The 72089-nt window shown below is 41.3% G+C and overlaps 1 protein-coding gene across 1 annotated transcript; it reads right to left on the bottom strand.

Moving 5' to 3' along the window:
- Positions 1 to 12929: 12929 nt before the first annotated feature.
- Positions 12930 to 65089, bottom strand: tpo (thyroid peroxidase). The gene is made up of 11 exons (XM_055634942.1): positions 65055 to 65089; positions 61733 to 61902; positions 58864 to 58996; positions 53364 to 53493; positions 41953 to 42162; positions 30042 to 30300; positions 29770 to 29940; positions 24383 to 24620; positions 18994 to 19202; positions 17115 to 17285; positions 12930 to 13945 (listed from the first exon to the last, which is right to left on the bottom strand). Exons 1-11 carry the CDS (start codon positions 65087 to 65089, stop codon positions 13794 to 13796), a joined length of 1878 nt encoding a protein of 625 aa, XP_055490917.1. The 3' UTR covers positions 12930 to 13793.
- Between the last annotated feature and the right edge of the window lie 7000 nt (positions 65090 to 72089).

Genomic DNA, 72089 nt, shown 5'->3' with positions numbered 1-72089 from the left:
TAAACTCAGATCCTAATTTTACACCTTATTTAAAATTGCAGGGCAGTAAATTGCTTCTGTTCCAGTTCTGAGCACCAGCTGCATGTGCCTCTGTGCTTTGCCAGGTGGGAATGGGCAGTGATGCAGAATGAGGCCTATTCTCACTGTTCCATTTCTCTTGAGATCTGATCTTCCCGTGTTGATGAGAGAGACATAGAAACATAGAAAATAGGTGCAGGTGTAGGCCATTCGGCCCTTCGAGCCTGCACCGCCATTCAATATGATCATGGCTGATCATCCAACTCAGTACCCTGGACCTGCCTTCTCTCCATACCCCCTGATCCCTTTAGCCACAAGGGCCACATCTAACTCCCTCTTAAATCTAGCCAATGAACTGTCCTCAACTACCTTCTGTGGCAGAGAATTCCACAGATTCACCACTCTCTGTGTAAAATAGACTTTTACATAATTGAGATCTGTCCTCATCTAAAACAACTCTTACTGGGGAAGCTGGACACAAAATGCTGGAGTAATTCAGTGCATCAGGCAGTATCTCTGGAGAAAAGGAATAGATGGTGTTTCAGGTTGAAACCCATGCTTCCTCCCTCTTCTGAAGAAGAAGAGTTTTGACCCAAAACGTCACCTATTCCTTTTCTCCAGAGATGCTGCCTGACCCACTGAGTATGTCTATTTTTAGTATAAACCAGCATCTGCAGTTCCTTCCTGCACTTACTGGGGGAACATTGGGCCCCAGAGGTACAATGAGCACTCAAACTGCTCTGGTTGATTGCAGCGTTGGACATATGGTGCTCAGCCAGTGAAGGTTCACCCAGCACCTACTGAATGTCTATTGCTGTCCCTTCTCCTACCCCATTCACCCCCATCATTCATCACCATCTCCTGTCCTCTCACCATTATGTGTTTTCAGTGTAGTTCTCTGGAGAAGCTCCCAGACTTCCTGTCCAGGTTGTCTAACCACGCTAGACCAGGAAATGACATGTAGCTGCCACTGAGCTATGAATCTGCTATTAACCTGCCCCATACTCAGAGTTTTTATCCTAAGTATTTTGTAGTCTGTCAATGAGATCCGGATTCTTTTCTTCGTGGTAGTTTGATAACCACAAAACAAGTAGGTATATTTATTGTGGTAGCCATTGAGTCATTGAGCTAAACAGCACAGAAACAGTCCCTTTAGCCCACCTTGTCCCTGCCAACCGAATGGGCATAATGTGTTATTGCCATTTGCCTGTATTTGGCCCATAGCCATCTAAATCCTTCCCTTCCATGTATCTTTCTTTTAAAAGTTGTAACTGTATCCGCTTTTATAGCTTCATCTGGCAGCTCATTCCAGATACAGATGGCACAGTGGTGCAGTGGTAGAGTTGCTGCCTCACAGCACCAGAGACCCAGGTTTGAACAAACAGGAACAGATTGAAAATGGCTAATGCACCTTCTTGTAACAGTGCAGGCTCAAAGGGTCATTTTGCACTGCAGTTACATCCTCTGGAAACTAGGTTTGATCCTGACCACAGGTGCTCTCTGTGCGGAGTTTGTACGTTCTCCCTGTGATCACATGGGTTTACTATGGGTGCTCTGTTTTTGTTCCACATTCCAATGATGTGCAGGTTTGTTGGTTAATTGGCTTCTGTAAATTGCTCCTAGGAGTGTGTTTGATGCGAATGTTGGATAACATGGATCTAGTGTGCGGGTGATCAATGGTCGACGTTGACTCAGTGGGTTGAAGGGCCTAATTCCATGCTGTATCCTAAAATCGGAACAAACTGGCAATCTTCCCCATATGGCTCTTTGAAATCTCAGCCATCTCAACTTGAAACCTATTCCAGGTTTAATATCCTCCATCATGGTAAATAGATTTCACTTTATCCATGCCCTCATGATTTTGTACACCTCAATAAGTTCATCCCCTCAGCCTCCTGCGCTCCAAAGAAGAAAGTCCGATCTTATCTAATCTCTCCCTATAACACAAATAAAGGCAGTACAACATCTGCATTTGTTTTGTTATTCTTTACTGATGGCCTGCAATAAATGTAACTAGAATATTATCAGACCGTAAATTTATTGAAATAAAAGTTGTTAGTATACTCGCTAAATCTAACACAGCAGGTTACTCATCCTAACATCTTGACCTAATCTTCAATGAATGTCCTAGCCTTGTGAATGTGTTGCTTGAGAACTCAAGATATGCATCTGCACTATGTAGGAAGGAACTGCAGTTGCTGGTTTACTTTAGTCTGAAGAAGGATCTCGACCCAAAACTTCACCCATTCCTTCTATCCAGAGATGCTGCCTGTCCCGCTGATTTACTCCAGTATTTTGTGTCTATCTTATATGTATCTGCAAGCAATACAAAATCAGTGATGCATATTGCATTTTGCATAACACTTTAATCTGATAGATTGAGTATATTATGTGCAACTCAAGAAAGTAACAAAAAATACTTGAAGTAACTACAGAGCACTTATTCAAATAGCCTTTACTGTTTTTACTGATGGTAATAATCTATGCATAGGAAAGAATGGCAAGTGGAAGAGAATGAGCAAGCAAAAAGAGAACAAAAATGCCGTATAAATGATCAAATAATTCACTAATCCATTAAGTGATAAGGATTGAGTAGAGCCTTCATTCAGCCAGAAATGAATTTGTGAGTTTTCAGTTAGTTAATTTAATAAATTCTATACTCAGCAATATACCAAAAAATAACTTGCATAAGTCATAAATGTTGTATGCATTGCTATTAGAATTGTATTAAAATCCTTGTGACTTTCTTTTGTTATCAATCATAGTTTAGTCCAATTTACTTTGCCTGAGAGGTTTTATTTTCTTCTGTGTTGCAGGTAAAATAGATTATTTACTTTACAAATTATGTGACTGACATCCTTAAAAATCTTATTTGTGCTGATTAAAGTTAAAAACACTTGGGAGTGTACCAGAGGGATGAGGCTACCTGGCAGAACCATCATGGGAAGGTTACTCCAGTTGTCTTCACCAACATGGGAACCATGATGTGCTCTCACAGGTAGTGAGTTTGAGTTGAGTTTAATATCATGTGTACCGTAGAACATCACACGCTTCTTATGGCAGAGAGAAAGTCAAACCTGTGAGTGCATTGCACATCAGACAAGTCCAGATGTGAAGTGCTGTCTGAAGATGTGCTGCATTTTGGATCTCCACAGATGGACCCTCTGTGCCTGCTGCAGAGAGCACCCCAAGCCTCCATATGTTGCCTGTCATGTTTATGCCAAAGCTGCTAGTGGTGCACTGTCCCAGCAGTTTTATCACTGAGGCATCTTGTGGATGTGCAGCTCAGCAACAACATGCTGCTGCAAGCACTTCCTGGAAGTTTAAGCATTCTCTTTGGACACAGGAGGTGTTGGATGCCCTGAAGTCATTTTTAAAGTTGCATTCCTTTCTGTTATAGATCTTCCTGATGTCAGTAGGATGTCTATTTGACTTGCTGATAAAGCAGGATTGTGGTATGTTGTGCTCCTGCATTTCCTGAGATTGTTCCAGGCTTGGAACCCCATTTTATGTTGAAATGGGCTGAAATGTGCATTATGTGATGCTAGGAGGATGTCAAGTCTGCACACATGGATTGTGATCGGAATTGATCAGTCCCTTTCAATGGTTGATGTAGTTTTTCCCAAATGTGATTGTAATGTGACGTGCACCGGGTGAAATCAACTTTGCATTATTTGGAACTGTAAAAATAGCACTTTGTGATCCAATTTTTGCTAATGAGGACATTTTTCATGTTACTTTTTTATACTTTACAAATGTAAATTTTTAACTTGTGATGCCAAATAGTCAGAGATAAAAAATTGGGGTTGCTCAGAAACCGGCTACAAATTGTTCTATTTTCATAGCACCAGGAATAGTTCTAATGAACAGATATGTAATAGCAATAGTTTGATGGCTCCATTGGAGAATGTATCTGGGTGAGGCTTTTATCTGTGTATTTTATGAATGGTTTAATCAGTTATTTCAGCAGTGGTGAAAACTTAATGTTTTTCATTGTATCCATGTTAACCATATAACCATATAACCATATAACAATTACAGCACGGAAACAGGCCATCTCGACCCTTCTAGTCCGTGCCAAACACATAATCTCCCCTAGTCCCATATACCTGTGCTCAGACCATAACCCTCCATTCCCTTCCCATCCATATAACTATCCAATTTATTTTTAAATGATAAAAACAAACCTGCCTCCACCACCTTCACTGGAAGCTCATTCCACACAGCTACCACTCTCTGAGTAAAGAAGTTCCCCCTCATGTTACCCCTAAACTTCTGTCCCTTAATTCTCAAGTCATGTCCCCTTGTTTGAATCTTCCCTACTATCAGTGGGAAAAGCTTTTCCACGTCAACTCTGTCTATCCCTCTCATCATTTTAAAAACCTCTATCAAGTCCCCCCTTAACCTTCTGCGCTCCAAAGAATAAAGCCCTAACTTGTTCAACCTTTCTCTGTAACTTAGTTGCTGAAACCCAGGCAACATTCTAGTAAATCTCCTCTGTACTCTCTCTATTTTGTTGACATCCTTCCTATAATTAGGCGACCAAAATTGTACACCATACTCCAGAATTGGCCTCACCAATGCCTTGTACAATTTTAACATTACATCCCAACATGTTACCAAGGATTGGGTAATAGATGCCAAACCATGGGCTGGTATCTGTTCTGGGAGCAGCACCATTATAACATTGGTTATTCTGAGACTGCCCATGACTCAATTCAAAACAAGACCTATTTTCCAGTCGATGCTCTGGAGCAGTGCATCTTAAACAATTTCAGTGTCATTCACCCTGAGTCGTTATCACAAAATTTCATTCACTCTCGACTAAATGTTCTTATGTTTTTTGGTTATTTTCGTCTTATTCTCCCTTGTGTATAATTTTATATATAATTTATTTTGTCACATGAGCAAAAAACATAAATTAACGCATTTCTTATTTTATTTTATTCAACTTTTTGAACATCCTAAAAATATGGAAAGAAAAATATAGGAGTGAAAAACAAGGTGAAATACCACTGGAGTTGGAAAATCATTCTATTAGAATGATAAAAAAAACATTCCAACGTCTAAACACTGAGCTTCAGCCCCATCCTACCCTTTCGGGCTTTGATTACTGCAGTTTTTTTCTTGGAAAACTAGCTCAAAAAACCATGGAGTGTGTAAAGTGACAACACGAAGTAAAGTTACAGTTCAACAGTTGCCTACGGCGATCCTCCAGTGTTGCCATTTATACATTTATGATCCCACTCGCTCGTCTGGTCTTCTCTAAAAGATTATGTTGCAGTAAATTTGGGAAATATCCTGCTAATTTGAAATTAGGAAACAATAGGTAGAGAGAAAAAAAACATATCAGATTTCCAGCTCCACTGCCATTAAAACCAATAACAGTTTACTAACCACTTTAATGGCAATATCTAACGTCTTTAATAGCTAATGTTATCCCACTTTTCAAGAAAGGAGCGAGAGAAAGAAAACGGGGAATTACAGACCAGTTAGCCTGACTTCGGTGGTGGGAAAGATGCTGGAGTCAATTATTAAAGAGGTAATAATGGGGCATTTGGATAGTAGTACAATGATTAGTCCAAGTCAACATGGATTTATGAAAAGGAAATCATTCTTGACTAATCTTCTGGAATTTTTTGAGGATGTGACAAGTAAAATGGACGAAGGGGAGGCAGCGGATGTAGTGTATCTAGACTTTCAGAAAGCCTTTGATAAGGTCCTGCATAGGAGACTGTTGACTAAAATTAGAGCACGTGGTATTGGGGGTAGGGTGTTGACATGGATAGAAAATTGGTTGGCAGACCAGCAAAGAGTAGGAGTGAACGGATCCTTTTCAGAATGGCAGGCAGTGGCGAGTGGAGTACCGCAAGGCTCGGTGTTGGGGCCACAACTGTTTACCATATATATTAATGATTTGTAAGAGGGAATTAGGAGCAACACTAGCAAGTTTGCTGATGACACAAAGCTGGGTGGCAGTGTGAACTGTGAAGTTGTTAGGAGGTTGCAGGGTGACCTGAACAGGTTGAGTGAGTGGGCAGATGCGTGGCAGATACAGTATAATATAGATAAATGTGAGGTTATCCACTTTGGCGGCAAAAACAAGGGGGAAGATTATTATCTCAATGGGGTTAGGTTAGGTAAGGGGGAGGTGCAGCGAGACCTGGGTGTCCTTGTACACCGGTCACTGAAAGTTGGCTTACAGGTACAGCAGGCAGTGAAGAAAGCTAATGGAATGTTGGCCTTCATAACAAGAGGATTTCAGTATAGGAGTAAAGAGGTTCTTCTGCAGTTGTATAGGGCTGTGATGAGACCACATCTAGAATATTTTGGTCTCCTAATTTAAGGAAGGACATCCTTGTGATTGAGGCAATGCTGCGTAGGTTCACGAGATTGATCCCTGGGATGGCGGGACTGTCATATGAGGAAAGATTGAAAAGACTAGGCTTGTATTCACTGGAGTTTAGAAGGATGAGGGGAGATATTATAGAAACATATAAAATTATAAAAGGACTGGGCAAGCTAGATGCAGGAAAAATGTTCCCAATGTTGGGTGAATCCAGAACCAGGGGCCACAGTCTTAGAATAAAGGGGAGGTCATTTAAGACAGAGATGAGAAAAAACATTTTTCACCCAGAGAGTTGTGAATTTATGGAATTCCCAGCCACAGAGGGCATGGCGGCCAAATCACGGGCTAGATTTAAGAGAGAATTCGATAAAGCTCTAGGGACTAGTGGATTCAGGGGATATGGGGAGAAGGCAGGCACGGGTTATTGATGGGTGACAATCAGCCATGATCACAATGAATGGCGGTGCTGGCTCGAAGAGCCGAATGGGGTCTTCCTGAAATTATTTTCTATGTTTCTATGTTTCTATGTTATGTATAGAAAAAAGTATATAAATATCTAAATAAATTAAGTAATTCACCCTTCATTCACCCCGCTAGTTTAATTCACCACAAAATAATTTAATTTGCCCTTGGGTGAACCATTCACCAGTTCAAGAAGCACTGCTTTAGAGCAGTGTTGAATGGGGAATATTTGTGTCTCTTTTAGGATGCAGCTGAAGCAACAACTGGAAGTGTCCAGTTCAATTCCAAGGAAATTAATACAATCTTATTTCATTCCAAAAATAACTGATTTTCTTATATAAATAGGAAACAAATCTAGTTAATGAGTAAGTTGATTATTATCTGTGTTTGGAACGCACTCAGCCAAAGCAATGGTGAATACTGCCTTCACTTCGGCCAGTTTGCCCTCGAACAGTGGACAAGTGTCGATTATATAGCTATAAATTGAGAGGGGGAAAATTTAATGGAGTTATGCAGGGCAAGTTTTTTTACACAAAGGTTGGTGGGGCCCTGGAACGCATTTCCAGGGGCGGTGGTGGAAGCAGATACGATAGAGGTGTTTAGGAGGCATTTAGATGGATGTTTAGGGAAGTGGATCATATGCAAGCAGATGAGATCAGTTCAGCCAGGCATCATGTTCAGCACAGACATTGTGGACTGAAAGGCCAGCTCCTGTGCTGCACTGTTCTACATTCTATGTTCTCCATGGGGCATTCACTGAACCATCCTGCAGCAGAGCAACAATCAGATGTCACTTGACCATTAGTAAAGGATTACAAGACAATTTTGAGAATCTGTTCACCCAGGTTTTGTCCTGCCTAGCACTCTCAAACTGAAAAGGTAATTGTGGGAGCCATTAAGCTTAAGTCAGTATATTATAGCCAGTTTATTTTATTTTTTGTTTTTATTTGTCTGTACCTTTGTAGGTGGGATTTAATACGTAGAGGGGTGTGTCTATTTTGGAGGAGACTATTTCAGACTCATAGATTTGAGATTTAGTTTGTCTCGAGGGATGTGAAGACTAACAGTTTTTCCAACGATCTCATGAACATGACCTCATGAGACACGAGCCGCCGCACTCTTATAAGAAGACATTCTTATATGATTTATATGCCATGAATGGAACTGCTATTGAGAACGGAAAGTTGTGAGTTATTTCTTTGTTATATATTACTTCAATGAACACCTATTAATCAAGAAGCAACATCTGGAGAATTTGTATTTGTTATCATACGAGTTTGGTGAGTGCGTTAACTACAGCTCCATCACATTCCCGAGACGAGGACATGACTTCAGAATTAAGGGACAGAAGTTTAGGGGTAATATGAGGGGGAACTTCTTTACGCAGAGAGTGGTGGCGGTGTGGAATGAGCTCCCAGTGGAAGTGGTGGAGGCAGGTTCATTGGTATCATTTAAAAATAAATTGGATAGGCATATGGATGAGAAGGGAATTGAGGGTTATGGTATGAGTGCAGGCAGGTGGGACTAAGGGGAAAAAAATTTGTTCGGCACGGACTTGTAGGGCCGAGATGGCCTGTTTCCGTGCTGTAATTGTTATACTTATATGGTTAAGTCATGGTTATCGGTTGGACTTTGAGAAGGTATAAAAATTGCCATTACAGTAAGTTTGGGCTTACAGGACTTGTTATTCCAATCCCTACTATAATTGGCACCATATTACTATCTTGAGTGGGGGTAGCTGGTTTAGGTTCTTGGGTGTGGGAAGAACATCGTAGGTGGCTCTGATGATGAATCTAAGATGTCTTCCTTCCATCTCCCACAGATCCTTCCAGGTAAGCTTACGATGTTCCATGTTTTCCCAGGTAGCCCACTGGCCCTGTTTGGACTGTGAGACTGCCTTTGCATATCTCACTGCCTCCTCTTGCTGACGGACCTCAGCAACTATCAACTTTTTTCTCTGGGTGAATGTTGCCTTGTGCTGCCTTGTGCCATGTGGGGATTGACTTGTCCTGAGTCCAATCCCACCTCTTCCCTGCTGCACCTGTCCTACAATGTCTCCATGCCTGAGAGTGATTGCAGAAATAATTTTGAAAGGAAATGTATCACTTACATGATGGTGTAGAATCTGTAGGATTATATTCAAAGTATGGATATAAAAATATTCAAAGCTATGATATAAAGCTCTCCAATATTTCAATTGATTAGACTGTCACTTCTCATCACTTTCATTCTTTGCTGTCCCTCCTGAAGGTATTATATTATACCGTAGAATATTCAATTCCCAAGATAAAACTTGTTGTGATCATGTTTCTGCAATTGTCGTTATGGGTTGATTTATTTTAATCGATGCTTGCAACACCTCTATATTCCTTGCACTGTTTTATAGATAATCCATAAAGCTCAAATTATATAACTTTTTTTTGCCTTCTCATAACCCTGCAGTTTATTGTCTTTTACGGTGTTCTTTCATGGTAATTCCATCCATGTCTCTGCAGACATTTTTTAACAGTGTTCTACTTATTGCAATTTGTTGCACACAAATACATTAGTATACCCGAGATGTCAACAGAATTACATTCACTACACTTTAGAGATATTTTATTGCTTATAAAACTATAAAGCTATGAAAATGTAATATTTTTTTCAATATGTCAATTGTCTTCAAGATTCAAGATTCGAGAGAGCTTATTGTCATGTGTCCCAGATAGGACAATGAAATTCTTTGCTTCAGCACAACAGAATATAGAAGGCATGAATATAGAATTGTCTTGGTAATAAATGGAAAGAAATGCGTATAGTTCTTTCATTTTCTGCTTTTGATTCAGGATTTTTAGCTTCTTTCATTTTTCCTGTGTACAATGGGATGTTTTTTTTTTCCTTTGAAGTGTGCTAGATAAATTCATAAACAGTTTTAAAATTAAATACCCATGAGTTGGCTGAATTTTTTTTTGATATCTGGGGTAAACGTGAAAAAGAAAATAAAAATTTAAGGGAAAAATGAGTAACTTATCACATGGATTTTATTCAATAGTATTTACTACCGGTAATTGAATTACCAACTCAAAATGCAGAAACGCATTTTATCTGAGTCAGTCAAACCAAAAAACATACAAAACCTCAGGGCAATATTTCCAAAGATAGACACAAAAAGCTGGAGTAACTCAACACATCAGGCAACATCTCTGAAGAAAAGGAATAGATGACCGAGACTGGTTGGAAACCAACTGCTAACAATGGCCTGTTTTCTTTATCATTGTTACATTTTTGCATATCTTACATTCATTGTTCTTTATCTCTCTACATCATCGCTTATATTTCTCATTTCCATTATCCCTAACCTGTCCGAAAAAGGGTCTCAACCCAAAACGTCACCCTTTCCTTATCCCCAGGCAGATGCTGCCTGTCCCCAGCTATTTACAATATATATTAATGATCTGAATGAGGGAATTGAAGGCAATATCTCCAAGTTTGCGGATGACACTAAGCTGTTAGGGGGGAGTGTTGGGAGCTGAGTGGGCAAATGTTTGGCAGATGAATGTGGAGGCACTACAAGGTGAGTGGTCTCCCGATGGTTACTCCAGCTTTGTGTCTCTCTTCAGTTCAAACCAGCATCTGCAATTCCTTCCTATGCATAATTGTTCTTTATCTGATCATATTACTTGACAGTTGCTTGTTCAGAAATAACTGCACATTTGGAAACGCTCATTGGGGCAGTCAGTGTCTGTGGGAAAGAGAGAGTTGCCACTTCAGTTCAAAGGTCCTTTATAGTTATTGCAGACTAGCTTTTTTCAACTGGATTGTGTTTCTGTTTCCACAGACTCTGCCTAAGCATTTCCAGCATTTTCAATTTTTATTTCCAATTTCCAGCATCTGCAGTTTATTGATTTCATTTAATTGCAAGGCTTCATCATGAAATGGAATGGCACGGGAATCACAATGGTGCAGCGGGTGGAGCTACTGCCTCCATGAGCCAGAGGCCTGGTTTTGATCCAAACCTCCGGCGCTGTCTGTGTTGAGTTTACACATTCTCCCTGTGATCGTGTGGGTTTGTCTGGGTGCTCCAGTTTCCTCCCACATCATAAGACATGTGGGTTTTTAGATTAATTGGCCCATTAAATTTGGCCTCAATGGGCAGGGAGTGGATGGGATAACATATAATTAGTGTGAATGGGTGATCGATGGTCATTGTGGACAAGGTGGGCCACAGGGCCTGTTTCCTTGCCGCAAATCTAACCAAAATAAGTATTCCTCATGGTGCAAATTAGTGAAATGTCTGTCAATATCAAATCTCCATGATATTGCCATAAGAGATCACCAACCACAAACAAAGAGTGATGGCTACCTCCAGATCTTTTTGTTCCCAATATATCAACTTAAATAGCTAAAAGTTGTGCAAGTTTCATCATGGCTCAGGTATTTTTAATCAAATTTTCACATTTGCACATTGCTTGGGAGGTGATTTATTCTAAAATGCTAAATTGGGTATTTAAGAAGGAACTGCAGATGCTGGAAAATCGAAGGTACACAAAAAAGCTGGAGAAACTCAGCAGGTGCAGCAGCATCTATGGAGCGAAGGAAATAGGCAACGTTTCGGGCCGAAACCCTTCTTCAGACTAAATTGGGTAAACTGTCCCTTTTACTCGACATGGTGGAATTACCAAACATCTGAAGATTTTAGTTAATGGCCTAGATCTTCCAATCAGTGTTATTTTAATGGTATAATTAATTCATTTGAAATAAATGGTCCAATGCTGGTGTTAAAACAACACAGATCAGAAAGTCTGTGCCATTAAGCAGCTTAGTAAGTGAGTCGGCATCATTAATGTAGATGCATTCTGGTAGGTTCTTTGATAGTTTTTTCCATGAGATGGAATTAATCTCATACAAAGAAATTTAAAAAAAGAAATAAAATAAAAAAAATAAAAAAAGGATTAAAATTAATATTGCATGTGAGTAATTCAAGCTTTCCTATTTTGTGAACTGAATTCATAATTACATTTAAATGGATCTAAAATATAAATTTCATTTTTAATTATTGTGCAAGACTAATCTAGAAATACTAATCATATAAATATGTATTTATGGAAATTAGAGTATTATATGTGTTGAAAATGCACATTCATCAAAAGTTTACTTGGTACTACTTTTTACCTGGCAAACAACATGGTTGAAGCTTTTTCCATTGAGAGTAGGGAAGATTCAAACAAGAGGACATGATTTGAGAATTAAGGGACAGAGGTTTAGGGGTAACATTAGGGGGAACTTCTTTACTCAGAGAGTGGTAGCTGTGTGGAATGAGCTTCCAGTGGAAGTGGTGGAGGCAGGTTTGATTTTATCATTTAAAAATAAATTGGATAGGTATATGGACAGGAAAGGAATGGAGGGTTATGGTCTGAGTGCAGGTAGATGGGACTAGGTGAGAGTAAGTGTTCGGCACGGACTAGTAGGGCTGAGATGGCCTGTTTCCGTGCATTAATTGTTATATGGTTAAATAAATGGAAAATGTTTCACATCAGAAATCTATAACTGCAAAAAGGATAAATTAATTCATGCTTTCTACACAACCCTGTCAATTAATATAAAACAAATAACGATATATCACAAAGCTGACTATCAAAAGACTGCCTTTACTCTGGCTTGGTGGTGGAGGCAGATATCATGGCGGCATTTAAGAGGGTTTTAGATGGGCATAAGGATATGCTGGGAATGAAGGCAATGGATCACTAACAGACAGAGGAGATTAGTTTAAGTTGGCATCAGGTTCATATTGAACACTGAGACAAAGGTCGTGGGACCTGTTCCATTTTCAATGTAGATCAAATAAGGAACAAAATTTGTTACAGAAAGAGTGCAGAGAAGATTTACATGGATAATAGACAATAGACAGTAGGTGCAGGAATAGGCCATTCAGCCCTTTGAGCCAGCACCACCCATTCAATGTGATCACGGCTGATCATCCCCAATCAGTACCCTGTTCCTGCCTTCTCCCCATATCCCCTGACTCCACTGTTTTTAAGAGCCCTATCTAGCTCTCTCTTGAAAGCATCCAGAGCACCTGCCTCCACCGGGGAATTGAGTACCAGAAAACATAGGTTTAAAGTGAAGGGGGAAAGATTTAATGAGCATCTGAGGGGTAACTTTTTCACACACTGGGTGGTGGGTGTATGGAACATGCTGCCAGAGGAAGTCGTTGAGGCAGGGACTATTGCAACTTTTTAAAAAACAGTTTGACAATTACATGGATAGGACAGGTTTATTGAAACATATAAGATTGTTAAGGGTTTGGACACGCAAGAGGTAGGAAACATGTTCCTGATATTAGGGGAGTCCAGAACCAGGGGTCACAGTTAAGAATAAGGGGTAAGCCATTTAGAACGGAGTCGAGGAAACACTTTTTCTCACATGGAGATGCGAGTCTATGGAATTCTCTGTCTCGGAGTATGGTGGAGGCTCTTATAGACAGTGGAGTCAGGGGATATGGGGAGAAGGCAGGAACGGGCTACTGATTGGGGATGATCTGCCATGATCACATTGAATCAAAGGGCCGAATGGCCGACTCCTGTATCTATTGTCTATTGTTTAGAGAAATATTGGCCAAACGCAGAGGTGGGATTAGTGTAGATGGAACATGTTGGTCAGTGTGCAAGTTGGGCAGAAGGGCCTGTTTCCACGCTGTATGACTATGAGTCTGATTCTAAAGTCATCCATATGAAAAAAAATGTACAAATCATTATTACATTTTTTGTTTTCTTACAAAGAGAAATAAATGTAACACTGGTGTTTGAACATAGCTATTTATCAACCAAGAGGCTGAAGACTCTGCCCTGTATAAGTCCAATAGGCAGTAATAATGATGGAGGGGATTTGATGCGAGTTGTATCTCTGTTGCAGCTGCAATATGTATTTCTGTCAGGGAAACCTGAACTCGTGGTTCTGTTTGCAATGACAATCCCCACAGTGGAAGTTATTGATGTAGAACATTATCAGTGCAGCTGTGTCCATCCTCTGAGAGGAGGTAAGGATCCGAGCAGGTACACCTGTAACTTCCTTTTATGTTCACACAACCAGCAGAGCTGTGGCAAGCAGGCCTTGCAGCATCTTCACATTCATTAATGTCTGAAATAAGGAGACAAGTTTTTCAGTATAATTTTGAAAAATTGACATGCACAAACCCAGAGTCAAGTTTCACAGTTTAGTTCAGGGATGCAGCGTGGAAACAGGCGACCGAGTCCACTCCGACCAGCGATCACCGCGCGCTAAAACAATCCCACACACACTAGGGACAATAGGGACAATTACAATTTTACCAAAGCCAATTAACCTACAAACCTGTACGTCTTTGGAATGTAGGAGTAAGCTGGAGCCCACTCAGATCACGGGGACAACGTATAAAGTCTGTACTGACAGCACCCGTGGTCAGGATTGAACCCAGGTCTCTGGCGTTGTAAAGCAGCTACACCACCGTGCCGCCCCAAGTTCTGCAACTGGTACTTCTTGCTTTCACCATCGGATACTCAGGAGAGCATCAGATACTGTCTACTCACCTACACGGTTGCCTTATAACTGCTCTTTGAAATGGCATAGCAAGCTATAACGTTCATTAAAGTGGTACCACACAACTCATCCAACAGAAATTGTACGCCTTTGCAAACAATTCCTAAAATCATCGTGTTGGAGTATAAGGGTCAAGAAGGCATGATGCAGCTTTATAAGACTTTGGCGGTTGCGTTACATTTGGATATTGAGTGCAGTTGTGGTCACTCCAATACATGAAAGATGTGGAGGCTTTGGAAAAATGCAAAGGAAGTTTACTGGAATAATGTCTGGTTTAAAAGGTATTAGCTCCAAGAAGAGGATGGACAGACTTGGATTGTTTTCCCTGGAGAGGCAGAGGTTGAGGGAAAACCTGATAGGAGTATAGGGCAGTCACGGTGGCGCAGCGGTAGAGCTGCTGCCTTACAGCGAATGCAACGCTGGAGACCCAGGTTTGATCCTGACTACGGGTGTTGTCTGTACGGAGTTTTACGTTCTCCCCGTGACATGCGTGGGTTTTCACCGAGATCTTCAGTTTCCTCCCACACTCCAAAGATGTACAGGTTTGTTGGTTAATTGGCTTGGTAAAATGTTAAAAAAATTGTTCCTAGTGGGTGTAGGATAGTGTTAATGTGTAGGGATCACTGGTCGGCACGGACCCGGTGGGCCAAATGGCCGGTTTCCGCGCTGTCTATCTAAACTAAACTAAAAATATGATGAGGTATAGAAATGGTAGACAGTCAGAATCTTTATGGAAATATTAAATACTAGAAGGCATAGCTTTAAAGTGAGTCAGCAAAGTTTTAAAGGAATTATATGTGGGGCAAGTTTTTTTTACAGAGGGTGGTGAATGCAGATATGGTAGAGGTGATAGATGAGAAGCATTTGGATAGCCTCACAGATGTGAAATAATGGAAGGATATGGACAACGTTCAGGGAGAGAAGAATCTGTCTTGGCATTGTGTTCAGATATTGTAGGCCAAACGACCCGTTGCTGTGCAGTACTGCCGCCTGTTACTGTGCAGTACTATTCTATGTTAATTGTTCTTTAAACTTTTCATTATTGACTGTGGAAATGTAAATAACACTGGCCACCACTCCATCATAGGATTGTTTGCAAGGATGATAGTTTAATTTTCTGGGATTGGTTTATTTATTGGAGACATTTATTGCATCTGGGAACTCCTGGCTTGGTTGACCTACTTGGCCACACCACTTCTGCACAAGGGATGTGTGACACATTAAATGACCAACGAAGCAGCTGAAAATATTTAGGCATGGGGCATTTTCCTTTATGTCACTGGACACTTTAATCTTGGTAAGTTGGAGACATACAATTCTGCAGATGCTTGAATCTGGAGCAAAAATAAACAGCTGCAGGAACAGGTCAAATAGTTGAAGCAAAGGGATGGTTAATGTTTAGAGTCAGAACTGAGCGTGTACAGGGAAGATAGTCAGTATAAAGAGTTGAGAGGGAGAGCTGAGACAGCGATAGTAGATGATGGGTGGAAACAGGGTACGTGGGCGATGATGTATGTTGCCTTGATTCTGAAGCTAACCATTCCCAATGTATCAGGCATTCACCAATTCAAATCATATTTGGATCAACTGTGTGAAGTGGCTTGGTTCTGATAGAACATGAACTGAGCAACTAGGCAGCTTCCTGATGAGTATTAATCACTTAATGGCATAATTAATGACTCCTTCCAAAGCGATGATTGGAAGGAGGTTTACATTAATAAGGTAATTAGTTGGATTAGAATCATTGTTCTTTTTTTGTGTGGATGACAAGCTTCATCATTACCTTTTGTACTATATCTCTCTACATCACCCTCTATATCTCTCGATCCCATTCCTCTGACTCTCTGAAGAAGTGTCTTGACTCGAAACGTCACCTATTCCTTTTCTCTAGAGATGCTGCCTGACCCGCTGAGTTACTCCAGCATTTTGTGTCTATCTAAACTTTTAATATTGCTGGATAGATACCAGTAGCTGAGTGTCTGGATGTCTGATGCACACGTTTTAAGCACAACACTTGCCCGCAGTCTGGGCCTCTATCATTTCCTAAGTCCACAGTACTCAGTTGCCTCTTACAAAGCCATTGCAAGCTTCAAATTGGCTAACGACTGACAAAAGTATTGATAAAGATCTTAAGAATTGGCTATGCAGGGGTCTCTGTGGATCAATTTCAAGTGAAGTCACTTGTAGGTGTCCTTCAGAAGTCAGGCTGTATCATGCATGATAACGTGTGACTTAGAAATAGCTAAGCTGGCTTGAAGATATTTATGCAATGCTACTAATAGCATTTATTATTTTTGACTTTGTATATTTATGGAGACCAACTTGAACTACATAGAATAATTTAAATGAGAAGCACAATTTATTTTCGGAGCACCTCTTCATTCATTAAATAATACAACTTCAGCTTTGTTCCATTCCAGCCGTTCACAGATCAACACCTATAAAGCAACCAATAATTCATTCAAAATCAAATCCTTTCTATTTGAGTTAAGAAAGTATTTCTGCATAGAGTATTAACATAAAGGGATATGGACCAAACGTGTGTAGGTGGGACGAGTGTAGCTGGGGCATGATTGTGAGTTGGGCTGAAGGGTCTGTTTCCACATTGCGTCACTCAATGACTATCTAATTCTGGTGAATTTAGATTAAATAAACATAGCCGACAGAATTTATGCAATGTTCGATGGATTCTTTCAGCTGGTGTGCATGAAACAAATAAAGCAATCTTTACCTTTGCAGGCAGGTGGGTCACTGCTCCATCCCCTGATACTGCAGGTCAACTCCTCTGGTCCAAGCAGATAAAAACCATGATGACAAACATACGAGATAATGGATTGCCCAGAACTGGTGCACAGCACAAATTCTCCATCTTCTATTTGTGGTGGAGGCCCACACGATCCAACTAAATATACATAAACGGGAGTTGTCAACGGAAAAAGCCAACACACTGCTCCTGTAGTCACTGAAACTTCTTCTATCAAGAAAGATCTTTATCTCTCTGGGTAACTTGTAATTTTGAAATGTGAATTTCCTTTTAACAAGCGGCTGATTTTGACCCTTATAGAAATAATATTTTCTTCACTTTTTCTGATTCATTGTTCAATCCCATCTTTCATTGAATTATTTTTTTATACTGATAACGGGTGAACAGAATAATATACGGTATTTTCACAAAACATAGTCAAATCTCATTAACTATTTACCAATTGGTATATCAAATCAAATTCAACATTGTCTATCCTGTCGTGTTATTTTAATTCTTCAATCTTTACAGGAAGTGAAGTTCAACAACACTGGTGTTCCTCACAGGAAGACTTTAGAAAACAGAACAAGGTCAAACGTTCACTACATTTATGTGCGATATGACAATGTTGCTGCACAAAACAGCACAGAGCGCCTTGGTGAACTGAGCCTGATCTGTCTATTTAATATGGATCACACCAACATAGAACAGTAGCAATGGTAAATCTGTCATATTGAAGTAGGAAAGAAGAAAGGATTCAATTTCTGTTGTCCTTCGCAACACCTACTTCCACCCATAATGGAAATATAATAAATATAAAAATAAGCCCATCAAGTCGACCGCCATTTAATCATGGCTGATCTATCTCTCCCTCCTAATCCCATTCTCCTGCCTTCTTCCCTTAAAATCTGACACCCTTACTAATCAAGAATCTATCTATCTCTACTATAAATATATCCACCCTTTGCCTCCACAGCTTTCTGTGGCAAAGAATTCCACATGGTTATTATAGATTCTCCACCCTCTGACTAAAGACATTTCTTCTCATCTCATTACTAAAAGAACGTCCTTTAATTCTGAGGCTATGACATCTAATCCTAGACTCTCCCACTAGTGGAAACATCCTCTCCACATCTACTCTATCCAAGCCTTTCACCATTCTGTACGTTTCAATGAGGTCCCTCCTCATTCTTCTAAACCCTAGCGAGTATAGGCCCAATGCTGTCAAACACTCATCGTATGTTTGTAGTGTTGAAACTGTTCCTAAATCTGGAGATTATGGTTTTTACACTTCTATAGATTATTCTCAATGGCAGGAGTGAAATGAGAGCATTGGCAGGGTGGTATATTTTCTTGATGATGCTGGCTGAAGAACGGTCTTGACCCAAAACGTCACCTATTCCTTTACTCCATTGATGCTGCCTGACCTGAGTTATTCCAGATTTTTGCGTGCATCTTCAGTGTAAACGAGCATCTGCAGTTCCTACCCACACATTCTCACCCTCACACACAGATGAGGGAAATTTACCATGGTCAATAACTCTTTCAACACATACTCCTTTTTGGGATGTGTGAGGAAGCCAGAACACTCACACAATCACAGGGAGAACTCCACACATAGCACCCAAGATCAGGAATGAACCTGCTATTAGTGCTGCCAGGCAGCAGCTCTGTCAGCACACCACAGGTGGAGGTCTTCGAAAGACAATGAAGGAAGTTAATGTTGAGACTGAAAAATAAAACTTCACAGGAGTTGTGCATCACAGTGCTTTGAAGGTCATCTTTTCATACTGTTGGTTTTATTCCAATCTTTCCTGCCAGCTGCACACAACTGAAAATACACAGCACGGTGTAATAGCAGAAGTACCTTGTTGAGGATTTTCATTCCACGCCAGGAGGTTCAGCCCAGGGACTTGGTCACAATTTACGAAGTTTTGTGGGTACTGCCCTACTCTGAAAGCATCCAGCGGCACCTCAGTGATGGCAGTGTTATCGCAAATGACACGAGACAGAGAATGCTTGTAAAGTTCATTTCTTTGAGCCGAGGAGAAGAGACCAGGATTTTCCCACCAAAACCTAAAAAGCCGACAGGAAGTTTTGTTACAGAACAGCGAATGGATACAAATTTTAGCGTTCAGAGGATAACACATCACATGTTTATCATCAGTAATTCTCGGATTAGTTACAAACAAATGCTTCTCACCTTTCGATATTTCCACACCAGAAAGGCTGCTTTTTAAATTCTTCACCATCATTTGTCACATTCTTTTACTTATTACATTTATGTTTTCAACAAGCACTTTAGTCAAGGACAAGCGAAATGTGTTAGTAAGCGGAGTGCTGAAAGGAACAACCAACACCAATCCAGGAGAAAGAATGATATGTATGCATTGCAGTCAATGTGAAAGGCATTGAACTCCCCTTTTGATCATAAACATGGAAACATAGAAAATAGTTGCAGGAGTCGGCCATTGGCACTTCGATCCTGCACCGCCATTCAATATGATCATGGCTGATCATCCAACTCAGCATCCTGTACCTGCCTTCTCTCCATACCCCCTGATCCCTTTAGCCACAAGGGCCACATCTAACTCCCTCTTAAATATAGCCAATGAACTGGCCTCAACTACCTTCTGTGGCAGAGAGTTCCAGAGATTCACCCCTCTCTGTGTGAATTTTTTTTTTCTCATCTCGGTCCTAAAGGATTTCCCCCTTATCCTTAAACTGTGACCCCTTGTCCTGTGGTCCAGGGTTACGGTAACCACCTCATACAGAGAGCCTCATCACTGACTGTCACGCATTGGGGTGCAAAAGATGCCATACTCCATAGCACTAAACAGCAGAAGAACAGGCCCTTTGGCCCACAGTGTCCATGTTGAACATGATGCCAATTTAAACTAAGCTCCTCTGCCTGCACATGCTCCATACCCCTCTTCTACCTGCATAACCATGTGCCTATCTAGAGAGTTTAAGAAGGAACTGCGGATGCTGGAAAATTGAAGGCACACAAAAATGTTGGAGAAACTCAGCGGGTGCAGCAGCATCTATGGAGTATAGTCCTAGGCCTATTTCCTTCACTACATAGATGCTGCTGCACCCGCTGAGTTTCTCCAGCATTTTTGTGTGCCTATCTAGAGACCTCTTCAATGCCACTATCATATCTGCCTCCACCACCACTACCCCCACCAACCCTGACAGCACAGTCCAGAAACCCACCGTTCTCTGTGTTTAAAATCTTGCCCAGCACATCTCCATTAATTTTTGCCCCTCTCTCCTTTTCATGGAAGAATAAGCTGGATTCAAACAGTGGGACTTGGTTTCAGGGTCCCCCCTGCTCAATCCACTTAAGACCATTATAAGCTGAGAACAGTTCCATTAAAATCCAACCAGATACGAGTGGGGGCAATTTATCACTGAGACACATCAGTGAAGAACAAGTGCTGTAGCATTCAGGCCATGTGGGAAGCTGAAAGGAACTCTGGGTGAGGATCAACACCTGATGAAAAAGTAGTGCAATGAAAAACCATTGAAACTCTTTGAGAAACAACAATGTCACACTGGGAGGTCTCCAAGGTACTTCTTGATGGCTGAGCAAAGATGGGAAGAATCCGTAATTGTATTGCTTCTTATGGTTAGAAAAAGAAAGAATTTGCATTATTTCGCTGCTTATCATGCCTTGGAGCATTCCAAAGAACATTACAGCCAATGAATTGTTTTTAAACTGCAGTCACATTTTAAAATATTATCATGTTGTGTTGCGTCCCAATAAAATTGCAAGGAATGAATTTGCAGTAACACCCCAGAAAATAAATGACATAGTAAATGACACCCTGCACATAATACTTGGATTTTTGACAATGTTATCCTTTACTGCGCATCCTTAACTACCATTAAAAATGTTGATGAACCTGCATTTTGCACTGTTGCAGTCATAGACATAGAAAGTCACAAAGCACAGAAAGAGGCCCTTCAGCCCAAAGTTCCCATGCTGACCAAGATGGCCCATCTATACTGGTCGCACCTACCTGTTTTTGACCCATATCCCTCTAGACCAGTGGTTCCCAATGTGGGGCGTACACCCCACAAGGGGGCAATTTGATTTTTAAGGGGGGCAATTGAATGCAACTGAGGAGGTCTGGGTCCAAATTTTCGATTTTTATTTTTTTTGGATTTCCCATCAGGTAAACATATGTAGTTTATGTTTCAGATGTTATTTTGAGTAAATAATTTTTTTTGGGTAAAAAAGGTCTTTATTGTGTAGTTATTACATAATCACCGCGCCATCGCTCTTCATGCACGTCGCACGAAGCGTGCAAGGTCATGGGAGAACCTTATTTATTGAACCATGTTCTTTTGAAGCTTGTTTAAACCAAGGTATTGCAATGATAAGAATTATATATCACCACATGGGGGGGATCAGGATTTTAGAGGTGATTAGGTGGGGCATGGCCAAAAAAAGGTTGGGAACCACTGCTCTAGACCTTTCCTCTCCACAAAACTGTCCAAATGTCTTTTAAATGTTGCTTTAGAACCTGGCTCAACTACTTCCTCTGGTAGCTCATTTCATCTACTTACCACCATCTGTGTGAAAAAGATGCCCTTCAGGTTCTTACTAAATCTTTCCCCTCTCACCCTCAACCTATGTCCTCTGGTTTTTGATTCCCCTTTTCTGGGTAAAAGACTCTGCGCATTTACCCTATCTATTCCCCTCGTGGTCTTATACACTTCTAATAGATCACCCATCATCCTCCTGCAAACCAGGGAATAAAAACATAGCCTGCCCAAACGCTCCCAAAAGCTCAGGTCCTGGCAACATCCTCGTAATTCTTCTCTGCACTTTTTCCAGCTTAACAACATCCTTCCTATAGCAGGTTGAGGAAAGCCGAACACAATGCTCCAAATGATGCCTCACCAATATCTTATACAACTGTAACAGAATATCCCAACTCTATAGTTAATACCCTGACTGATGAAGGCCAATGTACCAAAAGCTTTCTTGAGCACCCTGTCTACACGTGACGCCACTTTCAAGGAACTATGAACCTGTACACCTAGATGCCTCAGCTCTACAACATTCCCAGGGCCCTGCCATTCACAGTTAAGTTCCTGTCCTGGTTTGACTTCCCAAAATGAAACACCTCATACTTATATGCATTTAACTCCATTAACATTCCTCAGCCCACTTGCCCAACTGATCAAGATCCTGCTGTAATTTATGATAATCATTTTTACTTTCTTCAATGCTACCCACTTTAGTGTCATCTGCGGGTGAGGCAACATCTATGGAGCGAAGGAATAGTTGATGTTTTTTGTCTACCTTCGATTTTTCCAGCATCTGCAGTTCTTTCTTAAACATTAGTGTCATCTGAAGACTAAAGGGCCTGTCTCACTTGGCTGTCATTTGTGCCTCATTTACGCATCATATGTAAAATAGGTTGACCCATCATGACGTGCGATGTCGCGCGCAAATCACGCGTCAGCACAGCCGTCTGTTGCGCGTGACGTAATTAGAATACCCTGTGGCACGCGGGGATGCATGGTTACGGACGTTGACGCATGGTGATGTAACCATGCATCACCACGGGATACACGCGAGACGTATGGACGCCAGCATGCGACGCCAATGCATCAGCGATACGTCATGCAGGTGGTGCGCGAGGTACACTATGAAATCCTGGAGTGTCACCACATCATGAGATTTCATGCCTCACCATGCGCAATGCATGCGTCACCCACGCGTCACGACCCGTCGACCTATTTTACATATGCCGCGTAAATGAGGCGTAAAGGACGGCCAAGTGGGACAGGCCCTTTACTAATCTAGCATTGTACATTGTCATGCAAATCAGTGATATAAACCGCAAACAGCAATTGGCCCAACACTGACCCCTGAGGCACATCACAAGCCCAGGCCTCTAGTTCAAAAAATAACCTTCCACCATCAGCTCTGCTTCCTTCCATAAAGTAACTTATCTACCCAGTCAGTTAGTTCTCCCTGGATCCCATGTGATCAAACCTTCCAGAGCTGTCTACCATGTGGAACCTTATGAAATGCGTTGCTGAAATCCATATAGACGTCTACGGTTTTGCCCTCATCAACCTTTGTGGTTACTTCTACAAAAAATAAAATAAAATTTGTAAGATATGATCTTCCATATATGAAACCATGCTGGCTGTCCCTAATCAGCCACTGTCTATCCAAATGCATATGTTTTATCCCGCAGAATACTCTCCAGTAACTGGCCTAGTAGAGATGTTAGGTGCGCTGGTCTATAGTTCCCAAGCTTTTCCTTGCAGCCCTTCTTAAATAGAGGCACAACATTAGCCACCCTCCAGTCTTCCACCACCTCATCCGTGTCTAATAATGATTCATATAACTCAGCCAGGGCACCTGCTCTCTAGCCCTGGAGCAGCTCCTCCCACGTGCCATTGGGCAGGGTGTTCACTGATAGAGACTAAACCATTCTTATTTGGTGAATCTGTGATTCTTAGTATGTATTTCGTTTTGTTTAGTTATACAGCACATAAACAGGCCCTTCGGCCCACCGAGTTCATGCCGACCAGCGATCCATGTACACTGGCACTATCCTACACACTCGGGACAATTTACAATTTTTACCGAAGCCAATTAACTAACAAACCTGTTCATCTTTGGAATGTGGGAGGAAAATGGAGCACCCGGGGAAAACACACATGGTCATGGGGAGAATGTACAAACTGTACCCATAGGTCCGTACACAGGACTAAACCCAGGTGTCTGGCTCTGTAAGGCAGCAACTCTACCGCTGTGTCAGTGTGCCATCCCTCCTCTCTCTTTGTATCTCTGCATTCAACGTGAACCACCATTTATGGTCAGGTTAGCACAATGTCAAATCTTGGTTCTACAATCTAAAAAGAAGTCTTGGTTTACTTTAGACTACTTTTATAACTCTTTCCTGTGAAGTTGCAGGAGTAACCGACAGATCTGTCACTGCCAAGTTATTGTCAGCCAAGCAACACGGCGGAGACCATTTGTACTAAATGTAGGATCCAAAAATAATACTGCAAACGTATGTCCTTTCAAAGTCAATGGCATTCACTTACCAAGGAAAGAAGCTTGTAATTTTTGCTATTCTTTGCTTTTGTTTGCTCCTATTTGTTCTGCTTCAAAGTACTTGATTAATCTGTATTAGACTAGATATTTACCAGAACAGCGTGAGCAAACAGCTAGTGTATGTGACTGGATTAGAATGGAACATATTATTTAGAAAACTCACCTATCGCCTTCTCTTAAAGCTTTCATTTGTTTTCCAATTAAACAAGCAAATAATGGGCCAACTCTGGCCCCAGGAAGAAAATCTTCTGCCAAGCCTCCAAGCCAGATGTCAATATTGTCTGGATGACCATAGAGATCCATTATCTTTTCAACAGAATCTAAATCAGAAATTGCTTTCCTTAAATCCGTTTTGGTTTCCAATCTTTCCAGTTTACAGAATTCCCTCCATTCATTGTATCCTAGAGGTAATGTAAAATCATGTTAGCTTTTGAATTAGCAAAAACAAACTTTTGACCTGAATTACATTTTTTTGTTATTATGGTGTGGTGACTCAGTGGACCCATCTTCAATTACAATCAAAGATAGACACAAAGAGCTGGAGTAACTAAGCAGGACAGGCAACATATCTGGAGAAAAGGAGTGGGTAACGTTTAGGGTCATAATTTCAATCACTTTGCTGGGGGGTGTACTATAGGCCTCTAGACAGCGGGGGATAGAGGAGTGAATATGTAGACAAAGCATAGAGATATTAAAAAAAAATAAGGTTATAATAGTGGGGATCTCAACCTCTAAATTTAAATGGGATTGGTTTGGTATGAAAGACATAGAAGGGCCAGGAAAGTTTTTTGAGCCAGTACATGGATAGTACTGAGGTGGTATTAGAGCTGATCTTTGGGACTGCAGACAGATAAATGGAGCACGAGTCACTGGGAGTACATTTGGGAGACAGTGACCATGCCATTGGACATTTAGAACTGTTATGGAGAATAACATGGTTGTTCCTGGTAATCAATGTTCTGAACAAAGCAATTTCACTATAATCATAATCATACTTGGGGTGGAAGTTTGCAACCTTCACATGGTCCACCCTGTTTCGACGAATGCAATCAACGCGGCGTGCACAATCAAATAAGATCAAATAGAACAAGTAGTCCTACAACTTTTGGCTGTGCACACCATATGCACGAAGAAGAAGATAATCATATTGTATTAGCCAAGTATGTTTTGCAACATACGAGGAATTTGATTTGCCATACAGTCATACCAATAAAAGGCAACAAAACGCACAAAATACATTTTAACGTAAACATCCACCACAGTGACTCCTCCACATTCCTCACTGTAATGGAAGGCGAAAAAAAGTTCAATCTCTTCCCTTCTTTTTTCTCCCGCGATCGGGTGCCTCGAGTCTTCCGTTGATATTACGATCTTGGCACCTGTAGCCGGCGGTCGGGCCCTCCGCTTCGGGGCGATCAAGCTCCCACATCGGGGGGATCTTAGCTCCCCCGTGCTGGGCGATCAGACCCTGGGTCCGGGCTAGTCGAACCTCCTGCGACTTTTGAGCTTCCTAACATCAGTCTCCGCCCGAGACTGCGAGCTCCTCGATGGTGAAATCTGCAGGCCGCGGTTGGAGTGTTGATCCCAGGCACGGAATCGCAGGCTTCGATGGTAAGTCCATGGCCCCGGAATGGAGCTCAAAGTCAGTCTCAAGCAAGGACGCCAGCTCCATGATGTTAGGCCGCAGTGCGACCGGAGATACGATCCGGAAAACAAACGCATCTCCATAAGAGATTGAAAAAAGGTTTCCCCCGATCACCCTACCCCCCACCCCCCACTCAAAACAAACCAGAGAACATTAACACATACTTTTAAAACACACGAAAAAATAACAAAAAAGACTAAAAGACAGGCAGACCATTGGCGAGACTGCCATCACTGATGGATTAGAGCCATGACCTTACAAAAAGGGAGGGCAGTGAATGCGATATCATTATTCAATAAGGGCAGCATGGACAATCCAGGTAGTTTTAGATCAATGTCTCTCATCATTATAGAGACGTTATTAGAAAAAGTGTTGACAGTATTAATCTGAAATTGAGGAGGCATGAATTGATTAGGATAGTAACCCTTGCTTCCAAGGGAAGGTCTTGCCTGACTAAATTGATTAAATTTTGAGGTGGTGACTCAGCATGCCAGTTGAAGATAGGTAGTGTAGTTGATGTACTCGGAGTTCAGCGAGCCTTTAACTAGGTTCTACATGGGTCCAAAACAGAAGATACAAGGGGATTCACGACAAGTTGGAGAAATTGATCAAAAATTATTGGTGGTAGAAGGAAGAATTTGATGGTCAAGAATTGTTTTTGTGATTGAGCTGTGGCAAGTTTTTCACAGGGATCAGTGTCATGAATCTTGCTGTTTTTTTGTACATATCAATTAAGTGGATGTAAATATAGAAGGGATGATCAGCAAGTCTGCAGATGACACACAGATTGGTGGTGTTATCAATAGTGAGGAAGCAATTCTTTGGTTGCAGAACAATATTGATGAATTGGGAGGATGGGCAGAGAAATGGCAAATGTAATTTAATCCTGAAAAATGCGAAAACAAATTCAGGATGTGTTAATCAAACTAGGATGTTCACATAGAAAATTTGTCCCTATGAAATACTGAGGAACAGAGGTCTGTGTACATGTCCAAGGATCCTTGAAGACAGCTTTCATTTGATAGAGTGTATCATTGTATAAATTAGTGGTTAGGCTATAACACTCCCCGGGGTCCTCCATTCACTGTGAAGGTCATGTTATGGTTTGACGTTCCAAAATGCAACACCTCAGACTTATCTGAATTAAACTACAATAGCCATTCTTTGAGCTATGACACTATGGCAGTCCCAGTCTTTATTTGGAAAGATAAAATTACACTCCTATTTGACAACCTTATTTGCCTTGCAGCTGTCTACAGTCTCATAGAACATTTCTGACCTACTACTCTGGTTTCCACCTGCTTCATTCTCCAGTTTAAACCTTCCTGAGTAGCATGAGCAAACTTCCCTGCAAGGATATTGGTCCCCCTCCAGTCCAGGTGCAACCCGTCCCTGTTGTACAGGTCACTTCTGCCCCAGAAGAGATCCCAATGGTCTAAAAATCTGAATCCTGGGCCACTCATTCATCTGTCCTAACTTCTTGTTCCTACGCTCACTAGCTTGTGCTCCGGGTAATATTACTATCCTCTGGGTCTATTCTTTAATCTTCTGCTTAACTCCCCATATACACCGCAGGACCTCATTCCTTTTCCTTGCATTATTTATGGCAATGGGCACAATGACTTATCCTCTCCCTTGCTCATCCACCCCCTTGAGAATGTTCTTCAACCGCTTGGAAACATCTTGGAACCTGGCACCAAGGAGGCAACATTTGTCGCCACAGAATCTCCTGTCTGTGCCCCTACTGGGCCTGTCCCACTTACGTGACTTTTTTGGCGACTGCTGGCACCCGTCATAGGTCGTCACAGGTGTCCGAAAATTTTCAACGTGTTGAAAATCCAGCGACGACCAGAACAAGGTACGATTCTTTAGGCGACTACTCACAACCATACAGACTTCACCCCGCGACATGTTGCCAGGTTGTTGCCTGTATGGTCGTGAGTAGTCTCCTCAGTTGCCCAAAGAGTCATAGCATCTTGTTGGTCACCGCTGAATTTTTGAACATGTTGAAAATTTTTGCCGACCTGCAACGACCTATGACAGGTGCCAGAAGTCACCGAAAAAGTTGCGTAGTGGGACAGGCCCATAACTAACAAGTCTCCTTTCAAAATGGCTTTGTCTAACTTTTCCCTTCCCCGCTCTGCATCAGAGCCAGGCCTGACACCACCGACTGGATCACTGCTCTCCCTTGACTGGTTATCCCCCACAACATTACCCAAAGGAGTATGCCTGTTCTTCAGGGGACCAGCCCCAGGGGATTCCTGTGTTCCCTGGCAAATCCCTATCATCTGGTCACCCATCTACGTTCAGCCTGTACCTTGGGAGCGACCATCTCACTGTCACACCTTACTATGACAATCACACACCCCCTGATAATCCTGAGGTTATCGAGCTCCTGTTCTTTAATGAGGTCTGTGAGAATCTGCAGCTGAATGTATTTACTGCAGGTGTGATCTTCAAGGGCACTGGAAATCCCCTTGACTTCCAACATCTTGCAGGAGGATCACTCCATTGCCCCACCTGCCATCTCCACTACACCTAAATGCTCAAAAGAATTAAACAAAAAAGCAGACTCTACCTTAACATGCCATTCCACTTTGTTCTAAAGCCTCTTGAGCAAAACCTCAGCACCGCACTTACCACAGTACTCTACACTACACTAAATGTGTTCTTTCTTTTATTTGCCATGGGTCCTCTCTCTGAGCCAATCAAACACATGGTTTCTAAATGTCCCTCCTTTTACATGATATCTCAGGCGATGATCCCTCAGTTATGTCATAGAGTCATAGAGTGTTACAGTGTGGAAACAAGCCTTTCGGCCCAACTTGCCCACACCGGCCAACATGTCCCATCTACACTAGTCTCACTTGACTGCGCTTGGTCCATATCCTTCCAAAATGGTCCTATCCATGTACCTGTCTAATTGTTTCTTAAACGCTGGGACAGTCCCAGCCTCCAGTACCTCCTCTGGCAGCTTGTTCCATACACCCACCACCCTTTGTGTCTTTTAGGAATATTGCCATGAGATTCCCTTTAGTCAATAAAGCAACTCCTCCTCCTCTTTTACCCCCACCTCTATCTCACCTGTGGCATCTGTATCCTCAAATATTAAGCTACCAGCCCTATCCCTCTCTTAGCCAGGTTTCCATGATGGCTGTATCATCACAGTTCCCTAACCTATCCATGAACTGAGTTCATTTGCCTGACCTGCCAGGCCTCTAGCATTCAAAGTAATGCAATTTAATCCAACTGACTTTCCTCACTCCGTGCCATGATGCTGCCTATCCTGTCTACTGAACTTGCTGTCATTGACTTCTGTATTGATTTTCAGCCTCTCACCTGCTTCACTACTGCATTAGATGCCGTCCCGCCTATCAATGTAGTTTAAACCCTCCCGAGTGGCACTTGTAAATCTGCCTGCAAGAATATTGGTTAACATCCGGTTCGGGTGCAATCTGCTTCTCTTATACAGGTCACATCTGCCCGAGAAGAGATCCCAATGGTCCAAACATCAGAATCCCTTCCCCCTGCATCAACTCCTCAGCAATGCATTGACCCATCTTATCTTTCTATTCCTACTCTCACTATCAACTTGTACCGTTCCAGAAATCACTTTCCTTGAGGTCCTGCTATTTCATCATTTGCAAAATTCCCTATATTCACTTTTTATGTCCCCATCCTTTTTCCTATTCAGTCTGAAGAAGGGTCTCGACACAAAACGTCGCCTATTCCTTCGCTCCATAGATGCTGGCTCATCCGCTGAGTTTCTCCAGCATTTTTGTCTACGTTCGATTTTTTCAGCATCTGCAGTTCTTTCTTAAACTTTTTCCTATTTATGTCATTTGTGATAATCTGCACATGTTGATCATGTTTGCAAGTTGCAACACCTCAGAGGTTCCACTCACCAGGGAGTCCATGGTCACGCCCTCTTTGTAAGTTCAGCGATGCCAAGTCCAGAGCTACAGCATTAGTCAGAGCAAATAACCGCTCTGTCAATTCCTCGATCATCATTTGATTTGGTGTTTGCAGCTTGGCTGGCTTTGCCAGAAGCCCCCTGAGCAGCGGGTCTAAGCCACCTATCAATCGCAACAGAAATAATAGCTTAGGGCAGAGGCTGGTTTAAGTAAACACAGTGAGTTAATTGTGTTCCTTTCACATCCGCAACTATAATATTCACCTTCTTTAATGATGCGCCAAGGACTGAAGAAGGTCTTGTGGAGGTTTATGCTTGGGTATGTGGCGTGCTCCTTGTAACTTTCATCTAGTCTTTGTATCCTCGGGCTGATGGTTGTGTGACCAAAACGGAATGCAGCGGTTGCAAATACGTTGGACAAGGTGGGATTCAATCTGTCACTGTATCCTTCATATTTTCCCATAAACCGATCAAACGCTTGAGAACCAAGGATTTTCGGAATATAGTCTCTCATTGTAATAATCTGAACAAAAACACAACAAAATCCTCCTGTGAATAACTTGTTAGACCAAATAGATGGCCACATTGGATGTGGATCATTCTTAATTAAATAAAAAATTTCAATGTCAATTTAGAATGGAATTTTTATAACTAAATGTGTGAAAGTACTTAGAGTGATAGTGTCATACAACACGGCAAAGGGGCCACACTGATCCTGCTGCCCATCAGTACAAATCCTATTTGCTCACATTGGAACCATATCATAGAACATAGTCCATAGAACAGGCATAGTACATAGAACACCCAAACAGGCCCTTCTGCTCATAATGTCAATGCCAAACTAATTTCCACTGCCTGCACATGATCCATATCCCTCCATATCCATGTGCCTATCTAAAGGCCTCTTAAATGCCACTATCGTATATGCCTCCACCACCACATGGTAATGTGTTCCAGGCAACCTGTAAAAAACTTGACCCATACATCTTCTCTAAACTTTGCCCCTTTCCGCTTAAAACTATGCCCTCTAGTCTATGACATTTCCATCCTGGGAAAGAAAAGATTCTGACGTCTACCCTATCTATGCCTCTCATCATTTTACATTCGTCTAGCAGATCTCCCCTCGGTCTCCAATGCTCCAGCGGAAACCTGTGATCTAGCACAGCCAGCATGATGCACGCAAGCATTTGGCACCAATGTGGGCTTTGCCACAGTATAAGAATTCAATGATGACACTTTTGAGGTATTATACTCTACAGAGACCAATTCGCTGCCATAATAGCCTGACTCCATGGAGCAAGCATGGGAAGAGCATCCACCTGGAGGGAATGTTCTCAAACAGCCTGTTCAGATCCAGTTCTAGAATCAGCATGCTCCCTCTCCATTTATCAGCATTTTATTAGGATGCATCACAGCTTGGTTTGGGAACAGCTTCATCCAACTCTGCAAGAAATTGCAACGAATTGTGAACACAGCCCAGACCATCACACATACCAATCTCCCTTCTATTGACTCAATTTATACCTCACGCTGCCTTGGCAAGTCCAGCAGCATAATCACGGACTAGTTGCACCCTGGCCACTCACTCCCTGCTCTCCCCTCTGGCAAAATGTATAGAAGTGTGAAAATGCACACCAGATTCAGGGGCAGTTTCTTCGAAGCTGTTATCAGGCAACTGAAACATCCTACCACAACCAGAGAGCAGTGCTGAACTACTACCTCTTTGGTGACCCTTGGACTATCCTAGATTGGACTTTGCTGACTTTACCTTGCACTAAAAGTTATTCCCTTATCATGTATCTAGCACGCAACAAAAGCTTTTCACTGTATTCAGTACACATGATAATAAAGTAATAAAGTAACAGAACTGAACTGATCTTTGAAACAGCCATTCTTGAAGCAGCATCACTCGCTGGTGCTTGGAAAAGTGCTGTCTGCCAAGATTGCATGTGTGACACTAAACATCGGGAGCTGGAGAGCCTTGCAATAGCCTTGACACAAGAGAAGTCACAGGAAAAGATGATGAAACTGTTATCTGTGTCATTATTCACTGGAGTCTGACAATGCTATTCTGCGGAGCTTCACTGCTATTGTTATGATGCACAATGTTCAATGTTGTGTGCAATGTAATTTCTAGGCTCTGAGCTTTGATACTTAGTTTTTGAAGTGTTTGATGCCAATGTTGTATAGAAACAGTGGGATATTTGGGCAAGGTTAAACCTCCAATTGAATAATATCTTAATGATATACTGAATATTTTGTATAGTCTGTATGAATATTCTATATTTTTAGATTAGAAGCCTCTCTGGATTCTGCATCACTGATGCTCCTGAGGATGGATCTTGTGTCCTCTAGGTCCCAGAATCTATCTTTACCTTGTTAAAAATCTATTTAAATGCAAAGAAACCCAAGTGTTGAACAGAGAGCCACAGTTACCTTGCTCTGACTTACAGGGATCTATTGCATGCTGCCATGTGATCTGCTCTTTGCTAGAATAAATCTTTAATCAGATCACAATTAAGGTATAAACCGATATTATAAATATTAATTTATAGGATTGCAAACATTGCTAATCCCATCAAAATGTCAAAAGTCACAGATCTGCTTCCAGTACATAGTCAGCATTGGACTGAATCCCAGATCATGATTCCTTTACTTTTTAACATGATTCATCTGTCATAAGGGCACCAAGCCATCCTCTTCAATCCTGGTTATGACAAAGCTGAGGTAGAGCATCAATATTTATGACAACATCCCAGAAGGAGAGGAATTTAAACATTTAGTATTGCTGCAGTTGAATAGAATGGCATGTCTCCTGCTCTGTGCCGCTTGTGAATGACCTGTCGTCGTTGTCTTGACAACTCCCTGTGTCTGTAACCTGCTGCAGACTTAGATTTTCTGGTTCTCCTCCTGTGACTTCTTGTCCTGGCAGCTGCCTCAGTGCTTCCAGTTACTCAGTTTTAAAACATTTCTATTTCTCCCATGTAAAATCCATTTTCATTTAGCTTGAAGCTGCCATTTAGAACTTCCCTTCACTGCTACGACATCTATACCACTTATTAGTTCCTTATCAAGTGCCTTGGGACATTTCAAGTAGAAGTGCATTGTATAAGTGTAAGCTGCTCATGTGGGTCTCCATGATCTACATTGTATACTCTAAGACCTGCCACATCTGCATTCATATTCGCTTTAGTCAGGTGAATGGGTATGGACATCAGCTTATAATGCTGCAGAGATGCTGCCTGACCCGTTGCGTTACTCCAGCACCTTGCTACTTTTATTCACCTTATAATGTTCCTTTGAAACTACTTTGGCTTATTTTGAATTTAGTGGGGTACTTTTATGTTTCTTTAGCAATGGTATAGTTAATTCACTCTCTAAGATACACTGTTTTTAATCATTATTATCTCGATAGAATTGAAACTGGGATGTTATCCATAATAGGTGGCCAATCCGTAAAGTTAGTTTTGCGATTGGGCAGTGTAACAGTGCCCTTTTCCCTTGAAGGGCAGTCTGATCCCTATCACTGGCTGACAGGCCAGAAGAGGTCAATCCCCAGCATCCAATTAGCTGATATTGGCTGGCCACTTGAACCTTGTCAGCCTACTCCTTATTAAACCCAAACATTCTTGACAGAGGAGAGAAGGAAGACAAAGAGAGACAGAGGAAGGGAGACAACATGGGATGCCTCCCCCGCTGGCTGTGTTCCCCTGTCATGTGTTAAAGGAAAACTACGCCATTAGGACAAACCTGAAGCCACCAATGTCATTGAATGATCAAGACTGGACCGCTGGGAAGATGCCCGTACCGCTTCTTCCAGTACCTCTTCCGAAGAATAAGACTGAATGGGTGAGACACCAGTGCCTCTTCCTACCCATGAACCTCGAGGAGCTGTGGCCACATATAGAAGACTGAGTCACCAGATAATCCGTAGACTGCCAGTGCCGCCTCTTCAAGCCCAAACCTGAGATTGCCAAGATGAACCTCAGACTGCCAGCGCCTCCTTTCGAGACAAGGGTGAACTGCAGAGAGAAGCCTGAGATCGCCTCATCTCCTCCTTCGAAGACCAGGACTGAGCTGCCAGGGCAACCATTAAGGGCCTGTCCCACTTAACCGATTTTTTCAGCGACTGCTGGCGACTGTCACATTTGTAGCAGGTCAGCGAAAAAGCAGCGACTGGACCCCCCCCACTCCCCACGACAATGTCTATGGTAATCTACGATAACCTACCACCTAGTCGGCGTCAAGCTATGGCAAACTACTATGGGGAACAAGGACATGGCGGACCAATTGAATAACTACTTTGGTTCCGTCTTCACTAAGGAAGACATAAATAATCTGCCGGAAATACCAGGAGACCGCAGGTCAAAGGAGATGGAGGAACTGAGTGAAATCCAGGTTAGCCGGGAAATGGTGTTAGGTAAATTGAATGGATTAAAGGCAGATAAATCCCCAGGGCCAGATAGGCTGCATACCAGAGTACTTAAGGAAGTAGCTCCAGAAATAGTGGATGCATTAGTGATAATTTTTCAAAACTCTTTAGATTCTGGAGAAGTTCCTGAGGATTGGAGGGTAGCTAATGTAACCCCACTTTTTAAAATGGGAGGGAGAGACAAAACGGGGAATTACAGACCAGTTAGTCTAACATCGGTAGTGGGGACACTGCTAGAGTCAGTTATTAAAGATGGGATAGCAGCACATTTGGAAAGTGGTGAAATCATTGGACAAAGTCAGCATGGATTTACGAAAGGTAAATCATGTCTGACGAATCTTATAGAATTTTTCGAGGATGTAACAAGTAGAGTGGATAGGGGAGAACCAGTGATGTGTTATATCAGGACTTTCAGAAGGCTTTCAACAAGGTCCCACATAAGAGATTAGTATACAAACTTAAAGCACATGGCATTGGGGGTTCAGTATTGATGTGGATAGAGAACTGGCTGGCAAACAGGAAGCAAAGAGTAAATGGGTACCACAAGTGGGGTACCACAAGGCTCAGTACTGGGACCCCAGCTATTTACAATATATATTAATGATTTGGACGAGGGAATTGAATGCAACATCTCCAAGTTTGCCGATGACACTAAACTGTTGGGGCAGTGTTAGCTGTGAGGTGGATGCTAGGAGGCTGCAAGGTGACATGGATAGATTGGGTGAGTGGGCAAATGCATGTTAGATGCAGTATAATGTGGATAAATGTGAGGTTATCCACTTTGGTGGGAAAAACAGGAAAGCAGACTATTATCTAAATGGTGGCCGATTAGGAAAAGGGGAGATGCAACAAGACCTGGGTGTCATGGTACACCAGTCATTGAAGGTAGGCATGCAGGTGTGGCAGGCAGTGAAGAACGCGAATGGTATGTTAGCATTCATAGCAAAAGGATTTGAGTATAGGAGCAGGGAGGTTCTACTGCAGTTGTACAGGGTCTTGGTGAGACCACACCTGGAGTATTGCGTACAGTTTTGGTCTCTAAATCTGAGGAAGGACATTATTGCCATAGAGGGAGTGCAGAGAAGTTTCACCAGACTGATTCCTGGTATGTCAGGACTTTCATATGAAGAAAGACTGGATAGACTCAGTTTGTACTCGCTAGAATTTAGAAGATTGAGGGGGGATCTTATAGAAACTTACAAAATTCTTAAGGGGTTGGACAGGTGGATGCAGGAAGATTGTTCCTGATGTTGGGGAAGTCCAGGACAAGCGGTCACAGTTTAAGGACAGAGGGGAAATCCTTTAGGACCGAGAAAAAAAAAAACATTTTTCACACAGAGAGTGGTGAATCTCTGGAAATCTCTGCCACAGAAGGTAGTTGATGCCAGTTCATTGGCTATATTTAAGAGGGAGTTAGATATGGCCCTTGTGGCTAAAGGGATCAGGGGGTATGGAGAGAAGGCAGGTACGGGATACTGAGTTGGATGATCAGCCATGATCATATTGAATGGCAGTGCAGGCTCGAAGGGCCGAATGACCTACTCCTGCACCTAATTTCTATGTTTCTATGTTTTCTACCATCAACCGGCGACATATTAGGACGTCCACCTATGACCACACAGGCGGGAACCTACGACAACCAAAGTCAACCTACATCCACCCACGAGAAGCTACGACAAGCAACGACAATGTCGGCGACAACTGAAGACAATTCAGTCGCCTTTACCTTTCGCCGGTTGATGTAGGTTTACGTAGGTAGTCGCCAATGGAATTCACCGAACTCAGTACCTGGCGACAATCAACGTCACCTGGCGACAACCTGCATCATCCTGGCTACAACCTACAACAACACCTACAACAGGAGAAGTCAAGCTACGTCAAGCCCATAGTCGGCAAAAAGTTTTGAACTTTTTAAAATTCAGCGGTGACCAGAAAAACGTTACGACTCTTTAGGCAACTTGAGGAGACTACTCATGACCATACAGACGTCACCCCCCAACCATGTGCCGCCTGTAGTCGCCGAAAAAATCACCTAAGTGGGACAGGGGCTTTAGATTGCCAGAGCCACCGCACATGCTCCCTGATGGCGCGGGACAGCGCCCCCATGTGGTCTTGGACTTTCTCACTACTGTAAATAAAATACATACGCTTGTTCACCCTACTGTGAGTGTTGGTGTGGTCACTGCCAAATTTTTTAATACCAATCCCCCAAGAACCAGGTGCTCCCAAATATGGGATGTGAGTATTGTCCTGAAGATGCTCAGGAATTGGTCTCCAGCAACAGTTCTGTCCCTACATAGACTGACATTAAAAATAGTCATGCTAATGGCATTGGTCACGGCACAAAGGGTACAGTCATTACATAAATTAAGACAGGACAACATGACTTCTTCATCTGAAAACATTACGTTTCATATTTATGAATTAGTGAAACAGAACAGACAGGGATCAGCGGGCCTCAATATCGAATTTACGTCTTACCTAACAGATGATCGTCTCTGTATAGTAAAACATTTGTCGTTATATATGGAGAAAACGAAAATCATCAGAGGCAATGAGAAGGCACTTTTAGTCAGCCATAAGCAACCACACAAAAAAGTGTCGGTCCAGACCATCTCAAGATGGCTGAAACGGGTTCTAACACAGGCTGGGGTGGATACTGATATTTTAAATCTCATTCCACCAGGGCTGCAGCTACATCGGCAGCTATGCAGTTGGATGTATCAATGGACCAAATCCTCAAGGCAGCAGGATGGTCAGGGGAAAAAACATTCCAACTATTTTATCATAAAACCTGGAGTCATTAAACCTGGAACATTTGCAGAAACAATTTAAGTTTTGTTATTTAATTACCCCATAAATAGGGGCTATAATTTGTGTTAATCAATTCATGGATTTCAATGTCGGATTCATGTCTAAAATATGTTGACACAATTCCTCCTACAGTCATTAAGGCAGATGTGATGCATGGATTGTTTCCACGGCATGAAATCACAGAGCTTTGAAATCTTCACGTAGCCACTCACGTGACTCCGAAGTAAAATAGTAAGATTAAATGAGAACTTACCAGTTCGAAGTTTGATCATTATTTTATGAGGAGTACGTTGAGGGAATACGTGCCCTCCGTTCCCAATCTGTGATTTCACACCGCTGCTTTGAAGAATGACACGCATGCGTCCTGGCGGGGTTCTTCACATATTCCCTCAACGTACTCCTCATAAAATAATGATCAAACTTCGAACTGGTAAGTTCTCGTTTAATCTTACTATTCTATCTGTAAATAATAATAATAATAACTTTATTTATAAAGCACTTTTAGGCAACATCAGTTACCACAAAGTGCTGTACAAGGGAAATCAACAAAAAGTTATCACAAAACTAAAACCATTAAGACGACAGGACTATAAAAACAGTAAAAAAATTAAAAGACATTAAAAGCACTAAAACAGGAACAATGTCTCAGCCAGTGTCGAAAGCCAGTGAATAAAAGTGCGTTTTTAGGGAGGATTTAAAGATGGACAGTGAAGGGGCCTGTCTGATCTGCAGCGGCAAGGTGTTCCAAAGTGCCAGTGCAGCAACAGAAAAGGCTCTATCCCCTCTGAGCTTCCGCTTAGACCTTGGTACCTCAAGGAGCAGCTGAGGTAATCTAGCACCTTTTCTAATTGTTCGAATGATATTCTTCAACAACCTCTTTCTCAATGTCAGCAAGATGAAGGAGCTAGTTATCGATTTCAGAAAACATAGTGGAGTACATGTCCCAAATCAGCATCAATGGTGCCAAAGAGGAAATGGTTGAGAGCTTCAAGTTCCGTTCTGTTAATACTACCAATGATCTGTCATGGACCAAATACATTGAAATGACAGCCAAGAAGGTACACCAATGCCTTAAGGGCCTGTCCCACTTGGCAATTTTTCCGGCAACTGCTGCGTAATATCAGTGATGCCAAAAGATTTTGAACATTTCAAAATCCTGCAGCAACAAAAAAGATGTTGCGACACATCAAAAAACGGTGCATGTCAATACGTCATCACGCCGCGTCACCGCCACGTGATGCCGCAGTCAATGATGCCGGGAGTCGCCAAAAGAATCGCCAAGTGGGACAGGTCCTTTATTTCCTCAGGAGACTGATGAAATTCAGCACGTCTCCAATAACTCTTACAAACTTCTACGGATGCACCATAGAATGCATACTGTTGAGTAGCATTACAGCTTGGTTTGGGAAAAATTCTGCCCAAGTCCACAAGAAATTGCAGAGAGTTGTGACTGTCGCCCAGTCCACCACACAGACCTGACTTCCCACCATTGACTCCATCTACACTTCATTCTGCCTTGGAAATAGCCAATATAATCAAAGATCTTTCCCATCCTGGTCATTCCTTCTGCTCCCTACTCCAAATGGGCAAAAGATGCAGAATCTTGAAAGCGTGCACCACTAGAGTCAGGAACAGCTTCCTCCTCTCTCTTACCAGGTTACTGAACAGTCCCTCCATAAGCTCGGGTACTATTCGGTTCAGCTCTACCCCATAGTGGACATTGGACTTTGTCTGTGCACCTGGTTTCACTGCAATGCTGAAAACTATATTTAGCATTCTGCATCTTTTCCTCGCCTTTACATATTGTACTTGAGCTTGGCTTGCTTGTATTTATGTATAGTATTATATGATTTCATTGGATGGCATGCAAAATAAAAGTTTTCACTGTACCTCGGTACACCAGATAATAATAAAGGTAAACCTAAAGCTAAGTATTAGGATGCAGAATGGTGAAGACAAAATAGAATTCTTTGAATGGTTTTGACTGGATCTTCCTCAATGTAAATCCAGGGTCTTGTGCCACTGCCAAATAATGGCGGAGCAGGATTTCTATCGGGACGGACTGTTGAAATGCGGAGGCATCTGCCCTAGTATCAGTATATCTTTGATGTATACTAATGTTTTGCAAATTTAAGGAGCACCCACAGAGACAGTGACTGCCTATTTTCACAGTAAACCTGCAATTATACACAAATATCATAGAAACATAGAAACATAGAAATTAGGTGCAGGAGTAGGCCATTCGGCCCTTCGAGCCTGCACCGCCATTCAATATGATCATGGCTGATCATCCAACTCAGTATCCCGTACCTGCCTTCTCTCCATACCCCCTGATCCCCTTAGCCACAAGGGCCACATCTAACTCCCTCTTAAATATAGCCAATGAACTGGCCTCAACTACCCTCTGTGGCAGAGAGTTCTAGAGATTCACCACTCTCTGCGTGAAAAAAGTTCTTCTCATCTCGATATCCTCACTGGATTTTATGCCAGTAGCTGACACGTATTTAAGTTGCACCTTGAATCTGGTTAAAAATTGGAGACCTTTCAGGCTAGGCTTTTTTTCTCCATGCATTGTGCACATAACAATAGTTGAACAACACAGCAAGAATGAACCAACTAACCTGATGCAGAGCACCATTAATCTTACGTGCTTCACGGTAGATGGTTTCTGAATTCCAGTGAGGGTTGATCTTGTGCAGAGTCTTTGCTATTCGATTGTGCTCACGCATCCACAACGTGTGCATTGAAGCTAGAGTTAGAACTTCATTTGCTCTGCTTTCTCCTGCGAGGAAACATTCTACCCTTTCATTTTGAGTAGCATTGGGCTCTTGAGCACATGGGGATGGTTCCTGATCAACAAATGGCAACAGCTGCTGTTTGCCATCCTTGTATTTTAAATTTGTCAGAAGGAGGCCCTCCTGGCTTGCATAGTCCCTTAACTTTCTTTCTTGAAGTGGAGTGCTCCCATACACAGTCGAGGCATCAATAAAGGAAGTTACGGCATTGATCTGCTGCCGAGCATTCAGGCTTGTCTCAAAGTCTGTTCCTTGAGATGCTGCCCCACATGTGGGAGATGAACGATAAAATGTGATGCACTCATTCAGTCTGGAGCGAGGATCGCTCCCAGGCACCTGATTGATGAACATTAAAATAAGACATGGTTAAAAATAGCAGGACTATTTCAAATGTCTTACCTCTAACTAGTACATTAAAGGAAGTCCTAACAAACCTCATAGTGATCACAGAGATGCCCAGCACAAAAACAAATCCTTTGGCCAACCACAACCATGCACACCTTTCTGCCCCTCTACATTATTCCCCTTTGTCCACATTATTGTCCACTGTATACTTCTGATCCGTGTCTATTTAAATGTCTGCCTAAATGCCTCTTAAACATTGTGATTGTATCCTATTCCATCATTTCCTTTGAAGAGCATTCCAGACATCAATCACAGTCCGCATGAAACAATTAATCCCCAGAACCTCTATGAAACTCCTTCCTCCCATGCTGTTCCGGATTTTATTCTCATACTACCAGATAAAGAACAAACAAAAACTATGGGATGAAACCAGGGGTTCAGGCTCCAAGTGTGAGGGGCAAGGAATTTTTGATGTTTTGGTTTGCGATCGGGAGCAGGGAGAAAAGGTTTTGGCTATCTATGCTGTCTTTGCTTCTTGTAATCTATCTACTTCTATCGGGATTTAGAGCTAGATTTACAAATGCTGTAGCAAATTTGCACAGTGTGTGATTTACTCTGGTTACTCTTCCTACCTTACTTACCATTATGCAGGATGGATGAAATGTTGGGAAGAGTGGTGGGGGGAGTTCAGGGAATGGGTTCAGTTAAAGTCAGAGGGAGAGGACATGAAATGACTGTCATTCAAAATAAATTCCACTGAGGATATTTTCTTTCATACCAATAAGTAAAACAAAATCTAGATCCTAGAAGTGCTTGAGGAAAATTGGGCAGTATTTATTTTTATGTCCATCCTTAGAAATTAATTTGAATACGAAAAATGTCAAATTATTATAATTGTTGTTGAAATCATAGATACATAGAATACATGGAAATGAGTTGCAGGAATAGGTTATTCGGTCCTTGGAGTCAGCACCCCCATTCAATGTGATCATGGCTGATCATCCACGATCGGTACCCCGTTCCTGCCTTCTTCCCACATCCCTTGATTCCGCTAGCCCCAGAGCTCTATCTAACTCTCTTTTGAATGCATCCAGTGAATCGACTTCCACTGCCTTCTGAGGCAGAGAATTCCACAAATTCACAACTCTCTGGGTGAAAAAGATTTTCCTCATCTCAGTTCTAAATGGCTTAGCCCTTATTCGTAAAATGTGGCCCCTGGTTCTGGACTGCCCCAACATCAGGATTATGTTTCCTTCATCTAGCTTGTCCAATCCCTTAATAATTTTATATTTTTCTATAAGATTCCCTCTCATCCTTCTAAATTCCAGTGAATACAAGCCCAGTCATTCCATTCTTTCATCATATGGCAGTCCCGCCATCCCGTAAATTAACCTTGTGAACCTCCACTGCACTCCCTCAATAGCAAGAATGTCTTTCCTCAAATTAGGAGACCAAAACTGCACACAATACCCCAGGTGTGGTCTCACCAGGGCCCTGTACAACTGCAGAAGGACCTCTTTGATCCTATACACAAATCCTCTTGTTATGAAGGCCAACATGCCATTAGCTTTCTTCACTGCCTGCTGTACCCGCATGCTTACTTTCAGTGACTGATGTACAAGGACCCCCAGGAATTGTTGCACTTCCCCTTTTCATAATCTGACACCATTCAGATAATAATCTGCCTTCTTGTTCTTGCTATCTAAGTGGATAACCTCACATTTATACACATTATACCACATCTGCCATGCATCTGCCCACTTACAGATCACTTCAGTTGCATAAGTACCTTAATTGGAAAACATGGATTCATATTCTGGCACATATTCTTGCAGTCTACTCCACTGTGGAAAGCTGCTTGGCTGACACTCTGAGGTGTGAAGGCAAAGTCGTGGTCAATATATTGGCCCCATTCGACTAAGATGTGCGAATATAGTCTATCTTCTGCCAATTTAGTCGTATTGGCTATTCGAAGGATTTTGTTGGTTACCTCTCGGACCTGTCAGAGGAAAAATCTATTTAAAACAGAGACACTAGACTGCAGCTGTTTGAATCTGAAGCATCTGAACAACCAAGGAGGCTATGTGCATCGGTATCTGTTGTAAACAGCGACAAATAATCTGCTGGAGGAACTCAGTGAGTCCGGCAACATATATGGGTTATTTCCAGCAAAATATGTTGTCAACACTTCACATTGAAACTGTATCAGGACTGCATGGTTTTGACTTGAAAGGTCAACAATTTATTCCCCTCTACAGATGCCACTTGACCGACTGAGTTCCTCCAACAGATTACTTGTTGCTACTTAATACAGATCCTGATACATATAGTGTAGGAAGGAACTGCAGGTGCTGGTTTATACCAAAAACAGACACAAAATTCTGAAGTAACAGCGGTCAGGCAGCATCTCTGGAGGAAAAGAATAGGTGATGTTTCTGGTCAGACCCTTCCTTCAGTCTGAAGGAGTTCCAACCCAAAACATCTTGTTCTCGAGTTGCTGCCTGACCTGCTGAGTTACTCCAGCATTTTCTATCTATCCTGATGCATATAGCCTCTATTTAGAACTTCATGAGGCATTACGGCTGCTATAAAGTATTTGAAAGAGTTGGAACCCTAGAACATTAGAAGCCATTACTCTGAAGACATAAAGTGCTGGAGTAACTCAGCAGGTCAGGCATTATCTCGAGAGAACAGGTGATATTTTTTAGGTTGGGACTCTTCATCTGACCAGTAGAAGGGAGAGAGGGGAAAGCGAGGTGGGGTGGGACAAAGCTTGGCAAGTGATAAATGGATACAGGTGGGGTTGGTGGTTGATTGTTGTACAAAGCCAGAGATGATAAGACAAAAAGTGAGAAGTGATGTGAAATGTCAGGCCAGAGAAAGGGATACAGGTGGAAGGGGATGGGGAAAAGAGAGAAATGGGTGCACATATTTGACATGATTAACACAGCATTTTATTTTTTAATTAATTAGACATGCTGTTTGCTGAAACATTAAACTGCACACAATGGAGTTTTATTTCAATTCTGTGTATTATAAATACATTGTGAATCAATAAATCTTGTTCAAATTAATCAAAATTAAAATCCACATTGATTTCAGCTTGGCCTGCGCTTATTGTGATAATTTATTTAACATTTGTTGGCATGATTTATAACACTGATAAAGCAGTATTTAAAAATGAAGAATCAATTCTCCACAGCTAAAAATTAATATATTTACATAAGTCGTCAAGTACGTATATTTCATTCCTAAACAACTCTGTATGGCAACCTTCTTAACTTTACCCCCTTTGCTCATTTAAACATTTATGCGGTTCAATTATAAGGCTGTAGGGGTGCTGCCTTTCTCCTTCCACTAATATATAAACCAATGAGTTATTTCATATGTTTGAATACAGGGAGCAAGTTTCACTGGACGATGTAATTGAAAGGGGTGGACCACATGTGAAGAGTTACTAAAGGTGCATTTACCACCACCACCTTAACAGAGAGCAGCAAAGTTATAAAAGTCAAGTAATCCAATGAAGATTTTATAGTTCATCATAGCATTATTTCAACCAGCTCATTTTACTTGTTATTGTTTATATACATAATCTTACTGAAGCATAAATCAGATTTAGTTTAGTTTAGAGACACAGCATGCAAACAGGCCCTTCAGCCCACCGAGTCTATGCCGGACAACGATACCTGTTACACGAGCACACACCACACATCTAGAGACAATTTACAATTTTTATCCAAGCCAATTAACCTCCAAACCTGTCTAACTTTAGAGTGTGGGAGGAAACTGGAGCATCCGGGGAAAACCCACATGGTCTTGGGGGAACATACAAATTCTGTACAGGCAGAACCCATAGTCAGGATCAAAACTGGGTCTCTGGGTAGCAAATCTATCGCTGTACCACCATGCCTCTCCATATTTTATCCAGGTAGCTGCATTGCAGATGCTATGGGCTTATGGGGCAGAGCAAATTTCTTTGGCAAGGACCAAGCTTTAAATTGGGCAGGATCTATTCATTTAATTGAAGTTATTGATTTATGTGTTCATCAACGAAAAGGAATAATTCACAGATAAAATGACACCCTATATGCTTTATAGATTTTTAGTTTTGGCTGCTCCATAGGCTCAAGGAGTCTGGCAGGTCCATCAACAAGTCAACATTGGTAAGCAGGGATGAAGGTTATATATTCCCGCAGCTGAGTTGATGGAGCCAGTGACGGATAGAATCTACATGCTGAACAGAGCATGAGAGAGCAAAAAGTGTTGGGCTCTGGCATTAAAAAAGTTATCTAACAAAATAAATGTGACTGAATGGTTTTCATATTTTTTATACAGTTCTAAGATAGAAACATAGAAACATAGAAATTAGGTGCAGGAGTAGGCCATTCGGCCCTTCGAGCCTGCATCGCCATTCAATATGATCATGGCTGATCATCCAACTCAGTATCCCGTACCTGCCTTCTCTCCATACCCTCTGATCCCCTTGGCCACAAGGGCCCACATCTAACTCCCTCTTAAATATAGCCAATGAACTGGCCTCAACTACCCTCTGTGGCAGAGAGTTCCAGAGATTCACCACTCTCTGTGTGAAAAAAGTTCTCCTCATCTCGGTTTTAAAGGATTTCCCCCTTATCCTTAAGCTGTGACCCATTGTCCTGGACCTCCCCAACATCGGGAACAATCTTGTCCAACCCCTTAAGAATTTTGTAAGTTTCTATAAGATCCCCTCTCAATCTCCTAAATCTCCTCAATCTCCTAAATCTCCTAAAGTATAAACCAAGTCTATCCAGTCTTTCTTCATAAGACAGTCCTGACATCCCAGGAATCAGTCTGGTGAACCTTCTCTGCACTCCCTCTATGGCAATAATGTCCTTCCTCAGATTTGGAGACCAAAACTGTACGCAATACTCCAGGTGTGGTCTCACCAAGACCCTGTACAACTGCAGTGGAACCTCCCTGCTCCTATACTCAAATCCTTTTGCTATGAAAGCCAACATACCATTCGCTTTCTTTACTGCCTGCTGCACCTGCATGCCTACCTTCAATGACTGGTGTACCATGACACCCAGGTCTCGCTGCATCTCCCCCTTTTCCCAATCGGCCACCATTTAGATAATCGTCTGCTTTCCCGTTTTTGCCACCAAAATGGATAACCTCACATTTATCCACATTATACTGCATCTGCCAAACATTTGCCCACTCACCCAGCCTATCCAAGTCACCTTGCAGTCTCCTAGCATCCTCCTCACAGCTAACACTGCCCCCCAGCTTAGTGTCATTCGCAAACTTGGAGATATTGCCTTCAATTCCCTCATCCAGATCATTAATATATATTGTAAATAGCTGGGGTCCCAGCACTGAGCCTTGCGGTACCCCACTAGTCACTGCCTGCCATTGTGAAAAGGATCCGTTTACCACTACTCTTTGCTTCCTGTTTGCCAGCCAGTTCTCTATCCACATCAATACTGAACCCCCAATGCCGTGTGCTTTAAGTTTGTATACTAATCTCTTATGAGGGACCTTGTCGAAAGCCTTCTGGAAGTCCAGATACACCACATCCACTGGTTCTCCCCTATCCACGCTACTAGTTACATCCTCGAAAAATTCTATAAGATTCGTCAGACATGATTTACCTTTTGTAAATCCATGCTGGCTTTGTCCAATGATTTCACCACTTTCCAAATGTGCTGCTATCCCATCTTTAATAACTGACTCAAGCAGTTTCCCCACTACCGATGTTAGACTAACTGGTCTGTAATTCCCCGTTTTCTCTCTCCCTCCCTTCTTAAAAAGTGGGGTTACGTTTGCTACCCGCCAATCCTCTGGAATACTCCAGAATCTAAAGAGTTTTGAAAGATTATTACTAATGCATCCACTATTTCTGGAGCTACTTCCTTAAGTACTCTGGGATGCAGCCTATCTGGCCCTGGGGATTTATTAGCCTTTAATCCATTCAATTTACCCAACACCACTTCCCGACTAACCTGGATTTCACTCAATTCCTCCAACTCCTTTGACCCGCGGGCCCCTGCTATTTCCAGCAGATTATTTATGTCTTCCTTTGTGAAGACGGAACCAAAGTAGTTATTCAATTGGTCTGCCATATCCTAGTCCCCCATGATCAACTCACCTGTTTCTGACTGCAAGGGACCTACATTTGTTTTAACTAATCTCTTTCTTTTCACATATCTATAAAAACTTTTGCAGTCAGTTTTTATGTTCCCTGCCAGTTTTCTTTCATAATCCATTTTTCCTTTCCTAATTAAGCCCTTTGTCCTCCTCTGCTGGTCTCTGAATTTCTCCCAGTCCTCCGGTATGCTGCTTTTTCTGGCTAATTTGTACGCATCATCCTTCGCTTTGATACTATCCCTGATTTCCCTTGTTATCCACGGATGCACTACCTTCCCTGATTTATTCTTTTGCCAAACTGGGATGAACAATTTTTGTAGTTCATCCATGCAGTCTTTAAATGTCTTCCATTGCATATCCACCGTCAACCCTTTTAGAATTAATTGCCAGTCAATCTTGGCCAATTCACATCTCATACCCTCATAGTTACCTTTCTTTAAGTTCAAAACCATTGTTTCTGAATTAACAATGTAACTCTCCATCCTAATGAAGAACTCAACCATATTATGGTCACTCTTGCCCAAGGGGCCACGCACAACAAGACTACTAACTAACCCTTCCTCATTACTCAATACCCAGTCTAAAATAGCCAGCTCTCTCGTTGGTTCCTCTACATGTTGATTTAAATAACTATCCCGCATACATTCCAAGAAATCCTCTTCCTTAGCACCCCTGCCAATTTGATTCACCCAATCTATATGTAGATTGAAGTCATCCATTATAACTGCTTTGGCTTTGTCGCACGCATTTCTAATTTCCTGTTTGATACCATCTCCAACTTCGACCAAAATTGAAAAGGAATCCTTGTTGTTTAAGGTATTATGCCCCTATCCCACTTAGGAAACCTGAACGGAAACCTTTGGTGACCTTGCACCCCACCCAAGGTGTCCTTGAGGTTCCCAAAGGTTTTGGTCACTCTCCATAATGGTCGAAAGTGGTTTCCGCGTAGTCGAGGCATCTTCTATGTTCCTGCGATTATTTCAACAAGATCAAAACCGGCCTCGACTATAAATAGGTTGCCGTTTGGTCGAAGCCAGTGGAGTGGGGTTGCTATTTACTTACAGGCAGTCGAAGGCCATCTCCTTCGCTGACCAGCCATTTTGATTGGCTCATTGGAGTTTTCAGCAAAGATCCTATTGAATCCTTGGTTTTCAGGATCTAGAAGATCCGCCGGAAGGTAAAATGCCCGCTAACTTTATTAAACTTCTTAAAACTGTCTCCACTCCTTCTTTCCCCCACCCCCCTCGCTCCCATTCTCTCCCCTTCTCTCTCCCCTTCTCTTTTACTTCTCTCTCCCCTTCTCTGTCCTTCTCTCCCCTTCTCTCCCCCCCCTCTCCCGCGCTCTCTAAAGGACTTACCGTGCTCTGTGTCAGCCGTTTACCTTCCTCTTCATCACGCAGACAGCGCTCCTCAGCTGTCCCTGGCCCCCACCTTCACGATGTGTGTGTGTGTGTGTGTGTGTGTGTTGGTGTGTGTGTGTGGTCGGTAGCAAGGATCCTGTAGGATCTTTGGTCAGTAGATGCAGCTCACGCTTCAGTCGAGGCTTTCCAGGCGAGTGACCAAAACCTCTGGCGACTCATGGAAACCTTGGGTGGGGCGTAAGGTCACCAGAGGTTTCCGTTCAGGTTTCCTAAGTGGGACAGGGGCATAAATTTACCATTTGTACTTATCATACCACATCACCTACCAGAGCACTATATTAGAGTTATCTAGAGATGCAACAGGTACATGGATAGAAATGTTGTGCAGGGAGAGGGGCAAATGTGGGCCGATGGGACTGGTATAGATGGTTGGCATTGGAAAGCTGGGCCAAAGGCCCTGCTTCCATGCTGTATGACTCCATGACTCTAAAGCTGCAGTCTGAAAATAGGTATGTTACAAAACGTACCTGAATCGTGGCTGAGCATCTGCCCCACCCCTTGTGTGTGATTTTGGCGCTGTTTAGAGGGGGCGGGTTTAAAACGCGATTTTTATTAGGCTGTTGCAATCGAAAATGTTCAGCCTAGTAAATCATTAACGGAAAATCGCTGAAAGACCCCGTCGCAAAAGATATTATTAGTATTTATGGCCTTGTAAAATAGTTAGAGTAATTTAAAAATCAGTCTCTAAACTCGCAACCTGTCGCAGCCCCAGGGTTTTATAAAGCAAACAATTAAAGGTATGTACCTTATTTTTACATTAAATGGGGCATGTATATAACCCTGTGTATAAAGTTTTCTATAGCGAGTAGGTCATTTTGGGCTCTTCATATCCCGCAGTATTTTTCTGGGCATTTGAGGGCATAAATCTAGCGCAATGTGAACGTTCTAAACCAGCGCGTTCCACATGAACCCACTAGAAAGCCGATTTAAATTGACTTTAATTTACAGCAATTGAACACTAAATTCATTCCATTTGGCCTATAAATTGATGTAAATGAAATTTAAAAATCATGTTTTATTGTGAATTATTTGTGAATATTATTTGGACACTTGGGCTATTTAAAAATGTTAATCATTTATTAAGAAATGGATAGATGTTTAGATCTAGTAAATTGAAGTTTGAAATTAGCTACAATTGGGTAACTAACTAATTATATGCTTTAATTTCAGGTCATCCAAGTTAGATTATTTTATATTTGTTTCAGAATGGTTCAATCTATGATAACTGAAAATTTCATTCAGTTCTCTTAATTTTTAAGAAGGTTATGTGCTTTTGACTGTCCACGATCACAGCTTTTTTGTTATGTCCATAGAAAATCAATAGGGAACAAGATGCTCATTTCCGAGTATGAAAATGGCCATAACTTTTTTATTACTTGAGATATGAAAGTGAATGAGGTGTCAAATTAAACATTGTTATGCTTTATCTGATGGGATAAATTGCAGACTTGATTTTTTAAATCTCAAAATTTTGTAACATTGCTACTGAAAACAAACACAATGCAAAGGCTCAATTCTGAATCATTGAAAGATTATTATCACATAAAGGTCCATGAACAATCAGCCTTAGCTTGGGAACAGCAGTCCAACAAGTACATAACCGTAGATAGACACAAAAAGCTGGAGCAACTCAGCGGGACAACCCAGCTCTGTCCTGCTGAGTTACTTCAGCTTGTTGTGTCTATCTTCAGTTTAATCCAACATCTGCAGTTACTTCCTACACAAGTACATAGCCATACCACATACCATATAGAGTTATGGAGCATGTAAGCAGGCCCTTCGGACCAACATGCCATGCTAACTAATTACCTATTTAAGCTAGTGCCATTTGTCCAAATGATTTTGAACCCCTCACCAAAAAAGTAAATCAGCACCAATGCTGTGGAGACAATCAGAAAATCTAAGCAATAATTTTCAATTTTGTGATAGATCTGAGCAATGAAGAAGTTGGCTGCATTCTTTTGTGGATGATTAATAAAGATGTGAATCTTATCAACAGCTGGAAATGCGTGAGTAAGAGTCTAAAAATGCTGACGTGATTTTGTGCTAAACTGAACATTAAAATTCATATCTGAATTTACTGATATCTTGTTATTGGAGCTTATGGAAAGGAGTTTTGAAACACAGAAAGAGGTTTTCTGAGACATTGTGTCAGATCCCCAACATGGTAATAACAATGATTCCAAAAATATTCTCAGGCATCATTTAAAGGCATTCAAACATGGTCAACTTACAGGAGTCTCAGAGGGAAATAACACACTTGGTCAAGGACTATATTAGTGGTCTCGTAAGGACTGGGGAATGTATGGAGGAGGACACCAGGCCAGGCAGAGCAGCAGGAGCCACAGCAGGAACGAAGGGCAGCTGGTCTGCTGCCCCTGGCAGATACAGGGTTTCTCCCCTCTGCTGAATCCGAGCATTTGCGGACCCTCTCAGTATCATTGAGGCATGCTGAAGTGCACCACTGTGGCAGAGTGTGCATGGATAAATAAATCTTGGCGCCGCAAACTATGTGTTTGAACAGATTTATCTTTGCATCTGGATGCAGATTTGTACTCAGGCATTTGGCATTGAGGATCAAAATTACAGACTGAAACCAGAGAGTCAATCAGGAGTGAAGGGCTATGTCTTTGGCTTCTATGTGCCACAACACTGCCAGCATGTCAGCTGGTCGGCTGCTTTCACCTTCCAGAACATGGCTCCAGTGATTTCAAAGATAAGCCTAGATGTGAAAGTATGGCGGAGCTGGATCATGTCCCAGGTTAAAACATTTGTATTATTAATTTTAAACTTTCTCCTAATCAATCCATTCTTGGATGCTGAAATATATCGAGTTGCACAGCTATCTTATCATTCAAAATTGAATATACTTTCCTGATAATAGGTCTTTACATCTGTAATGTTTAACCGTTCAACTTGGAATGGTGTCAAGGTAATTAGATAAAATAAAGGCAGAGGAATGAAATGACTTACAATGGAATCACTCAAATACTGCAGTTATTGCCTATATTAAACAATATGCAGAAATCCAAGGAGCTGTGTCATGGCCAGAGGCTCTGCTGATGGTATGCTGCTCACTGGCACAAATGCAAATGCTTCTCATGGCTGAATAGATATGATATTTCGGCCTCAATTTCCATTTGCATGTTATTGTGTTAGAACTGTCTTGATGCTTTAAGGAAGACAATGCTTATAGGAAATATGATGGAAAGAACTAAGCCTTTGTTTTTTGTTTTAGTTTTCGGACACGCAATTGGAAAAACACTGCTCCTTGTATTATTGTATTATCAGTTGGGTACATACATTCCTGCTATGTTGCTCCAGTGTATACATTCTGATAATACGTTCAGCAAGGGATGCAAGGTTGTTACAAAGTAAATCAGAAAGAAGCAACAGATTTCTTGAATAGAAAGAGACTTTATGTTGATAAATGATGGGCCAACAAGATACAAATGGGTCACTGACTTTAAATGAAATTTAACACAACAGGTGGCTAGTAATAATAATTTACATTATGTTTTACATAGATGTGGATAATTTCTTGATTATTGAATTTTGGGAAGGATGAACAAATGGACAAACAATTTACAAATGCATTGATTTTAATATTATTTATTTGGTGAATGGTTATTGGATTAGTTTAAATTGGGTTGTTGGATTGCAAGGGAAAAGATAAATGAATCCGCTTTGAAAGCTGATGTTGGCAATAGAATATCTAGCATGTTTATTTGAAACTGTAGATTTAGACCGGAGACGAGGAAACACTTTTTCTCACAGAGAGTGGTGAGTCTGTGGAATTCTCTGCCTCAGAGGGCGGTGGAGGCAGGTTCTCTGGATGCTTTCAAGAGAGAGCTAGATAGGGCTCTGAAAAATAGCGGAGTCAGGGGATATGGGGAGAAGGCAGGGACGGGGTACTGATTGGGGATGATCAGCCATGGTCACATTGAATGGCGGTGCTGGCTCGAAGGGCCGAATGGCCTACTCCTGCACCTATTGTCTATTGAAATTGTGCTCACAATTTCTGAGGTGGTGATTTTCTTCATGACAATTATAATCGAGTAGGAAGTTCACTATTTCACTAAGGTCCCTTTCATTTTATTCTCTACAACATTTCTTCGTCCCCAAGAGTAATAAGTAATTATTTGTGTGTGTGTGTTGAAAGAACAGATTAAGCAATTAACGATGACAAATGGTGATGCTAGACGATCGTCTTGTCCAGGAGCTGGAATAATTATGTGGGTTAGAGAAGACGAGGTGATGATGTGACTTCAAATGCATTTTTATTCAACCTATTCAACCCTTCAAAATTATTCTACCTTAGCCTCAACCTCTCATTGCCAGAGGATTTGTAATTGAATTTGGATCCACAATTCATAACTATGTGCACAAGTTTTAAAGTATGAGAAATAAAAACCTTTTTTGTTATGTAAATAAAATGCCATTCGGAAACAAATAAAGTGAAATCATTGTCAACATCAGTTTACCCTCCAGAAAGGATCTTTTATAGACCTCATGCTATTTTGGATACGATCTAAAGAATGTCCTTCACAACTGATTCCATATCCTAAACAACCACAATCACAATGGATAAAAGGTTGGACATGTCAATATTTGTCAAATATTCCCTCAGTCCATTCTCTCAAGGCAGTCTTTAGGTAGGTTTTTTTTTACCTTTTCAGCATCAAAACCTTGCTCATTATCTCAAAAGCTTCCTTCACAATAGATAAGTGATCATTACTTGCATGTAGGGTAAATAGCAAAGTGCACATAAAATAAACTGCTTCTAGTGCAAATAATGAATAGAAGATAATTATCAATGGGTACAAGAATCAAATAAGTGCATAAGTGTTCATCACAAATTACACTCAGCACATTCAACACAGTGGCAAAGCTGGGAGAACTGTTACCTCAGAGACTGGGGTTCATTCCTGATCTTAGGTAATGTCTGTGTGGAGTTTGCATAGGCTCCCTGCGACCATGCTTAATTACTGTATGTCTCTAACATGTCCAATAAACATAACACTAGATTAGCCATGAAGGTTGCCATAGTACACATCAAGTAATGGAGACCCATCAACTGTAAATTATGTTTATATGAGTTTTCTACGAGGAGGCAGCAGAACTGTGAACAATGTGAATGAACACAAAGCTAATGAAAGTAAGCAGTCAAATTGACACACGCAAGAGGGACTGAATGAGCCTTACATTACAATTTGAAGTGTACATGAATTAGAAACTGCAATACAAACATGACCTTCTTGAAACTTCAAATTAATGCTAATACCCCAAAAAACCTGCAGGAGGCGACCCATTTTACATCATACTGGGTATTTACATAAAAGTCCATGAAGGTGCCTCTTTACACTTTAGACAAATTCCTGAGAAATAAGTGATAATAATCAAATAAATATTTCTTGGTTTGAATTATTTTTGAGCCAAGCAGAGGAATGCAGTGGTGATTGTGGGAGGAGGCAGGCAGCAGGGGTTACCTGCCCCTCTCGTCAACAATCACTAGGTGATCAATTAGTGATTTGAGTATGTGCATGAATTTGTATAATATGTATCCATTTAAAGTGACCCTCCTGTAGCCTCCAAATTTAAAATTCCTCCTCATACCCCTGGAGTCGCGAGAAGGCAAAGTACTCACAAGTGGCAACTTAAAGCCTCTGTATGTGTGATCAGCATTCCACCCTTTCGGCTGGCTGAATCCATCCTCATAACTTGGAGCCAGCCACCGTACGAGAGCAGTGTTCGAGGCCCCCCAACTGGGGTTATTTCTGAAAGAGAATTCAAATCAAAACTCTCAGAATCCTGAGAATAGGATACATTTTTTAGCAATCAAATTACTTTGAAGAAATCGAAGAAAAGACATTTGGACAGATATATGGAAAAGAAGGATTTAGAAGATAAATATGGGCAAATTGGACTAACTCAGTGTGTTGGCATGGACAAGGTTGGCATGGACAAGGTGGATGCCCAGTCTGCTTCCATCCTTTGTAGTTATATGACCTTAAATCTTAATTATTTTTCTGAATTGGTATTGTCGTTCTCATGGCCTGCTTCCAATTACATAAAATGTATGTCCATATCATGGAAACAGTGTGACAAGAGTGGGAATAAGTGATGCCACAGTAGATTTAGCTGCGTGTGATGTATTCCAAAATATTTTCAAAGTCTCGCCTTCCCTATTAATAACTAGAGCCGTTTTGGCCAACAAGTGATTGTGCTTGACTTTTAAAATTTATCATTATACATTAGACAAATATAAGATGCTGGCCACATTTTGCTGTCCTTTTTGTTTTTAAACAAAAGGCATTACTTCCAATTCTACTCTGCAATATGATGTGGTGCATACTGTCATAACAAGCATTTTGACTTAAGGAAACATTATCAGGTAAAACACACTATAATTCATCTCTAGTCAACTGCAAATGTCCCAGATGCTCTTTCTGTTGGACAATGCTATGCTGAAAGCAACACAATTTATAAAGCCTGGAAACAGGATTGTCTAGTATTATTTTACAATTACTGTGAAATAGTTTTCTTTATTACACTTTACGTTCCAAAATCTTATCATCAAAACAGCTGCAATAAATACATCAAATACATATGTTAATACTGAATTAAAAACAAATCAAAATGCTTCTTAATCATTCCAGATACATAAAATACTTTTTGAAAGTTTTCTACACATTGACTACAAAATTTAATTCTTCAAAATACGTTAATTGATTGGAGTCTCTTGAATTTGAATTATATAATCAAAATGCCAAATTTCTTCATGCAAGAACTTCCACTATACCCTGACATTGTTGTTTTCCCCTGCAAACATATGAAATGTCTTGCCAAAATGCATTACTGTAAAATGTAATCCTGATGCCAAAACAATGAGAACACCCCATATCTTGTTACCCCTTTCTCATCAGATATGACTCAATAATTATTTTTTTCATGAACGTGGTACTCTTTGAAAAGACTGTTAAAAGAAACATGATGAACCTGTGTTGACTGTAAATATTGGGTGTGTAGGTTATTGCCTGAGTGCATGACAGACACAAATCAGTAATGAGGTGACACAAGATCACATGTTATTGGAGTAGAATTAGGCCACGGTCCATTGAGTCTACTCCACCATTCAATCATCGCTATTTTCTGCCTCTTATTCCCAGTTTCCTGCCTTCTCCCCATAACCCTTCACACCCGTTCTAATCACGAATTTGTCTATCTCTGCCTTAACAATTCCACTGACTTGGCCTCTGCAGCCCTCTGTGGCAATGAGTTCCACAGATTAACTACCCTCTGACAAAGGAAGTTCCTCCTCACCTCCTTTCTAAAAGTGTGCCCTAATTGTGGGCTATTGAAGCTAGCTTCCTAGCAATGTAGTTGGGAAGATCACCCTCATTGTCGAGCCAGCTTTGTGGCTTTGCTCTCGAGGTGAGCATTGACTGATTAAACTTAGATCCACATCTCAGCAGTTATACCAAGATGCAGATTCTCCAATTTTTCAACACACTGCAGTCATCCATTTTGCCATTATATTTCTCCATTTCTTTTAGTTCAGAATCTTGACAATCAGCATGTTCTACATCTTCCTGCCATTGACCCAACCACGATGATAATGTCAGGCATGATCAGGTGATCATATGATTCACCTTGACTAAGTCCTTCAAAAGATTTCTTCCATAATACCTCTTGGCTAGCTAATTTGATTTTTCAATTTATTAATTGCTTTACATATATTATTAAAGCAAACATGTGCTTCGGTTTGTTGAAATCCATATGAATTATTTCCTTTCTGCAGTATTCCCCTTTTCTCTAACAGCAGTATAAACTTGCAGAGAATGAGGTCTAGCCTGTACATCTCTCCCATTCAAACCCTGCCTCTGCACAGATTATAAAGGGGCAGCGCAGCCAATGAGTAAGATTTGAATATGAGAAAAGTACAGGCTGATTTCTCTCATCCATGTTTTCAGCTCGGGAGGGGGCGGGGGGGGGGGGGGGGGGGGGGGGGGGGGGGGGGGAGGGGGGGGGGGGGGGGGGGTGGATGGGGGGAGAAATGCAGCAAGGAAATATTTCACATCTGAAGCTCAACCCTTGACATCATACACATTTTCCGGCATTAGGAATGCTGGGATACGTGCAGAATTTCTCCCCTACCATTCACCTTTGACCTTCATGTATCCTCTCACTTGGAAAATGACGAAGCATGAAGGTCATACCAAGAATCACTTCAGTCCAGAAAAGGTAACGCAGTTGTTTAATAAGCTTTAAGGAACATAAAAAGTATAGAATGATAATGATAACAAAGTGAATTGCAGTGAATACCCATTACTTTGTAAAACAGCGAGAATGGTCAATAATGGGAACTAAATGCAATTGTTGCCATGGGAATGCAGAGACCACCTTGGGAAAGACTGACTATTTCCTATGGGATTAAAGATTACTTTGAGGACATATGAAGTCTCGCTTTATTGTTCTGGGTTCCCATTCTGGGGCGTGATCCTGGAACCAGCCAATTCTTTACAGTATACAGTTGTTTTGGTAAGAGCACAAATGATACAAATCAAAAACAAAACTGTAAATCTAAAATTAAAGTAGAAAGGCTAAACGTTTTCAGAGCTCAGGCCATGTGAGGTAAGAGAAAGAGAGTGAATGGTTCAGGTTGAAGATCAACAGAACTGGGAAGGCACAAGGGCACAGCTGGTAGAGCTGCTGCCTCAGCACCAGAGACCCAGGTTTGAGCCTGACCTTGGTTGCTGTATGCACGTGCTCCCTGTGACCATTTGAGTTACCGTGCTCTGGTTTCCTCCTCCATCCCAAAGATGTGTGGGTTTGTAGGTTAATTGGCTTCAGTAATATTGTAAGTTGTTTCTAGTGTATTGGATAGTGTTAGTACACGGGGGTGATCTATAATTGGTTTGTACTTGGTCGAGCGAAGGGCCTGTTTCCATGCTGTATCTCCGAATTGAAAAAGCTTATTAAGAGGTTGTGTGAAGGGTTGCCTGATAAAGTAAACCTGGTGTATATGTTACAAACAGGGCTAACTGTTCAATAAGTGAATAGGAGAAGACTGAGAGTAAGAACATAGACAAAAGCTAAGAAATGCAAAAGGTGATACCTGTACATGGATAGGAGACCAATGCAAAATGAAACTGCCTGAAAAAATATTTTTGACAAACTAATCATGGGTACTAGAGGAGGTTGATATAATGGTTCTGAAAAATGAGGGCGAATAAAGGGAAATCAGCCAAACAGGCAATACCTGTGCTTAAAGCAGTGACCAGCAAAAGCCCTGCAGAGGAACGATGTCTGATTGGGGTCAATAAACTAGATAGTACCTCTGAATTGAAATGGAGATCTTCCCAGCCCTGTTACAGGGCAACCTCCACGGAGAGGAAATAGTGTGTACATATTCAGCAGAAGACGAATGAACTTGGAGTGGAGTGGAATGTAATGTAAACACCATTTAGTTTACTGACTGCTCAGCCCAAATGTCTTTCTAGGGTGTCCTTAATGCCAATTGAATTGGATAAAACAGAGGCCTGTTATTGTTGGCTTGGTGCAGGACCAACAGCACAGTTTGGAGTTTACAACAGGACCACAAACCTGTTAGTAAAGTTACCAATTATTTTTTGTGATTTCCTACACTCAGAACATATTTTGATGTATTTTAAAAGATATTCACAAACCCAAAGGATTTTTTAGACTTTAGAATTTAGAGATACAGTGGAGAAGCACCCTACCAAGTCTTCGTCGACCAGCGATTATCCTGTGCACTAGCACTACCCTACACACTAAGAACAATTTACAATTTTACCAAACCCAATTAGCCTACAAACCAATAAATCTTTGGAGTGCAGGTGTCAGGGCTATGGGGAAAAGGCAGGAGTATGGGGTTAGGAGGGAGATATAGATCACCAATGATTGAATGGAGGAGTAGACTTGATGGGCCGACTGATTTAATTCTGCTCCTATCCCTTATGAACTTATGAAACCAGAGCACCCGGCGAAAACCCACGCGATCATACGGAGAATGTACAAACTCAATACAAACAGCACCCATAGTCAGGTTCGAACCCATGTCTCGGGCGCTGTGAGCAGCATCTCTACTGCTGTACTAGAGATGAGAGACGAGATGAGAAGAACTTTTTTCACACAGAGAGTGGTGAATCTCTGGAACTCTCTGCCACAGAGGGTAGTTGAGGCCAGTTCATTGGCTATATTTAAGAGGGAGTTAGATGTGGCCCTTGTGGCTAAGGGGATCGGGGGGTATGGAGAGAAGGCAGGTACGGGAAACTGAGTTGGATGATCAGCCATGGTCATATTGAATGGCGGTGCAGGCTCGAAGGACCGAATGGCCTACTCCTGCACCTAATTTCTATGTTTCTATGTTTCTATGTTTCTACTGTGCCGCCCCCATTTTGTGATGCAGGAAATCAGAAAGCCTATTTATGTACAGCAAGGCGTCATAAACACAAACAAGGTAAGTCCACCCTATTATGGAATCATTTATATTTGTTGATACCATATATAACTCTCTGTACTTTAAAAAAAAACAACAACTTTAGAACATTTATTTCCACCCAAGAGAGCAAACAGTAGGAATCTCGATCTAGTATCTCATCTGAAAGACTTTACTCTGGCAGTTTGGCACTGAAGCTTCAGCTGAACAGTGTTCAAAGTGTCTGGAGTTGAATCCACTCACTTATGTATCAAAGTAAAGAGTACAACCAGCTGGGTCACATCTGACACCCTTGCAGCGCTGCATCTGACTTGATTTTCATTTTTATACTGTGTGCTCCTTTCTCTCAAGTTCACAGTGGCATTTTTCAAAGCCACCTTTAAAATATCTTTGTTTACAGCCTGCATATAAACGACAGTTACTGAAAATAACTTTTTGCTGGTCTTTTGATATCAGTTTTTGATATTTAATTGCCAGTATTTTCCATCAATGTGAGGCTTTTATTGTTTAGCCTCTCGAAGGAACACAAGATCATTACGTAAGAAGCAGGCACGTGGAACGATAGGTTTTGGAAAGACTCAGTAAGTACCTGACCAACAGCAACATCCAAATACCTTAACAGCTATGAAATGGAACACTTCAAGGCTAGTAATAACGAAGGGTAAATGAAGAAAGTTCCAAAAACCTGTTGTTGCAGTTCCCATTAATTGACCTGTATTTTCTGGCCAAACAACTATTGTGGCAAGTTGGCGGCTGCATGTGAGGTAAACATCCTGATGCAGTAGCAAGGGCTTTCAGCGCGTTCACAGACAGAAGACCTAAACCCAAATGACAAAAGTCTCTTATTTAAGTTTCATAACTCTTCAGAAATGTCACCGTTACAGTGAAATAATAACTTCTATTAAGCATGCATATTTTCCGATGTTGCACCACTGAGCTGAATTTCCTGCAGATCATCTGGTTATGAGGTCTTGAATCAAGAACAGGATTGTAGACACTTGCTCTTGGTTTCCAGGTACCCACAATGGTGGACTTTGACCCCAAAATCTTGACCAAGATGCACCAATAATTCTGAACTAATGGTGCATGTTTGTCTCAGATTTTAGTATAAACTGAAATAGATTGTTGAGAGCAAGTGACCAAACCAATCTCTCTGTCCAACCTCTCTGTCCACTGCTTGCAAATGCAAGTGAAAGGTCCAATGGCTATTTGAACCCATACTGCGATGTTGGATTGCCCCCTTGGTCAGCTGACTGCATTCAGGAAGAATAGCAGATCTATGTGTGTTTGGTAAAGTAGCACCCTTGCAGGAGCTTGCCAGAAAATAATGGAACTAACAGGTGCGTGCTTGCCTTCCCATTCCCAAACTGACCTTTCTGTCCTGGGCCTCCTCCACTGTCAGAGCGAGGTCACATGCAAATTGGACGAACAGCAACTCATATTTCACTTGGGCAGCTTACAACCCAGCAGTATGAACGTTGATTTCTCTAATTACAAGGAACCCCTGGCTTCCCTCTCTCTGGACTCTGTGCATCCACCCAATCTATTCCTCTCATGATTTTTTTGCACCTCAATAAGATCACCCCTCATCCTCCTGTGCTCCAAGGTACTTGGATCATAAGTCCTTGCGTGAAAATATTTTGCTTCAAATGCTCCTTCGATCTTTTAACCAACATTTAAATCTGCATCCCATTGATAATGATTGAATATCATATGGCTCTGAAACAAAAAATGTTTACACAATTTTGAGGAATTGGTCTATTTCTGATATCAGCAACAACACACTTAGTTGAGCACTAAGGAAAGATGGACACAGGACTGAGAACACAACTGAATTACGTGATATATATCACCTCCACCTGGAGAGAGGACAGAAATTGGAATGGATTCAATTTTATTTGAGCCTTATAAACTGATATTGCAGTCAAAGTGAGCGGTATCATTTTGGAGTTTATGTGATTCTGGGGAAAATAATTTGGGTTCTAAGATTTTAAGAAGGCATGTTCTTTTGTTCACTAATTTGCTATTTTGGGTGACTCGACATTGATCACAATAATTTAAGTGGCTTTAGATGCCATAAATTCATGTAAAATATAAGATTAACAATTGTACATTCAGATGTTTGCATAATTTTATATAATGAGATCATTCATGTTTTGTAACAGTAAATTATCTACAGCTTGGCCAAATTAGAGAATATTTTTACTAACGATTGATACTCAGCAGCAGTCTAATATAAGTGATAAATCATTTGACGACTCTACAATAATCTTTTGTGGAAATGTTGTCAACTTGTCGGGAAATATAATTTAACGTAACTTTATAATGAACAAAGGTATCCAATAAGCAACTTCATGTGACAGAGGATGGATCATTTGAAATAGAACTCACCATAAATATTCCTACAGGGGTTTAATATATGTAATTTTGAAAGATTTTGCATAACATATAACATAATAATAGTAGAATATGTGCAACGCACAATTCTATTTACAATTCAGGGGCTGTTTGGATTCTGCACTAAGTGACGAGGTTAAAGTTACTTATTTCAAAGGTGGTTACAAAGGAAAAAAACAGTTACAAGTTAAAATCAGATCTAAGCTGGAGAGGTACAGATATAATAGGGCCATGAATTTATCTGGAGCCAGAAACCACAACTTTGCATCTCACTGGGCAGATTGCACTCCATTGAAATAATCCTGCATTACTAATCCTTATATTTGCTGCTGAATGCTCAGATGGTGCATTGATGTTCTGACCTAAGTTGGCCTCGTGATTGTAGCTCTGCATCAACAATGCCCTCATGCTTTACGAGGATGTTGCCAGGATTCCAGGGGTTGAGCTACAGGGAGAGGTTCAGTCAGCTGGATAGACAGACAGTCTCTTGCCCAGAGTAGGGGAATCGAGAACAAGAGGATGTGGGTTTAAGATGTGGGGGGAAAGATTTAGTAGGAACCCCAGGGGTAACCTTTTCAAACAAAGGGTGGTGGGTATATGGAACGAGCTGCTAGAGAAGGTAGTTGCGGCAGGTACTATCGCAATGTTTAAGAAATATTTAGACAGGTACATGGATAGGATGGGTTTAGAGGGATATGGGGCAAACACAGACAGATGAGACTAGTGTAGATAGGACTTGGTGGTCAGTGTGGGAAGGTTGGGTTGAAGGGCCTGTTTCCGTGCTGTATCACTCTATGACTCTATCTGTCCAGTCACAGATGCATTATCTTCATGGGGGAACTGACAACATGCCATGAAATCCCATCTTGCCTGTGGTTCCTATATCCTGAGATGAAAAAATATATATATCTGTTTCTGTTATACTCTGTGGTGGAGAATAATTAAAATAAATAATTTTATTTATCTGAGGGTGGAGCACGTACATATTCTGGGTACAGTAGAATGAGAGGAAGAGCTTTATTCTTCATGTGTTATGTCTTACCTATGAACTAATGACACCAGCTAATAAAATGGGCAATTGTTCATTTTTTCTCAAGTTATCATTTAAAATCTTTTGCTGTAAATATTTATTTGAGGGATAGACATGACTTCCTTACCAGTAACATTCACTGATCTTCTGTATTTATGGTGAACTCTTTTTTGGATCAGAATCAATGACATTCCCATTATCTCAGCAGCTCTTGAAACCATTTTGCTCTCAGGGTCTGGCCGCTTGGAAACTGACATCAACTCAATGGAAGAGGACAGTCTACTGACATTGATATTCCTGGTGGAGAAAGATAAAGCCAAAGGATCTCATGTCAGACTGTAGTTGAAGTGTAAAAGCATTTGATCAAATTATTTCACACAGTCTCAATTGCGTTTTATAAAAATTGTGCAAAGCAAAAGAGCTGAATTTGGAGAGTCTAGTTTCTCAATGTGTTAATCTATCCGAATGTGTCATTGCTTAGCGTAGCAACTGCTCTGTCCAAGACTGCAAGAAATCGCAGTGTTGTGGAAGCAGCCCAGTCCATCATGCCAACAGATCCACTGTACATCTCAGATATGTTCAGCCAGAGGTACATTATGACACATTGCAAGATTTTGGAGATGCGGAAGGCAAACCGTACGTTTGACAATCTGAATGGAATTTCTGTTTCACGCACATTTTGGGAAGGAAAATTAAATATTGTTCTCGTCATTAGTCATTAATTTATTGTCACATGTACAGAGGTACAGTGGAAAGCTTTTGTTGTGTGCTAACTGGTCAGCGGAAAGACAATACATGATTACAATTGAGCCATCCAGCGTATACAAATACAAGATAGGGAATATTGTGAATAACATTTAGCACAAGATAAAGCCAGCAAAATCCGATCGAAGTTAGTCCAAGGGTCCACAATGAGATAGATAGTAGTTCAGGACTGTTCTCTAGTTCACAAGTTATAGAAGTTGAATGAGGCCATTTGGCCCATCGAGTCTCCTCCGCCATTCAATCATGGCTGATCTCTGCCTGCTAATCCCATTTTCCTGCCTTCTCCCCATAACCCTTGACACTCATTCTAATCAAGATTCTGTCTATCCCTGCCTTAAAAATATCCACTGGCAGCCTCCACAGCCCTATATGGCAATGAGTTCCACAGCTTAACTACCCTCTGACCGAAGAAGTTCCTCCTCACCTCCTTTCTAAAAGAGCGCCCTTTAATTCTGGTGCTATGACCCCTGGTCCTAGACTCTCCCACCAGTGGAAACATCCTTCCCACATCCACTCTATCTATGCCTTTCATTATTCTGTAAGTTTCAATGAGTCCCCACCCCCCCCTCAACCTTCTGAACTCCAGCAAGTAGAAGGTGATGTCAAACGCTCTTCATATGCGAACCCACTCACTCCTGGAATAATTCTTGTCAACCTCCTCTGGACCCTCTTCAGAGCCAGCACATCCTTCTTCAGATATGGGCCCTGAATTTCCTCACAGTACTCCAAATGCGGCCTGACCAGTGCCTTATAGAGCCTCAGCATCACATCTCTGTTTTTTTGTATTCCAGTCGTCTTGATATAAATGCTAGCATTGAATTTGCCTTCCTTACTACCGATTCAACTTGCAAATGAACTTTATTGGGAGCCCTGCTCCAACACTCCAAAGTCCCTTTGTGCCTCTGATTTCTGGATTCTCTCTCCATTTAGAAAATAATCTACGCCTTTATTTGTATTACCAAAATGCATGACTTTGCTATAATTAATTTAAACTCGCAACTTCTCTGCCTACTCTCCTAACCTGTCCAAGTCCTTCTGCAGAGTCCTTACTTCCTCTACACTGCCTGCCCATCCACCTATCTTAGCATCATCTGCAAACTTGGTTGTTGTTGGTAGGATGAGTCATAGCCTCATACAGTGTGGGAACAAGCCCTTCGGCCCAACTTGCCCACACCGGCCAACATGCCCCAGTTACACTATTCCATATCCCTCCAAACCTGTTCTATCCATATACCTATCTAAATGTTGGGATAGTTCCTGCCTCAACTACCACCTCTGGCAGCTTGTTCCATACATCCACCACCCTTTGTGTGAAAAGCGTAATGGTGATGGTTCAGCTGCCTAATAAGAACTGGAAAAGAAAGAAACTGTTCCTGAATCTGGAGTAGTGCGTTTTCACACTTCTATACATTTTACCCGATAGGAGAGGGGAGAAGAACGAGTGCCCGATGTGTGACTTGTCCATGATTATGCTGGTGGCTTTGCTGAGGTAGCATGAGGTGTAATTGGAGTCAATGGAAGGGAAGTTGGAAGTTGAATCTGGGCTGCGTCCACGATTCTCTGCAATTGCTTGCGGTCTTAGATGGAGCCGTTCCCCAACCATGCTATGTTGCATCCTGATATAATGCTTTAATTTGTCATTGGTTTACTGTACACCCTGCGCACTCACAAATGTGCAGCCAAACTCCATTAACAAGTTTGCTGATAACTTCGCCACAGTAGGTTGGATCTCGAACAATACCGAGACAGAGAACAGGAAGGAGATCGGGAGCTTAGTATAAAGACCACATCCTCTCCCTCAATGTTGGAAAAATGAGCGAGCTGTACATTGTCTTCAGGAATTGGGATGAAATATACGCCCCAGTCTACATCAATGTGCTGCAGTGAAGACGGTTGAGAGCTTCAAAATTCCTAGGTGTGAATATCATTAACAAATTGCCCTGGTCCAACCACATCAATGCTCTGGTCAAGAAAACACACCAATGCCTTTTCTTCCTCACAAGACTAAAGACATTTGACATGTCTCAAATGATTCTTACCAATTTCTACAGTTGCACCATAAAAAGCATCCTATCCGGGGCAGCTTTATATGACAATGGCTCCGCCGCAAGACTACAAGGAATTGCAGAGAGTTGGAACTCAGCCCTGTCCATGATGCAAACCAGCCTCCACCCCATCTACACTTCATGTTGTCTTGGGAAAGCTGCCAACTTCTTCAAGGACCACTCACACCCCAGTAATTCACTGCAATAGGTCAGACTCTTGCATGAACCTCTCGTATGTAACATGATTGGCATTGGTTAGCCTTCCTATTTGGTTTAATATTGTCATTGGTGCCAAGATGCAGCAAAACAATTTATTTTGTGTGCTAGCCAGGCAAATCATGCCATATATGAATACATCAGATAGTGCAAAAGGTGGGAGGAAACAGAATGCAGATTATTTGTGTTACAGCTAAAGAAAAAGGCGCAAATGCCACAATGTGGTAGATTGGGAGACCGGGGATATATCCTTAGCATATGAGAGGCATTTTCTCGAATGATCTGTGCTGCCAAGTCATTATATCATCTGCCCTGTGGGGGAGGGGAAAAGAGAATAACCAGAGTGTGAGTTTTCCTTGATTTTGTTGGCTGCTTTTCCAAGGCAGTATGAGGCGTAGAACTGGTCTGAAGTGTTGTTTTTACCTTTTCATTGTGTGATCTATAGCCTTGTCCACCATATCTAATCCTCCTTGAACTGCATGAGGTAGAAATGGGTCACCTAGCTTCTCCGTACCTTCTTTGGAGTAAAAGAAATGTGTGAATACATACATGAACCATCTGCCATCCCAAAACGGAAAGAGCTGGAAGCATTCAGCAGGTTAGGCAACATCTGTACAAAAATAAATAAAGTTACTGCTTCAGGTTAAACAGCCTTGATCAGAAATAAGAAGTGGCACACCGGGAGAGTTGCTGCCTTACAGCGTCGGAGACCCGGGCTCGAATCTGACTACAGGTGCTGTCTGTACAGAGTTTGTACATTCTCCCTGTGACCACATGGGTTTTCTCCCACATTCCACAGAGATGTAAGTTTGTAGGTTAATTGACTTCTGTATATTGTCCCTAGGAAGTAGGATAGAACTTGTATAGGGGGATCGCTGGCCAGCGGGACTCGTGGGTTGAAGGGCCTGTTTCCCTGCTGTTTCTATAAATTAAAGAAAACAAGTCATAGAGAAGATCTGGGAGGGTTGCATAGGATGCAGGAAACATTTCCAACAAAGTGAGGCCAGGTTTGCTATAGCAACTAATTTCATCAACGTGGTAATGATAGTAGCTAGAGAGAGGTGAAAATGGAACAAAAACTATCAAATGTAGGCTGTTAGTGAGTGAGAATACTGACAAAAAACAAACTCCTCCAATCAAACTCCTATGAGATATGCCAATATCTATTACAATATAATCTGACCACATATGTTCTCCCCCCCCCCCCCCCCCCCCCCCCCCCCCCCCCCCCCCCACCCCCCCCCCCCCCCCCCCCCCCCCCCCCCCCCCCCCCCCCACACCTTCCTCTACATCAGACATTATTCTATGGGATCAGAACGGTCCATTTCCAGACAAGGCAAAAGATTGATGTTGAGAGGATGGCAGTTCACAGAAAACAACATACAGACCAATAAAATGTAACAAAAAAATCAATTTACACATGGCTTATAAATTAATTCATATTTATATATAATTCAAAGCCCATCAAACATAACAACCTATAACTTTATATTATAAATTATAATGGAAAGTCTTAAGCTCGTCCTTGTAGATAATCACATACACTAAACCTACAGTTCAGTAATATGTACACGCTGTATCCCCGTTCCAAAATTTGGGGATCATTGAAATCCAATACTGTGAATTTAGAATAAGAGGCCAATGATAAACTTCAAGCAAATTGTTCAGTTTCAGTACAACAATGATCCATGTGGTAATGTTGCAAACTAGTAATGTTAACGAGAAAGTAATAAAAATAAAAGCCTTTTTAAACCTTCTGTATCTCCCCACTCACGGAAGATCTTTGAAATAACGCACTTTAAAAAACTTACCAGTTGTAATCGTCAAACCTTTCTTATTCAAAGGGAAAAGCAATCTCATACAAAGCATCATGACTGCAAACCCCAGCAATGTCATTAATCTCATTCCGAAGGACGAGGTCAAAACTACTAGAGTGGAGAATAAAGAAAATACACATTTGAAACGAGTTATTCAGCGAAGTGAACAGATTACAAACACCCCAAAGGCTTTTATTGACATGGTCACGCTAACAGTGCAGCAGCACTAGGACTGCAATTCTAAACGCTTTTCTCAGCTAAATTATGAAGTCCATATTTGCACATAGACAAATGGCAAGCCTCCAGTGGGGTTCCAAATGAAAATTACAGTCCAGGTGGTAGTTCTGCTGAATAGATTTGCAACCAGCTAATTTACAACCATGTTGACTACTTTTTCCCCAATTACAACAATGGCAACAAAAGTGATCTTTGATGTTGAAACCACAAGCTGCTGGATGCAATATCTGGACCTATGTCCAGGTCTATGTCAATTTTAAATTCAAAGTTTAAGTCCTTCAATATTTTTCCCACAATAATTATTTTCTGTTTAAGATGCTTAATTTCCAGTACTTTACTGTCCAACATCATAAAGATACTCTGGGGGTTAATTGCTCATTATGTGAATTTCATGGAAGTGCTGCAATGTCGTTAAACTTACAAGGTTAAGTCAGATTTGGTATTATATTTATGCTCCTGCAATACCACAAGGTCTCGCATAGTAGTTGGTCCAGAAGGTTAAAATGCATCGGATCCAAGGTCACACCTTACATGCTCTTTGTACCCTTCCATATCTCTAGTTTATCTCTCCCCAGTCTCAGTCTGAAGAAGGGTCTTGACTCGAAATGTCAACCATTCCTTCTCTTCAGAGATGCTGCCATTCCTGCTAACTGTTTACACAGTATTTTCATTTTGGGCTATTAAGAGCCAAGAAGATAAATCCGGGCACCTACTGATGTTCATTTACCTTTACATTTCTTTCAATGGCACAGAGGTGCAGGAGGATTTCCAAGCAATCACTAATTCGCATTTGCAAACGACAAATAGGGCAATGAAGTAAGAGGAGCAAATTGGTGCATAAACAACAAAGTGAATGGCTTCCTTGTCCACTGCCTCACCAAGTTTAAGAATCAATAGTTAAAAATTGATTTTTTGCAATTAACGATTTCAAATGACATTTCAGACCATATTGGCCGATGTTTAAAATTCTACTCTGGCATTGTCTACATATAATAATTGAAATTACGTTACGTTAAAATTTTGAAATAAATGAAATTACTGCAATTAAAACTGATTTGCACAAATAGCAAACGTATGAATTTATCATCGAAAATGATTGAACATATATTTGAACTAGATATATCAAATTGAAAGTCATTGTTGCATAAATATAAAATCTGGCAAACAATTAAAACTTCTCAATGTAAAAGAAGAAATTGGACATTTTAAACAATTAAATTAATTAGCTGTAAAATAAATCTTAAGATTCCATATAGATTATTCAGAGCAATGCGCATGTTACCTGATTGCTTTTCAAAGTCGTTCCTTGAAGACTTTGAGTTCTTTGACTACCCCCCAACTGTGGCTCTCTCAAATTTAGGAGGTTTTTTTTTATGCTTTGTTCTTTCTTGCATTAAGTGCCTCATATCTTTAAATATCCTTCATGGTCTGATGCATGAACTTTTCAAAAGGCTTTGGTGAAATATTGTGTGTGTGCTCTCAAAGCTCTTCAAACCAGAGGCGGACTCGTCATCTTATTGCAATTGACGTCAAGGAAGAACAATTCAGTCAAAGTGGCAAACTTAAAGAAATGGTTGAAAGCTTTTTTATGTGTCTTGTGGCTGCGCATACATTTCTGACTTGACTGATTTGAGTGGAAGCATTTAAAAAAATTAAGATTGCCACTGGGCTCAGCGTTAGGTCCCTTGATATAAATCAATGATTAAGAGTTCATGTCGAAGGCATGAATAAGTAGATGATGCAAAAAATAATTATTTGGTTATTAACGATGAAGAAAGCTACAGATTGCACAATGATATGGATTGGTCCGGTCAATTGGGAAGTACAAACAAACTGGGGGATTAGAAAATAAATGTCAGGATACTGAACGCTGTAAAGGACAGACATTTGTAGGATCTGTTTTTCATCCAGCACTTCTATTCCTAAATGAGAGACTGTGATTTATAGCAAGTTTGTGGATAAGGCACGTGATTTTGATAACATTAAGATTGTGCATTATGCCTTCTATAGATACTATCAATGCTCTGACGATTATTACAAATCACCTTTAATACATCCAAATCACTTGAATAATATTCCCGATCTACTAGCAATCACTAATCTACATAGCTGATAGTTAGTATATGTGAATGTTTCTCAGATATTTAATCTTGCTCAAACCTCCTCCAGTTGCCTAGTTGACTCTTCATCCAACTGCAGCACTGAATATTGACACCACTTGCTCTTTCTTTTCCTTGCTCGCTGCTTTTGCTGCGTGATCAGCTACCTGGTTGATCCCCAATGCTTCCTCTCATGGTGTTTTATCACTAGATGTGCCATTTGTACTTCGAGTCTTTGTTTAACATCTCATTTTGTCCTGAGTTGCTTGTTTCTGTGAAAAGCTTTATCTTGAATTAAAGCATGGGATCTCAATTTATCAACCGGTACTGTTGCTCAATAATTGGGTGCCGATTGTTGCCTGAATGCAGAATGCAGAATTTCTAGCTTTTTCGATTTCTGTGGAGTTTATTCCTTCATTTAACTCTTTGCATCCAGGAGGATAATTGGACAAATTTCCATAAATTACAAAGTGGTCGTAGAGATTGATGAGGTACTGAAGGAGACAAGGCATGCTAGCTTTATTGGCTAAGGCATAGAATGGAAGTGGAGATGTAACAAAGTGTTGAATTTTCACTTCATATTTTGAAAAATTTGCACTAAAGTGTGCATAATTTTAAGATTGTTGGAAGATACCAACCTTAATTAGTAGAGCCGTGGACATGATGCTGTAACCACGAGGTCCAGGCCAGGCCAGTGTTAGTTGGGGGACCACAATTGCCTCGCCTACATGAGCTGTCACTTCCTGTATCTCTCCTCAGGTTAGTGACACTCTTTACCTTGTTGACCATCTCTCACCAGCAGAGGCTCGAAGCTGGGATGAGTGAATAACCTGCTGAGAAGTTTTTGGAGAATGCTGCGTACATAGGCTGTAGTGAAATGTTTTTTAAATGCTTGCCTCCATCCTGCCTGCCAATTAAAGGGAGGGGATATCAAAGGTCTTGACCATTGGATATAACCAACGATCTTCTGGCAATTGGCCTCGTTGAGTCAGAAGAGAGGTTGGTGGTGTGGTTCAAAGGGAAACAGATTTTTGCTGGTTGCAGCATATGGAGAAAGGCTGTGTCAACAACATTGTCTATCTGTATTGTGACTTTAACATAGTTTAGTTTAGAGATACAGCGCGGAAACAGGCCCTTCCGCCCAATGATCCCCGCACACTAACACTATTCTACACACATGAGGGACAATTTACACATTCACCAAGTCAATTAACCTGCAAACCTGTATTTCTTTGGAGTGTGGGCGGAAACAGAAGATCTCGGAGAAAATCTACACGGTCATGGGGAGAATGTACAAACTCCATACAGACAGCACCCATAGTCAGGATTGAACCTGAGTCTGGTGATGTGAGGTAGCAGCTCTATCGCTGTGCCACCCTGGGAGAAAAACATCCTAAGGTGCTTTACGGCAGCCTCAGGAAACAAAGCTTTGGGCATGTCACACAGTGTGGTAGTGGGACATGTGACCAAATACTTGGCCGAAGAGGCAAGGTTTCAAGGGGCATCTTCAAAGGGAAAGAAAGATAGCGAGGTGAGATGAATTGAGATTGAAAATTGTAGAGACAGTCTTGGAAGCTGAAAGCTGCATATGGTGAAATAATTAAATGCAAAGAAAATTAGGAAACCAAAATTGTAAAAGCTCAGATATTTTGAATGTTAATCGGCTGGATGGGGAATACAAAGAAAGGGAGATGAGAGCCCCTGGGGGATATTGAAGACAAGGATAAGAATTTAAGAAGAGTTTGAAAGAATCTAAGATTATGGATGTCAGTGCAAGGGTAACCAGCCAGAATTGTATTTATCTAGAAATAAGAAAGCTACAGATGATAGTTTCAACTGCCTATGAACTTGTAGCTGGAAAAGAGTCAACAATATGAATTGAATTGGGCTTATGTGTCAATGTGGAGTTATCAAAGTTGACAATAGTTTTAGACAATAGTTGGGGAGTTTTTGTTACTTTTAACACCAGAAGTTCTCCGTACATCTGATTGCCCTGAACATCATACACTATCTTCAATTGACTGATCTTTTTAATTTTTGGTACAGGAGACTTTCCTCAAATTCCTCTTGCCTAGGAAACACCACCGGCCGTCTGTTGTTGGGCAGCAATTTAGCTCATTTACGTCACACGTACTGGCCAAAGAATTGTAGTTAAAGGTGCAATATATATATTCATTCAAAGGGTATTATCCATTAAAAAAAGCTAAATAAAATGAGGAAAGGGTTGTGAATTTTAAAGTGATAGTAGTGAATCTGTTAATAAAAATGATGTGTTTGATGAATTAGGGAGATAAGTCATTTCTGAATGAGAAAAACGAATGGCTAGATTAAGAATATTTGTGTCTGTCGTGTTGATCTGCCATGAAGATAATGAGATGGATGTTTTAGTTTGCATTGCCAGGAGTTTTGTTTTATATTATACAACAATGTCCATCTCCAGCCAATGCCTGCGTTTTGTGTATTTTGCCAGGGTGGCACAGTGGTAGAGTTGCTGCTTTACAGCACTTGTAACGCCGGAGATCTGGGTTCAATCCCGACTGTGGGTGCTGTCGGTACGGAGTTTGTACGTTCTCCCCGTGACCACGTGGGTTTTCTCCGAGATCTTCGGTTTCCTCCCACACTCCAAAGGCGTACAGGTTTGTAGGTTAATTGGTGTATGTGTAAACAATTATCCACAGATTGTCCCCAGTGTGTATAGGATAGTGTTTTTTTTTGTTTTTTTTCCTTTAGTTTAGGGGGGTTTTGTTTTTGTTTTTTTGTCTTTTTTTCTTTGTTTTTTTTCTACATATATAAGTTTTCATTGAAATATGTAACTATATTTACATAGTCCGGGAGGTCTATATTCAATGTGTATTTTGAAACTGAACTCATATTAACTGTTATTAATGCAATCCTGATCCCTATAGAATAGTTTTCTAGAATAGTTTTCTTTATTGTCATTGTAACATGGGCCATGTACAACAAAATTTAAAATGTCAGCCAGTCAGTGCAGCATTCAAACATTTCTAAAGCTAACGAAACATCCACGGTAAAATAATAAAGATAAGCAAATAAATAAATATCACAGACAAAGCACGCATACACACCCAACCCTCCATCCTTCTGTCGATTTCACCGTTACCACAGTCCCTTAGTCTGTATCGCCCCTGCGTTTCTTGGCGGCTACATTTAGTGCTTTTATAGCAGTGGGGTAAAAAACTGTTTTTTAGTCTATTTGTCCTTGTCCTTGTGGATCTGTACCGTCTGCCTGACGGCAACAGTTCAAACAGGGAGTGTCCGGGGTGGGAGATGTCCTTTATTATATT

Source organism: Leucoraja erinacea, chromosome 5, assembly GCF_028641065.1.
Source record: "Leucoraja erinacea ecotype New England chromosome 5, Leri_hhj_1, whole genome shotgun sequence".
In the NCBI taxonomy this organism is placed as follows: Eukaryota; Metazoa; Chordata; class Chondrichthyes; order Rajiformes; family Rajidae; genus Leucoraja; species Leucoraja erinaceus.
The sequence above is the reverse complement of the archived record's forward strand: the minus strand, read 5'-3'. Positions and strand labels throughout refer to the sequence as shown.

What these genes read in the sequence shown, in the direction of transcription:
- tpo (XM_055634942.1), bottom strand. Translation starts at nt 65,089, where the DNA reads ATGGTGGACAAGGCTATAGATCACACAATGAAAAG. An exon ending in ATCCATGTTTTCCAATTAAG is followed by an intron (nt 30,301 to 41,952) that starts GTACTTATGCAA and finishes GTTTTTGTTCAG; the next exon opens with ATTATTACAATGAGAGACTA. An exon ending in TGACCCACCTGCCTGCAAAG is followed by an intron (nt 13,946 to 17,114) that starts GTAAAGATTGCT and finishes TCCTTATTTCAG; the next exon opens with ACATTAATGAATGTGAAGAT.